Source organism: Anser cygnoides, chromosome 8 (genome assembly GCF_040182565.1).
Source record: "Anser cygnoides isolate HZ-2024a breed goose chromosome 8, Taihu_goose_T2T_genome, whole genome shotgun sequence".
NCBI classification, from domain to species: Eukaryota; Metazoa; Chordata; class Aves; order Anseriformes; family Anatidae; genus Anser; species Anser cygnoides.
Window position 1 is genome coordinate 15,561,290 of NC_089880.1, and position 72,089 is coordinate 15,633,378.

Here is a 72,089-nt window from a genome sequence, read left to right on the forward strand (position 1 = left end):
GAAAAAAAAAAAAAAAGGCAACATTTGAATACAAAAACAGATTGGTATTTTGTGCTGTTTCTGCACTAATAATTTTTTGAATCTTAAGACAGAAAGTGTTTTTGGTGGTGGTGGTGGTGGTGTTTTTTCACTTAAACTGTTTACTCGAGGATTTCAAAGAAAAGGAAGTGCCAGATATAACTGGAGTTGGAAGTGCTTAGTCTCTCAACAGAGAACTTCATCACATTCAGGGTAGAATCTTAAGTCCAATCCAAAGGCCACTAAAGTTAATTGAATGATGTGATCCCTACTGTTTTCAGTGGGAATTGGATTAGGTGTGAGGACATCTAAAATGGTGTGATGGCATTTAGCCATGCCACTCTCATTAATTATAATAGGAACTGAACTGTTATAACCTTGTCTAACACAGAGCACTTGCCCTTTTTCATATTACGACTGATTTTGCAATGAAGGGATTTACATACTTTTTCATTGCATAAACCTCAATTCTGATTGGCATCCCAATATTGAAAAAGAAGTGATAGAGCATTTGCAAACATCCCCTTTGGTTTAATGAAATATTTAAGGAAAAATTCCCAGACTGAATATGCTCATCATACTGTCTTGATTGTTTGTTTGCTTGCTTATTCTGATTGAATAAAAAGGTTTTCTTGGAGACATCTCCTTTTTTTTTACCACTGGGGTGTAGGATTGTGTTATCATAAGGTTTTTGGTTTGGCATGTTTAATATAGGCTTCTGTTGTAGGACTGTGGACACTTTCGGAGCAGTACTAATGGTACATATGTGCTTGTGCTGATTGTGTTCGTGATTAGAATCTAAATTAGAGAGCAGTATGCATCTCTGTCTTTTTCATTCCTGAACATGCACGCATTTGTGCCCAAACATATATATGTAAAACTAGCCTGATTAAAAAAAACAACCAACACTCCCCCCCCCCCCAAAAAAAAAAAGTTTTTACATAGAGATAGATTTTGTCATACTTTTTTTTTTTTTCTTTTCCCCCACCATAAAAGTATCGATATAATAATTTCTGGTTAAATCGCTTCTTGCTTTCACCCAGAATAATTCTAAAGCAAGTGAATATTTTTTTTTTTTCTTCTCAAGTCTGGGCGATGAAGATGATGAAGGGCCTAGAGGGGAAGACGTATGAGGAGTGGCTGAGGTCACTTGGCCTGTTCAGCCTGGAGAAGAGGAGACTGAGGGGAGACCTCATCGCAGTCTACAACTTCCTCGCGAGGGGGAGATGAGAGGCAGGCGCCGACCTATTCTCCTTAATCACCAGTGATAGGACCTGCGGGAATGGTGTCAAGCTGAGGCAGGGGAAGTTTAGGCTGGACATCGGGAAGAGGTCCTTCACCGAGAGGGTGGTTGCACACTCGAACAGGCTCCTCAGGGAAGTAGTCACTGCACCAAGCCTGTCTGAATTTAAGAAGCGTTTGGACTGTGCACTTAGTCACATGGTCTAAACTTTTGGGCAGACCTGTGTGGTGCCAGGAGTTGGACGTGATGATCCTTATGGGTCCCTTCCAACTCAGGATATTCTATGATTCTATGAAAATTAGACACCTGCTATAACAAGCTTAATTTCCAAAGAAGCTTTACAGAAGTTATCATCTACCTAAGTATTAGCACCATTGGAAATACCAATATAATTTACATGTATTAGATTTCTGTGCACCTTACAGTGTTATCAACATGAAAAACAATTGCAGTTCTTTTTGGAATTGCTTCCCAGGTGGTCAAACAGACACAAAAATAAGAAAACAAGAACAGTTCTATAAAACTTACATACTGTGATAAAATCCAGTCTAAACATTTTGAATCTAAAACTACTATATGTGATGGAATAAGTACTAGTTGATCATAATAAAAACAGCATTTTCAAAAATCTGTATAGAACAAGCTGGTGCCTTGAGTCCAACTCAGTAACACTCCTGTAAACTAAAGGTAGAAACACAACATATATGTTCCATGTGTTGTATCAGTACACAGTTTTTACACCATAATATAACCTGAAGCTAAACACTGGTTAATCATGTCATCTGGACATATTTTTGTGTCATTGTAGAAAATACTTCATTTTATAAAAGTTAAAATAAACAAACAAAAACAAAACCCAGAAACTGATGGAAATATTGTTTTGGTGTTTGATTCACAATATTCTTTTTGAGGGTGAAGGTTTCTTCATCAAAAATCTGAACATTTCTGCATAAAGATGACATTTTTGATGTTATATGTCATTGTAAACTTTATTTTCCTGTAGCAGAAGGAACTTCTTTGGTCTTGGTGGTTTCATACTGCTGGCTAGCTAAGCTCCACCACGATGCACTCTCACTCTCCCTCCTCAAAAGGACAGAGAGAGAAAAATATGATGAAAAAGCTCCTGGACACGGAAATAACTAACCAATTATCACAAGCAAACAGTCTCAACGTAAAGGAGATTAATATAATTTATTGCCTAGTAATAACAGACATGAGAAGTGAGTAAAGCAAACCAAAACCAGCTTCCCACCCATCCATCCTCTTCTACCTCCTTCCCCCCAAACAACATGGGAGAACAACTCTGCGGTCAGTCCCTAACGCTTCATCTCCGCCGCTCCCTCACGGTCCCTCCCTGCCCCTGCTCCACGTGGGGTCCCTCCCACGGGATGCCGTCCTTCCCGAACTGATCCTGCAGGGGCTGCCCACAGGCAGCAGCTCTTCAAGAACCGATCCCACACGGCTCCGTACCACGGGGTCCATCCCCCAGGAGCAAACTGCTCCAGCACGGGTCCCCCACGGGCGGCAGCTCCCCCCAGACCCCCTGCTCCTGCGTGGGCTCCTCTCCAAGGGCTGCAGCTCCGGCCCGGGGCCTGCTCCTGTGGGGGCTCTCCATGGGCCGCAGCCTCCTCCAGGCCACATCCACCTGCTCCACCGGGGGCTCCTCCACGGGCTGCAGCATGGAGATCTGCTCCATGTGGGACCCATGGGCTGCAGGGGGACAGCCTGCTCCACCAGGGTCAGGGACAGGCTGCAGGGGAACTGCTGCTGCGTGACTGGAGTACTTCCTGCCCTCTCCTGCACTGACGTTGCGGGCTGCAGGGCTGGTTCTCACACCTTTCCTCACATTTCCTCTCCCAGATGCTGTAACACAGCATTTTTTTAATTCCCTCTTTCTTCAGTCTGCTCTCCCAGAGGCCCAACTACCATCATTTGCTGGCTCAGCTCTGGCCAGCAGCGAGTCCCTTTGGAGCTGGCTCTAATCTGACATAGGGCAGCTACTGGACTCTGCTCACAGAGGACACCCCTGCAGCCCTCTACTCCCAAAACCTTGCCATTTAAGCCTAATGCAGTCACGTTCATTTAAAATGGATGAGTTTAAATGATGTGTAAGGGTTTATAAAAGTTTTAATGTTTTGTCCTTAACAAGGTCTTAATAACTTTTCACCCTTCATCGCCTAGGAAGCTCAGGACTGTGAGAGACCTAGGGCAATTTAACAAAACCTTGTTCTTCCTTCTGGCTTACCTGCTGTACTTATTAAAACATCTCTGTGGGAGCCCATAATCATTCTCTTCTCTGTTAAATGGACATATACTGAAGAAGAGACTGTTTTGAGTGACATAAACTATCCTTTGTATATTTTGATATGCAATTATCAACTGCTAACTTCATAAATTCCAGAAGCATGATCTCTTTGCACCTGAAAGTGCCTTTAATAAACGTTAATTGAAGTTTTTGAGGAATTAAGCAAACTGTACATTAAATTACATCTATATCCATTTTTGTACAACTCAGTCTCATCTAATTGTTTTAATGTTTTCATGACCAAATGACACTCAATGGCAATAGATTATTACAACTCTTTAGAGAGCTATTTACATACACAGAGTCTCCATTCCCATAGTCTGATCTCTTAATTCACCATTCAGTCAGTTATGCTTGACTGTTTCAAAAAGTCTAAGCTTTGTACCAAGTTAAATGTTTATTCTTTTATATATCAGAAATTATATTTCAGTATATATATAGCATTCTCGTTTCCTTTTTAAAAGTACATGAGGATAAATTCTTCACAAAACAAGATGAAATATTTCATCTATTAATAGTTCGTAATTACTTCAAAAACAAAACCATAAAATTAATGAAGACAGTAAGAAGAACATAAACTAGTGCATATGCTAACTGAAATTAGCAGGGCTAAGAGGGAATTTGAAGAGGAAATAGCCAAGGACTTGAAAGCCATCATTGAAATGAAATGAATTGTTTAGCAGGCCTATTAGAGCAAAAGAGCAACATTACAAAAATGAGGTTCATGGGAAAGTAAAGCTACAATTAAGAGACCACTGACAACTATAATAAATCTGCAGAGCCACAGAATGGTCATAATTTGAGGGCTCCTTTCACTTAGGTTTTAATCTGAGCAGCATCTGTATGGATAAGTGAGCACTTATTGAATGCTTGTCACTCAGAAGAGATTGAGGCTGTAACCCATAATATTGGTATAACTGTTGATGAGATCATTTTATTTAATAACTAAATTTTGGCTTAGGGGAGTGATTGTCACCAATAAGATTGTGTCTCAGATTTTACCTTTTTCACTGAAGTTGAGATATTGTTACCCACGCCTATATTTTATTTCTGGTTCTTATAATTCCACCTAACTAATTTGCTTTTCAAACCTGCGTCAGGTATAAAATACGTAGTCCGAACTCATTTTTGAGGGGTTTCCTGATGAAAGGGATGGGGGAAAAATACTTCAGGTAGGTGCTAGTGATAAAGCATTGGTATTGAGCTGTTGGGTTTTACAGATGTAACTCACAAAAGTGACTGAATCCTCTCCATCGTCATGATAATAAAATTCACAAATAACACATCTGTATCAGACTTTGAGAGAGCATTTTTTTTTTTAAGAGGCAGGGAAAAATCAGTTGCAACATAGTTATTCTTTATATTGTTTGACTCTCTTGGACCTAAAAAACAGTGATGAAGATTTCATAAACTTCCATATATGTGTTCCGGTATTTCAGTCTTCACTATTAGAAAGTTTTGCCCAGGATCCAACCTCTGCATCTCTTGCTGCTTTTAAAGAGCCCCTGACCCATAACACTGTGAATTTCTTTTTTCTTTTCTTTTTTTTTTTCTTTTTTTTTCCCAGTTGTCTTTTATCTATTTGAGGACTGGTATCATTTTATTATATATCCCTTCAGTCTTCGGAGTTCCAGACTAGTGAATCTTCTGTCCTTTGGCCCTTCCATCCTTTGGTCCTGACAGATCTTCATATCCATAGCAACAAAAAAGGTATGACTTTCAAACTATCACTTTGGAGCATAAATTTCACTGACTGTCGTAGATTAAAGTTTCTAATTTAGTCAGTGCTTTTGACACCTGACTATAAAAAGGCCTTCTTGGTTCTTAAACTGTCGATTCAACCTGTGACACTTATTGCGTATTGATTCATAGAGTCCATTAAGAGGATTTTACAGAAATGTTTTCATGAGACATGGGAGAGAAATATCCAGTTGATGATTTATAAAGGACCACTGTAAATAAATGGTAATGAAACCTCCAATGTGAGCTTTTAAAAAAAGACCTAATTATGATTTTTACAATTGCTAATAAGTAACAGTATGAGTTAGAACCCTAAATCTTAAACTTCTTGGACAATATCAGTCTTTTCAAATTTATATTTAAGTCCACTGGTTTTCAAACTGTGGTCCAGAGATCCATAGTGATAGGATATACTTATTATTTATACATATTTTGTGTGTATGTATTGTATATTTTAAGGTCTTTGACATAGTCCTACATGACATTTTGATTTCTAAATTGGAGAGTTATGGATTTGAAGTGTGGACTATTTAGTGGATAAAAAATTGTCTGGATGGCCGCAGCCAGAGTTGTGGTCGATGGCTCTATGTCCAGGTGGAGGCCAGTGACGAGTGGTGACCCTCAGGGGTCTGTCCTGGAACCGGTACTATTTAATATCTTTATCAACGAAATACACAAAGGGATTGAGTGCACCCTCAGCAAATTTGTGGGTGACACCAAGCTGAGTGGTGCAGTTAATACAACAGAAGGAAGGGATGCCATCCAAAGGGACCTGGACAAGCTTGAGAAGTGGGCCCACGAGAACCTGATGAGGTTCAACAAGACCAAGTGCAAGGTGCTGCACCTGGGTCTGGGCAGTCCTAGAGATGAGTTCAGAGGGGTGAATAACTCATTGAGAGCAGCCCTGCAGAGAAATACTTGGGAGGTCTGGTAGACAAAAAGCTCAACGTGAGACAGCAGTGTGCACTTGCAACCCAACTGCATCCTGGGCTGCATCAAAAGAGGAGTGGCCAGCAGGGAAGGGAGGTGATCGTCCCCATCTACTCTGCCCTTGTGAGGCTCCACTTGTGGCCCACAGCAGAAGAAACATGTGGATCTGTCAGACTGGTCCAGAGGAGGGCCATAGAGATGATCAAGGGCCTGGAGCACCTCTCCTATGAAGAAAAGCTGAGGGAGTTGGAGTTGTTCAGCTGACAGAAGAGAAGGCTCTGAAGAGACCTCACTGTGGCCTTTCAGTATTTAAAGGTGGCTTATAAATAAGACGGGCAGATAGTTATAGGACAAGGGGGAATGATTTAAAGTAAAAGAGATTTAAACTAAAATGTTTGGATTAGATGTTAGGAAGAAATTCATCACTCAGAGGGTGCTGAGGCACTGGCACAGGTTGCCCAGAGAAGCTGTGGATTCCCCATGAAGTTTTCAAGGTCAGGTTGAATGGGACTCTGAGCAACCTGATCTAATGGGTGGCATTCCCTCCCAGGTCAGGAGGGTTGGAATTAGAAGACTGTTAATGCCCCTTCCAATCCAATATGATTTTATTATTTGTGATATCTAATATATATATATTGCTAAAAGTATTGTTTCTGAACATTTAGTAAAACAGGAAAAGCAATACAGAGATATCATAGTACCTCGTTATCACTAGGAATTCATATTAAGGATTTCAGAAAAGAAGTCTAACCCTCACTGCATCAACCTTCACTGTTGCCTCTGTGCAAATGGATATCATATACCACAGATGGAAATGAATCCACTAATATTGGCCTTATTGATCAGAGACTAGTGAACTGTTTATGTTTGGTGTTGCATCTTAGACTCCAAATGTATTTGTCATTACTACTGCATTATGATCCAAAGACAAACTACCATAAGACATCATTTTTCTTTAAAAATTGTCAGACATTGATCTAGATGTATGATTTGGTTCTCTTCGCTTTCTGTCTTAAATTACTGTATTGTGATACAAGACTTGGTGGTGTGGTTTAATGAACCTAATAATTGCTGTGATCACTGCGTGTACTCTTGAAAATTGTGCAACACATATGTCACAGCCTATTTCCATCAAAGTTAACAAATAGCATTTAGATGTGGATTTAGTGAATCAGCAAAATGGTTTCTTAAAAATTTTCAAATCTACTTGTATTCATAAAAGGACTCAAAAATGAGTTGCTGCCTCTGATGCTGAATGGTATCCAGTAGAGGAGAATTTTACTAGTTCAGTTTCTGATTGTGTTCCATATTTACTAATTGCCCATTCTTACTATGATTTATGGATAATAAATACAGAATTTCCCTTAACACCTAAAGATTACTGTGCAGAAATACACAATATGAACACTATTAGCAGCTAGGCTTCCTTCCTCAGGGACCACTGAGCAGAAAATTGTAAATGAGCTACACCCCTCATTGCTGTCAGCACTTGAAAAGGTTGGGCGAGAATGGGATAAGATCATTTTCACAGCAGAGACACTTCCTAGCACACCGGTAACTAGTTTCACTGTTCTTGTGTCAAATTCATAAATCACCTCTGGCAGAGTGTGTTAGCCCTTTTTGATGATCTTGACCTCACTGCTCAAGTCATGATTAGATTCCTGCAGATATTGTCCCCTAAAATGAGCTCAGAGTATCTGAATTTCAGTTTTCAGACCTGCTCTTTGAAAAAATCTCCATATTTCAATGTATTTTAAACGTTTGGGGACAATTCCTCCTCATTGTGAGAGTAGTATAAGTAGCATTCCTATGTGGTAAGCTCTCCTCGAATCACTAGATGCAGAAGATATGGGGGAGCTTTGCTTTTACACAATAAACTTAAGACCAGTGCTTGCTCTGAGCAGAAACCCTGTGTGAAATCCATCTTAAGTTGTGTGACTTACGGTCCCTTTCACATAACTCAAAGATGAGGTTAGCTCAGCTAGGCAGCACGTGCACAGATGTAGGCTAAAGAACAGGGGAAAACCACAGGCAGAAGTAATTTGTCTGAGTAACAAGGTAGATTTAGGCAAGATATTTGGAAGAAATTATTTACTCAGAGGTTGGTGAAACAGTGGAACAGTTTGCCTAGAGAAGCTGTGGATACCCCATCCCTGGAAGTGTTCAAGGCCAGGTTGGATGGGGCTTTGGGGATATAGGGGAGGTGTCCCTGCCCATGACAAGGGGGTTGGAGGCTGGAATTAGATATCTCTAAGGTCCCTTCCAAACCAAACTAGTCTATGAATCTGTGATTTTATGAACAAGCTCTGACATGTCTGGGGTCATGGGGAAATTCAGGGTGTGCCAGAAGGGTGGGTGACATGGGAACAAGTTGGAATATGCCCAAGCGCCACAGACCCCTCCTCCCACCCAGGAAGCCCTGGTACAAATTCTGTCATTTGGAAAGATGAACTCAATCCTATAAACTGGACTGAGAGTCCCCTGACCTGGGCCCACCCCAACAGGATGACCAAGGGTGATGGAGCTCCAATTCACCATCGCTGTGGGGATCTCACAGCTACCTATAAGGCTACGGAGGGTCTGGCACTAATGCATTTCCTTGTCGTTAGGTTGATGACCATATCAAATGTTTAAAAAAACTGGCTGTTGTGACTTGTCTGTGTTCAAAGCTGACAAAGAAAGGAGAATGGGCATAGAAGTGACAGCAGTATTCAAGGAAAAAAGAAAAAAGGTCCAATAAGTCTAACTGGCAACAAATACTCCTCATACCATGGTAATAGAATTTCTCTGAGTCCTCTTACAGGCCTCCTTTCAGGTCTTGTCTGTCTGTAGTACCTGTATTACCTAACAGTGTTTCAAACCTGTGCCATCTTACTACAGTCAGTCATCATTATTTGACATGTAAGAACAAGCCAAGCTACAGGACACAAAGGGCTCCATAAACAATTACAAAGAAGGTTCTGGTCTTCAGTTCAACTTGAACTGTTTGTGCTCGCTCCTCTGAGCAGATAATTGCTGCTGGAAAAGTAAGTAGCCAGTAATTTGATCAGCCTGGTGGACAGTAACTAGTGGGGTATTGGTGGGCTCCATTTTAGGGCCAATTCTCTTTAATGTTTTCATAAATGACTTGGATGCAGGATTTGAATGCATACTAAGTAAGTTTGCAGATACAAAATTCCAAGGAGTGGTTGACTCTGTTGAGGGTAAGAGGCCTTGTGGAGAGATCTTGACAAATTAGAGGGCTAGATAATCGCCAACCATATAGCATTCAACAAGAGCAAGTTTCAGATTCTGCACCTGGGTTGGAGCAACCCTGGATAGACCAGGGGATGAGAGGATGGAGAGCAGGCCAGGGAAAGGTGCCTGGGGGTTCTGGTCAGTGTCAAGCTGAATATGAGCCAGCAGTGTGCCCTGGCAGCCAGGAGGTCCAGCTGTACCCTGGGGTGCATCAAGCACGACATTGCTAGCTGGTCGAAGGAAGGGATTGTTCTGCTCTACTCTGCTCTGGTGCCGCCTCACCTCAAGTACTGTGTGCAGTTCTGGGTACCACATTATCAGAAAGACATAAAACTATTAGAGAGTGCCCATTAAAGAGGAGGGCTACAAAGATGATGAAGGCTCTAGAGGCCAAGGTGTATGATGAGCAACTGAAGCCCCTTAGTTTGTTCAGCCCAGAGAAGAGGAAGACTGAGGGGAGGCCTCATGGCAGCCTGCAGCTTTCTCATGAGGGGATCTCACCAGACCAGCGATAGGACTGTTTTTTTTTATTGTTTGTTTTGTTTTGTTTTGTTTTTCATTGCACTTGTTTTCTGACAGCCCTTTTTTGTACTCAGTGTGACAAGGAGAAAAGTGAAGGGAAATTGCATGTTGATGGAGTAAGATAGTACTTCTGAGAATCTGGCAGCTGACCCTCTCATATTGGAGATTGCCCCAGAAACACCAAATAAAATCTGGGACCCTGAGCTCAACCAATGTGTTATCTTGTATGAACTGCAGCACTTCAAACACCACACATATGCTCACATGCTCATCTACTGTTAAAAAAAACAACAAACAATCAAACAAACAAAAAACAAAACAAACAAAAAACCACCACTTTTGTTTACAGAGGAGTTGTGGAATCACCTACACACCTCTCACTTTTGATGTAATTTAATTGCTTGCAGCTTACTGAAGGGGAGGCAGCACAGAGTCAGGAAAGTGTAACTACAGACTTTTTTTTCTGAAGGCTGCTATCAGACTACTGCTGATTGCCTTCCATACCTGGTATTGCAGTGATCAAGCTGTACCTGTCACACAGAGTTGTACCTGTAGGAAGCCACATATGCTTTCTAGACATGAACACATACCTTTTGCATAGCAAAAGTATCAGTGGGATGTTCATTCAAGAGGATCAACCTCTACTTATCTTTTTCTACAGAAAAAAAAAAAATATATATATATATATATAGCTAACATTTTAATGGCTCTGAGGCTGAAATTATTTGTCTACAATGAAGTTAGAAAATCATTTATACAGGAGTTATTCTGGGCCAGGTAAACCTAGAAGCATATCTGAACTAGCTCAGTATTTTGGATTTTCATGATGTATTTGGGGAAATTTTTAATTCAGCTGAATATAGTTGTTTTCAAACTCCTGGGCATGAATGAGTCTCTGGAGGCCCAAGCTGCATTTATTACATGCTCTTTAAGGGACTTCTTTGATTCTACACGCTAGCAAAAAAAGAGGAAATTATTCATGGGTAGGCAGTGCCATTCCCTCTCTAGAGTCTTCTGGTCAAATTAATATAATCAATATAACACAAACCATCAAGCACTTCTTCATATTTATGTCACTTGTATAGCATTTACCTATACAGCAAAATACAAGAACTGGAATGTGGCTGCACTGTACTGTGTAGTCACATCTACAAAACTGGAAAAGGATTTTAAAGAAACCCTGCAACTTATTGGCTTCATATTTCCTATTTATGAAGCCTGTATCTGCATACCACATACAGATTAGAAATATAACAGGCATAAGACATACATATGAACAGTAGGAAAGGGTCTGTGGTAATATGGCAAGCAGCTGAGCCCTGCATTTAGACAATGCAGTGAGTTAGGCTAGTTTGCTTTAAACTCCATCTATCAGCTCCAAAATGTCAAAACCCTATGTTGGTATCAGTGTGATAAAGATATTGACCTCCTATTGTCTTTCCTGCCATGCCTCTCTGACAGTATGTAGGAGGAACAGAATAAACTTCTTAGGACTAATGATAGCAAAGCCACTGAATTTAATCCAACATCATAAAAGAGATTTACTATACATGCAGGGACCCAACACACTGAGCTCAGGCAATCATATGCCAGAAACCAATCTGTTGAACAGAAGTAATTAATGCAAAAGTTAGCTTATTGGACAATTAGAAGATGATCATACTGATTTCACACAAGGAAGAGTTACTGTTATGCTAGCATACCTCCTTTGCAAGGCTGAATCAATTCATGTTTTTCAAACTAACGGTTAAATGTTGTAATCTATTTAAACATTGAAATCTTCAAAAACTGTCTAATTAACAACCTTCCTAAAGCATCACCATATTTGATGGAGTTAGTTTCCTGTGATTTAGCCCACAGAAAAAGTGTTTTGACATTAGATTCTTAAAACCTTAAGACTCAGAGTAGAGTTTGACGTGTGAAAAGCAATTACAGTGTGATTCATTAATCTTGTACTGAACAGTGGATGGCTCACAGCTGGGAGGAATTGAAAATAGGGGGAAGAAATTAGCATGCTTTAGGGGTTATCATGGTATGCAATGTCGCTATCGCTATCATGCTTTGCTAATGATTTTAATTTTCATTTTAAACAAGTCTGGAACTTTTCAGAACCAGTAGTAGCATAGGTAACACCTACTTCAGTTGACACAAATTTTCTTATTACAAAATGTTCTTTTTCTTGCTTTTATGGAGTTTAAATTTTTATTTTAAGTTAATTTGCTTATGTATTATCAAGAAAAAATTATACGGAAGAAACAAAGTACCTTGAGAAAATCTGGTCTACTAGAGTACTGATTTACTTTCTCTTTTTGGTTTTAGATGGTATTTGTCAGAAAGAAAAAAAAAAAAGTCATGAAAATTTAACAAGATGAAATAATGTTTCACTAATGATGTCAAAAAAAATGTACTAGGAATGGAAGCATTCTTGTTGTTTGTTTGTTTTGAGTTCTCTAATAATAATTAATTTGTTTTGAAGGCAAATATTACTATGGTGAATTCTACATTTTATCAGATAAACCTAAGTTTCAAATTGATGCTTTGTCATTAGCATCATCAAAATATATAGCCAGTGGGAAAATAAACATGGACTGGTGGCTAACATTCATAAGAAGAATGGTTTAAAATATCGAAGTTCTCTACCAGTGCTTATTTTATGTCTTCTGATAACTTTTTTCACCTGAGAAGCATCCCACCATTTCTCTCTGACTGAGCCCAGCTCAGGGCTTATTCTAAGGTAACTCTCCAGTGCCTCAGCAGTCATTAGCTGAGTCATGCTCATGTGACAACCATCAGATCACATTAGTAGATCGTACTAGTGAACTTTTTTTCAGATTTGCAAGAACATCCTGAAATCAACCTGAATGTAGTTTATTTTGTTATCGTTATACTAAGTGCTTTTCTTGTGCAAGAATTCTTTTCAAGGGTACACTGTATACAAAGTGGGATTGTACAAAACAGTTGAAGTAGGCTCACAATCTGACTAATTAATCTTGTAGAAAATGTCTTAGGCAGAAAAAAAGAATAATCAGTGGTCATTGTGATCAATGTTTTATTGTGTATACTAATGAGATCAAAGTCACAGTGAAACTATCACAGAACTAAACGGAACACTGAAAAGTAAATTAATGGTCTAAAATCCTCATTTATGAAATTGCATGTAGCTAATGTAACTAACTACAATTACTGTTTAGCTGGGGTAAATACAAGTATTAAAGGAAATAAGAGCAGAGAGTAGAATAAAGCACATTCTTTAAGAATGTATTCAGAAAAGCAAGAGTATTTTTGTTCTATATTTGCACACTACTGTCACCCTATGGACAAGGTCATAAGACAGCTCCTAGGAAAAACAGCTCAGAGTAATAACAATAACAGTAGTGGAACCAATAAAGTTCAGTGCATTCATAATATATTAAAAACAAACAAACAGAAGAAAGCAGGATTCCAAAACATGGAAACAGTTTGAGGGTTAATCAGATTACAGACTGGAGTGATAGGATTAGTGACTATGCCTTCTGAACAGTGTCACTCTCTATCAAACACAGTATCAGACAGAGCTCATTCCCAAGCACCAATTCTGAGCCAAATTCAATTGTAATTGCAGTCAGTGGGAATACTCATACAGCAAGAGAGACAATATGAATAAAAGAATGATAATCCAGATGTAAGGTATTGGAAAAAATAGCTGCTTATTAGACACTCAGCTTTTTGGATGAGTCATAGTATTGTTATTGGTAGCAGACAGATAAAAGTTTTTGCTCTTGTTAGGCTTTAACTGGATTTCACTTTCATTTCAGACTACATACAGTGCTTTTGTGGTTAGCAATTGTTGTTCAGAAGTATATACCAGTGGGTTGTACAGTGCCACTACAAGTAATATTGCTTACAAGGAATATGTAAAACAGAAAAGATGTGAAACTACTTCCAAGATTCACACCCGAGCTGGGATAGGTATGTAAATTCTGCAAGGATGTGTTGTGTCAGTAGAAAATACAGATAAAGAAAACAAACAAACAAACAAAAAAACTGCTTTGAGATAGCAGAAATGAGGGGCTCATAGTAGTGCAGAGTGAATAATCATTAAATGTCTTTGGTCTATTCAGTAGCCTGTATCACTTCTGAGGTTACAAAAAACAATATCTAAGTTTAAGACAAGAAAAGTTTAAGGAGATCCCACTTATCAGAAATTTTAATTTACTAAAACCCAAGATTTGCTAAAGACCAAGAAAGCTTAGCTGATGAAGCAAAACACCCCTGGAAAAAAAAAAATATATATATATATATTTATATATTCTTCATTTCTCTGTAGATTTCAGTCTCTTCAGTTTGCTGTCATTGTAGCTCCATGATCTCCTATGTCCTTTTATTGTAGTTAAAAAAAAATATAAACTCTTGCCCCCCCCCCCCAAAAAAAAAGTACTGCTTACAGTGACGTGAGAAAAGATCTCGCAAGACTTTTACATGGTCATTGTATTTACAAATGATATTTGCTCATCTCAGTCAGACATATGGGCCCATTCCTTGATTACTGTGGGAAAAATTGAAGGATTTTGAAGAGTTTCCATGTAATTTATATATCTGTTAGGAAAAAAATGTACTTCTCTGAAGAATCATAGTGTGCTGCCTCTCTTCAACAAGATCCTTAAGCACATTTCCCAGCATTTCAGTGCAGTTCTGAAAGGAAAGGAAGGTGATAGTTTTCTTCTGAAAATAGTTTTGGTTAATCTTTAATATGAAACTCTCAACATTGTAGAAAAAAATCTCTAAATGAAAGGCTTGCTTGACATTTATGGCTATGATCACACAGAAGTGACCTAATTATTTTTTATTTATATTTGTTCATACCTCAGAAATGTCCCCTTCTCATTCAACAAAGATTACATTGATTTTTTGTGGGTTTGAAGAATCCATGCCAAAAAGTGCCCTAGCCTGCTTTTCAACATTTTCTATTCTAGCAGGGCATCACACCATATTAGATAAAGAAATGTGTTTCTTTTCTTTTATCCACAGCATTAGGAGTTAAACCAGAATTTACTAATATGCTAATTGAATATTTCATATCAACAAAACTTAAATTATTCAGTCTGTCAATATTACAGCTTTCTAGACATACTTTCTTTCATGTATCTTCCTGAAACTGGTTGAAAACATGGGAAGTGTAAGAATGTCTTCATTAATAATATGTATGTTGATTTGGTGTGGTCTTACATTATTCATTTCTGGTGGCAACCATTTCTTTTAGCATTCTTGCACTTGTTTTTAATGAGCAAAAATGTTTGTTGAGAAGTCTATGACAAATCTTAAGTGCGCAGGTAATTTATCTGAGCCTGATATTGGTAGAGTATTTCTCTGGACAGTCGAATCAGTCCTAGATCACATAAAAACTGCACATATCTATATCATAGACAAGGAGACACCATGCCTAATGCAGAGAAAGTTTTTTATTTGTTATGTTTGTTTAACATTAAGTAGTAAATATCACATAACACCAGAACATCTCCAGGAAACCATATGTTGCGTTGGCAGGTAGCATGAGAAACTGGCTAGCAATTACCCATCTCTAATTTCGGAAGACTGCATGGCTAGCACAAAAGTTGCTATCCCACCAGCCTAAAACAGATGTGATCTTCCCTGTACCTGGTTTGGACCTGAAGTCTATTGACTACCTTTCCCCTACCATTCTGGGGGACTGACAACTGAACAAGACAGCTAACTTCTGGGAAAAAAATAAATGTACTGTACAGAAATTGCAAGGAATTGTTGATGCATTTGATATTGCATCAACATAGAAAGCTGATTAATTTGATGTTGCTGTTCATTTGATTTGTTCACTTTGTTGTTGTTTGTTAATAAATTTGAGTTACCAATCTGTATTATATGCCTCGGGCTCCTTAGCAGCCTAATTAAGAAACTCAGCGCAATTAAAAACTTAACTGGTTTATCTCTTTTATTTCTAGATGGGTTTCTTTGAACTTGAGGAGTCCTCAGAATAAATAAAAGCAGCTACACAATCATCTATTGCTTTATAGATATACCTTTATAATACCTCTCGTAATCATGACCTGCATTGGAATACAGCTGCTTCTCTATGTTATTTCTCTTCTCTTCCTTTTTTTTTTTTTAAAAAAAAAAAAAGAGGTATCAGAATTTTGGTGTTCTACACAATTGATTGGCCAGATTAAAAGCTGATCATCTCCTCAGGGTGGAAAAAAAAAATCTTTCCTAATCAGAAATATGAAAGTTTTTTTTTCAAGTATTTAGGAATTTTAAGTCATTTAGAAACCAAAAATCCAATTGAATCTAATCCAATTGAAATCAAGAGGAAATAGATTTCCTAGAAAGTTTTAAATCTGTCTCTGCAAGGATAATCTTCATCCTGTAGGATTTATTCAAACAAAACTTTGCTTCCCTTGTTTCCCTGATTTTCTTCCCTTTTGCTTTCCAAGTTGTCTTTAGACACTGTGGACCAGGATGGTGAAACAGTGCTGTGTTTGCCCCTCAAAAGGCGTTTTATCCTTTCTCTTCATTTTCTGCATGTCTGGACCTTGCAGTGAGTTTCCAACAGCAGTTTCCTGCAGGTCCCAAAGGCTTCATGCTTTCTTTAAATATAATGCCTGCTGGAAGCTTGGCATGACTTTGTGACCTAAGCTGCTTTAACAAAGGTCATCATACCACAGAATATGGAGAATTACATCTTCCTCTAAGTTAAAAACACCTGAAATTTGTAGATCACCTAAGAAATGTTTTCCAACAACCTGAAAGATGGTGAAGTGAGCAATTCGTACTTCATCTTCAGGCCTTCCATGCTGTCTCATACCCAGAATGAAGCCAAGAACAAAATAATTAGCTTCATGAAATATGAAATGTCTTCTTTTTTTCTGAGCAGTTCAAGAATTGCTGAGTGTTAATTATTTTTTAAGATGCCTTTCCAAAATCATTTAATGAAGGAAAGATGAAAGCTAATGGAGTAGTATTTGAATTTTGCCTTTTTTTTTTTTTTTTCTGATTTAAAATTTTCATTCATTTTCTCTTTACCTCTAGCTTATGTCCATATATCATTTTGCCTTACTGCTCTAAAATGGGAATAGTGGCATGCAGGTCTGAAAAGTGGTCTCATTATTTTTACCTTACTATCACACAATTCAAGGTACATTGCATCAAATACTCTATATAAAAAAAGCAAATTAAAATTGTATTGCAGTAAAGCTACTAAAAGAATTCATTGCACTTCACAGAGCTTACAGCTAAATATGTGATGGGAATGGACAATTAAATACAAAGTATTCATGTGCTGGTTGTAAATAACTGTTGAATGTGTAGCTATGTATACTTCATTTGGTAAGCTTAATTACAAATAATATCAGTGATTCATATATGTTCAAGGCTGCCTCAGTGTGTGTAAAATGATTTAACTGGGAGAATGTTACGCTTTTCTGTGTGATGGAATGGAATAATACTTTCTTTTAGGCACATTCTTCAGAAAAAGAGGTTGGCTATGCAATAACTTCCTACACAGCCATTGTTTTTTGACACTATCTTTATGTTTTCATATCTCTTATAAAAGAACTCAATAACTGAAGTGGGAGTAAGGCTCACATTGTGAACTTTTCTGGGAGGTAATTCTGCTGTAGTGTGCCATCTAAAATGACTTACACGAATCACTTGGTACATTTAGAGAATTCAAAAGATTTTAGATATAATACTCTATTGATTCTGTTGCTGGGAAAACTGAAATTTTACAGTGCTATTGATATGTCCAAAAAAAAAAAAAATCATTCTTCTAAAGTCAAACTCACTTTTGCATTGAAAAGCATAATTTTCTATTTTAATACTACTGTGCTTTATGCTATAATTTTTAGAAAATATCTAATGACCTGATACTGTGAAATGCTAATCAACCTCAGCTTCTGCTGAATGCTATTCTCTGAGGTAGCCTTTCCAAAAGAGGTGAAAAATGCATTTTTTTCCCCCACAACATAACACTAAACCCTGCAGTATTTCCAGTTCTCCTGCAGCTGAAGTGGGTGTAATTTGAACCTTTGGGAGTTGCAAAGGAGAGACAAATAAAATATCCAATAGGTCTGATCCATAAGGAAATCCAATTCTGTCTTCACAGTATCTGTGCTTCTCCCCAGAGCTGCTTTCCCACACCCAAGAGCTCTGAGCCTTCCTATTTCATGACTAAAAAGTACTGTCCCTGATTAAAAATAATAGTGTAATATCTCTGGGAAAAATAAAAAATAAAAAATTGACCTTCAGTGTGTTCATTTTCAACTCTTCTTGCACTCCTGGAATTCAAGAGAATGGTAGTAGACTACTGATGTTTATTTTGATATATGTGTAGTCTTTTTCTCTCAATCTTGGGGAGCTTCTACTATCTTTAAACATTTTTTTTTTTTTTAGAGAGTGTAATCCTCTAAAGCATTCCTAGACACACTATCTCAGATTTCTCAGACTTTCATTATTGTTTCTTCTTGCATTTCAGCATGGATTTGAAATTTCATAACCAAGATTTCAACTGCTGTTTAATCATGGGATGAATCAGTCTGGAAAAACTAATTAATCTTCTAGCTGTGCCATCGTTGTTTGGTACTACATCTTTTTCAGCTTTGAATATAGTCAACTGAGTTCCTGAAAACTTGTGAGTTTTTCAGCATATCTGCACATAATATCTGGTGAAGCACATTCAAGCCATATCCTAAGGTAAATAAGATGAATTCAGAGACATACATTGATTTGCTGCATTAATTTATAACATAACCTGGCCATCTGTATTTATAACTTCAATATAGGCTTTTTTTTTTTTTAAAAAAAAAAAAAGAACATTTTTATGTAATAAATGATCTCTACTTTTGTTTCAACTTTGTGTTTTAAGCTTCTCAGGAAAGAAAACTTTTTATTTATTTCTTTTCTTTACAAGAAATAATTTTGAAGCAAACAACCTTCCACTGATGCTACCAATGGAACATTTATTATCTTCCTAAGAAGTTTTTCAGTAAGACATCACAGTGGTCTCAAAGAGGAATATGCTTAGAGTGAAACAACTATGGGTTTTATTACTGAAATGAATATTCAAGTGTGATAATATTAGGGAATTTACTGGTTACAGTGTATTTGTCGTTGTTGTTTTGTTAAATATTTGATCTACTCAAAATAATTGAATACAGCAAAACAAAAACATTCCCTTCACCACAGAATTCAAATATCCATTGTAAATAAATGTTTCTGCAGGTTTAAAAACTACTTCTTTGAGTGTTACACTAAGTTCTTACAGTATCCTACTGACATCATTTTCATCTCTTTTTTTTTTTTTCTGTGCCAAAAGGGTGATAAGAAGTCAATAAGATTTTTCGGGGGGCAGGAGGGGCAGAAGGAGGAGAAGGGGACAGAAGGGGCTTAATGTCCTGTAATTAAAGCATTGTTTTTTGATTTTTAGAAGACATATGTTGCAGCCATTGCTGATTTGGTATTTAATGTCCCTGTGAATATCAAGAATGTTTCTTAAAGATCTACTTATGCATATTAACACTTTATGCATTTTTTATGCAAAAAATCAACCCACAGAAAATACCTTCTCCATTCCAAGTTTGCTTGGAGTACTTTAAAATTATTTTTAAATTAAATTTTCCAAAAAGGCCTACTATACTACTGAATAGTAACTGGAAGGATAAAAAATGAATATCTGTTTCTGCCTGAAGGGGCAGAGCAAGGGTGTTGTTTTTTGTTTGGTAGGTTGGTTCATCGGCTGGTTGGTTGGTTGGCTTTTTTTTTTCATATTTTGACAATATCTTCATATGCTTTCATATGGTTTCATATATGGTTTTCATCTGAAATTCATCCTGGTTCTGGAGGATTCTTTTTTTTTTTTTTTGCCAACTACAATAACTTGTATGACTTTTTACTCCAGTGTTATTCTCAAAGCGTTCTGTAAGGAAGTATTTAGGCAAGAAAGTGCTTAGGCATTTATCAGCATAATATATTATCTTTACAATTATTAATAATAATACTGATATTTTAAATAACTAGATATTCTCATTTCAGTCATTTTAATATAATCTTTTTTCTGAGTAGGATAAATTAACAAACTTGGACTTTAACTAAGAATAAAAAAATAAAATAAATGCCACTTCCTGAGATTCATAACAAATGGGATGAAAAACGGTATAAATTTTATTATAATAATGTTATAAAAATATGTCTGCAATAGGATGGCTATGTTCAGTACAAGCCTCTCTATCTCAGAACTACCCAAGAGATGTAAGAGATACTTAGAGATATGAATCAGAGCTCTGCTTGGCACACAGAGATGAAATAATATAGGTTGACTGACAAAGTTATCATCTCTATCTGTCTGTAGTACTAGCCGTGCATGGACAGCTATGATGCTCATGAATCAGCTGCTGAACTTTGATGTTTTATGACACAGCAGCAATTTAAAGTAAACCATTAGTTTTGCCAACCTATACCTTTCTGCTTGTCAGTCAGATTTCTCAAACTGATTAGGAGCATAGGAAATTCCTGTGTGAAGCAAGAGTGAAAAGACTGAGACTCCTTGTTTGATAAGGAGTAGCATCAGTGACAAATGAAAGAGGGTAAGTCACAAATATACACAGTAGTGAAGACTTAAGCACAAATGTTACTCCTTCTGACAATAGAAAAAACAAGTATGGTATGATGACATGGAAGGGTGGCTATCCCAGGGAGAGGGAAGGAAACACCCTGCCTTGCAAAAGAATACACAGAAGAGGACACAGGAAGCAGTAGAATTCTGCTCAACACTTTGGGGGCCCAGAGAGATTCAGAAAAAAAAGATTGGAAATGTAGAATAAGAAAATAATAAGAATAACATGATTCCATTTTGCACAGCTTCAAAGATGTCTCCATAGAAGCTCAGGAAGGCTCACGCTTAATACTAGACTTTAAATCATCTTATTACTGACTCACATAGGGGCAAAGGTGACCTCAATTCCGTTGAAGATGTTACTTGCATCAGGAGTTCTCTCTGGATGGGTAGTAAATTCACCATCCTGTTGTACTTTCTGTATGAATAGTTTTACCATTGAGGGGACAGCAGGAAATGAAAAATATCTGCATAAGTAAGAGAACTGGTAGACAGTTTCTGTCCTGCCTGAAGTACAGGAGGAACCAGAATTTAACTCTTTGTAACTACTTCAGTGGAGCCCCAGCAAAGATTGTGATTTGTTTCCTGGAAGTTTGTAAATTATGGCTGCTACCAATTTGTTGCATTAAATTTTAATGAATCCATGTTAATGGTTCATTCTCCACCAATCTGTTACCAGCTCATGGCATCCAATTTACAGACTATGTTACTTAAATTCTCCATCAGTGTTGCATTACTGCCTGTGCAGTTTACGTGGCCCAAAGGAATACACCTTATATGCAAAACCAAGAATGTATTGTTAGCTTAATTAAAGTTGTAACAGTCTAATAAAATATTTTTAGTTCAGTTACAATGAAGCTAACACTGAAAGTTCACATTATATATAGTTAAATCTGATGCATACATTTTTCTTCTACCTCTTTCTCTGATGCTACGCTCTTTGTTGTGCCCCTTTGTCTCCTGAGATGGATGATTTCAGCCAGGGAAAAGAGAGTTCAAGTGAGTTGTCAGCATCTGATATGCTTTGCCAAGAGGTGTATTTTGCTGATGGTATGCATTTCTTCCTTTGCATTTTTGGGTGCACTTGAGCTAATTTTTATGCCTTTGCTAATGCAGACTCATTGCTTGCTTTTGGTTTGCAGTACCATGTTACGTGTAAGTTTACTACACAGTGTTTATTACTGATTTGGGAGATTTGTTCTTTGGTCTCTCTGTTACTCCTGAGGTGGTTTTACCTACCTCCTTAGTTTGTATTTCTCTGGTGATCAATGCCTGACTGCTGATAAGTCTTTATACTCCTGGGGACTCCAGCATCATCTTTTGTCTGTACTTTGTCTGTATTTTCTGGTATCTCCTATCATCCCAGGCTTGTATTCCTGTGTGATGCATTTTATTATCTTTGTTATTACTCTCTATTTGTTACAGAAATATGTATGTAAAAATAGATGTTAACCACACAACTGTACAAAGCTAAGCAAAAGCAAAACCAAATAATAGCTAGTAATTAGACAGTTGTTTCTACACACACAGACCAGCAATGCTATATTAACTGAGCTACAAAGTTGCAGGGCATCATCAACTGAATGACTGCTGACTTCCCACACATTTCTTCTCACTGTTGCTTGGTGATGTTTCATGAAAAGATGAAAGTGGGAGAGCAACAGGTCACCACGGGGCACTGTTTCCTCTGTATTTAGAGCCTCTTCTGCTCATAGTAAGATCCAGGATTTGGCATTTGGCTAATTGTCATCTGGAAGGAGACGAGTGAACTGATATAGTTGAAAGCCATCCTTAGTATGGTACAACTTTGTACCACCCTCCAACACACACTTCTAAAAAACATAAAAGCCATATATTAAACCACAAGTTGAAATAATGCCAACTTACTGGTTTTCAGAAGGTGCTGAGAAAACTGACTTTTAACTCTACTTCAGCTTTCAAGCCTTATATACTTTAAGGTTTTCATCTAAATATTTTTCATTTGCTGTGAGGTACATGGTCACCATGGGAAAGTGAATTGAAATGCTAATTTGTGAATGATGAATAATTGTTACAAAAACATTTATCTTGGATATCTGCAAAAACAGGGAAGAAGGAAATAGGGATAATGGAAAGAAAAATAACCATATATATGTAGTCTTTTGAATTTTTCACCCTTTCTTTGTCTTCAAGTATAAACTATTAGCTTTACTTTTGGGTTTAGAGCTTGTGCCTTGCCATTAAGTGCCAAGGAAACTTTTTCTTTTGTCCTTCTTGGCCTGCTTAAACACTTTCATGATGTGAAAAGATTTCTTTATTACAATACTTTGCTTTATGGCAATAAGATAATTACATTTTGATGTAACTGCAGTAAAATTAAAGGATATGATGAAGGGTTGAAAATACTACCAAAGTGGCATAAAATGATCATAAAAGCCTGTCTTGATAGACAATTTACTGGAAAATTAGGGGTGAGAAAATCAATGGAAAATATGCTTCCCTTTTTGCTTATATGATTTAATTTCTCAAAACTTGATTGTATTTGTAAAACCATGAAACCTTATGTCTTTTACTCTATTGCTTTTTTGCAGTCTCTCACAAAGAAAATACAAATCTGGAAAATTCTGGAGTTCACTTCATTCTAGATGAACTATGAAAATCTGAGGTTTTATCTTACAGGTGATATTTTTGAGTTTTCATTACATGGATCTCATTATTTGAGAATGACATATTCACAAATTTCACCTATCCTTCCTAAATTCTGTCTAAGTTAAAAAAAAAAATAAAAAAAAATCAAAATAAGCTGTACAGAAATATTTTTTTTTTTCATTTAATTTTATTCTTACTTATCTTACTTATCTTACTTATCTTTATATCTTACTTATCTGAAGATTACCCACCCAAATATCTGCAGTTTAGGTAATGAGATCTGACCTTGCTGCTGGTGATGGCAGTTGTGAGATCTATTGAATCCTTTGGAATTTTGTCCTTTTCACAGTCATATTCATAAGGATAAACTCTTGCATGACTTCGTATCTTTGCATCTACTCCACGTAAAGAACAAGAAATACAGAGAGGAGAATAAAAATGCTGAGCAGAGAAAACAAGAAGAAAGGAAGAATAGTATATCTCCCTGCTTGACCTTTTTTGTATTCAGTTTGGAAGCTGTAGCATCATGTTGTTCTAAATGGTTCTTTCTTTCTGAGAACCCCAAAAAGCTTAATAATATAGATCACAGAATCACAGAACTGTAGGGGTTGGATGGGACCTCGAGAGATCATTGAGTCCAACAACCCTGCCAAAGCAGGTTCCTTAGAGCAGGCTGCCCAGGTAGGCGTCCAGATGGGCCTTGAATATCTCCAGAGGATACTCCACAACCTCCCTGGGCAGCCTGTTCCAGTGCTCCATCACCCTCACTGTGAAGAAGTTCTTTCGCATGTTGGTGCGGAACTTCCTGTGCTCTATCTTGTGGCCATTACCTCTTGTCCTGTTCCCACAAACCACTGAAAAGAGGTTGGCCAAATCCCTCTGTCTCCCACACTTCAGGTATTTATAAACATTGATAAGATCCCCAAATCACAGACAGATGATAGGAGGAGGTATTACTTATCCCTAACAATATAAGATGCTTTCTAACCAGAAAAGCATAAAAATGAACGTTAAAAAGTTTCACTTCAAAAAAATGTCAGATAAAAAAAAACAATAAAAACAACCTTAGAACAACATTTAGTTTGTAAAATTCACCAGTTCCATGGACACTGTGTATGTGTATAATTAAATGATGTCAGATAAAATTCAAGTCTACACTGTTGACAGCAAAGTTAATTGTGAGTATTATGATTTCTTGTTTGTATCTGGGGAAACTAAAAAGCAAAGATTCACAACACAAGAAATTCAGAATAGCTACAATATCCTTCAGGTACGGATGTACTGGTTCCTCCCTCATTTGTTTTTTATTTCTTGGTTAATGTCATTATGCCATTATAATTCCTTGGAGATTTAACTTGTTTCATAGCATTTTTTATTTTATTTTTTATTTTTTTTTTTAGAACATAATATGGCCAGAAGAAAGAAGGGAATAATATTAATTAAATATGCTAAGAACTGGAGTCAGTCTCACTTTATTCCTTTGTCTGACATTTAGAGAACACTTTCCTGAAAGACTTGAATCAGATTTTGATTTAAAAGGAATAAAGATATATATATATATTTCTATCCACAGTATCATAAAATAGAACAAGAAGCAAAACCTATTGAGTTTCTAGTAGAGATCTGGGATTCTGCCACCATGTTTATTGATTCCCCTATATTTCTTCCTCATTTGCTCTTGTCTCATGTAATTTCTTGAGATAATTCTGGGAACACTTCTCTTCTGTGTCACACGGAGTAAGCACTGTATGGTGTGCTCAACTGACATTTCTATCTAAATAATTTAAGTGATTGTCCATTAAAGATTTGCAGCCTCATGACACATTTCCCAATCATGACAGTCAATCATTTAGGTCAGCTCAACCTTTCCTGCATTTACTTTTCAGTAAATTAACATTTCACCATAAAAAAATAAAAATTATTATTATTATTAATATTATTATTATTATTAATAATAATAATAATAAAAGTACTGCTGTCAGAACTAAGCTAAGTTACTTTAATATGTTGGCGATGATTGAAACTACTGCATACCAATATAAAACTAAATTCCTAGGAAAATATATTTTCACATCCCTTTACCCCAAATCAGTATTGTTTTATTTTCATTGGCACCACTTTTGTAGTAATGAAAAGGTAGGACACTGTGATTTGACTATTTGAAGTGGTCGTGAGCTTTCTTCCAATTGCAACAATAGAAATGAGTATTTTGAGGTTTGAAAAATGAAATCTATTTCTACTATTTCAAAAATTAAGCTTAATTTAATTTGATCTCCATAGTCTTCCTTTCTGTATAGATGGACTGAAATCCAAGGAGTCCCATGTTTCAGCATTTCTTATTCCATAGTGCTCATGGCACTCTGATATGAGTCAGCTGGAGGAAGAGCTCCATATATGGATATATATATATATATATATATATATATATATATATATAACTCTGAGCTCCATATATGAAGATGTTCTGGGAGTACGTAGTTAAAAAACTTCTTACGAACACTTTTTTGGGTGTTAGTATACATTTCACGGGATTTTGGTCAGATTGGAAATTAAGAATACTCCCTCTAAGAAAAAATGAGAAATACTCAACTTCTATAATCTCTGGAGTGAGATTCTTCAACTTTTCTAAAATGTCATAGTTGCTATAATTTTATTGTTTGGAAATGACTTGCATTTAAGTGGTCTAATTAATTCCTGCTCTTTCCCTATCTTTGTCTCACTCTCATCAAACTTCGGAAGAGTCCCCTGTAAGTCAGGGGATCCTCTATGTATATATACATATACATGTATATATATGTATATACATGTATATGTATATATATACACATAGAGGATCCCCTGACTTTTACATATATATATGGGAAAAGGGACACCACCATACTCTTTTAATAGTTGTAATAGGTTAAGGGCTGGAACCAGACTTGGATGTCTTTCCAAGCCAGGCTTTGTTGTATTGTACATCTTCCACTTCCCAGTGACAGCTCTGCTGAACATAAAATAGTAGCAATCTCCAACAGATGTTCCACTAATAGATATTTAAAGAAGAAGTATGATGAAAGCAAATTTGTACTGCTGTCACCCAGTTGTTCTTAGAAGAGAACAAATGAAATGAGGCTACAGGATAGTTCTTGCTGAGGTGTTCTAGCTGTGTTACTGAAACAGTGAATGAGTGTAAAAAGGGATTTCAGATGATATTGCAAGCAAAATGAACCCTAACATACCAAAGAGCTTTTGTGTGAGTGGGTGGGACGCGTGGCATCATTTTATAACCCCCAAATCTTTAAAGAGTTCTTTAAAGGTCTTTCTGAAATACTTTTAGCTTCATCTAGTAATAAAGATTCTTACCTTGTAGTTGATTCTTCCTTCAAACTCTCCCAGTGAGCGAGCTTCTTTCAAATGAACAGGGAGAGTGCAGTTAAGTACTTAGATAAAATCCCTTTGCATAACCTACTATATCCTCCAGAATTCCTTCCAACTACAGCCTTCAAATTCACTTTACAGCATAACCTGTTTTTGTTCATGCCTTTACTAAAAATTGTCCCTCAGAAGGTCCAGCAGTACATAACGAATCAATCACTGCTGCCCTTTTGACTCATTAGACTCAATTTCCTTCATTACAACTATAAAGCTTGTAGGAGTTAATTGAAAAGCAAAACAGCAAGGAGCTAATGGAGCAAAAGGAACATTCTGCATGGGCAGTATTAGTTGTACCTGAACTATTTTGGAGAGTTTATTTAACATTGTAACAAATAGTTCCATTAGACCATATATATCAGTTTCATTAACTGTCTCTTTTTCTGGATATGTCTTAGACATGACAGAGGGAAAATAAGAGTGAATATGAGTGAAAAATGTCAAATATGTAACTGTGTGTAGATGATTCCATTGTCAGAACGGGAAAGGATTTCAGTGAGCAGGTTCAGAAGAAGACAGCTTGGTTTAAATGCCTTTTCTGCTGGTTACATGTATTTCCTTTTGCTTCTAAAATAGAATATAGCTAATGCGGTATGAATAAGGCAGTTATATTATTTATTTTCTTTTGTTTCTGCATCTCCATTGAAAAAAATAGAGATACTGACCATTATGCTTTGCAAAATCTTTCGCAATCAAGGATTTGTACTTTGTGGGTCCCTTTCAACTTGGGATATTCCATGACTCTATGAACTATTACTAATATATATATATATGCATATGTACATATATATATGATGGTATGCACTTGTATTACAATTATAAATGAGCATATGTCTGTAGATTGACGTTCTACACATAATATGTTTTCAATTTATTTTCTTACATTATTTAATTATGATAGTGATATGATATGACAGTCTACTGAATTCACAAGGTCCAGTGTGAGTTCATACTTATCTAAAGTAATTACTAATAAATTCTGTGAAGTTGTTAGCTTAGTAACTCCAAACTTATGCAACATTTTATTAATACTGCAATTTCAATTCAGCAATTTCTACTGGAGAAATGTCTTTAAAATCAGTCAGTGTATGTAGTATTTTTGAATTTATTTCCATGGTGAAATAAATCTTTTTTTTTCTTCTTTCTTTCTTTTTTTTTTTTAAAATAGCATTATCCCTGTACTTTGAGATGATGGTTGTTATTCAGGGTATTAATTTAAGAGAATTTTAAAAAGCTTTCTTCTCAGCATGTTTTTTTAAAAATCTGCTTTGAATTGGAAGTTTTCTTATTTCAGTCCGTGACAAACTATTAAAGCAGCTGCAAGTTGTAATGCTTTGTCTTGTATCGTTCACATCTTTTTGAACAGATTTCAACACTTTCCCAATGTGCAGGAAACTAGACTGATGTGTTACGTGCTAGTACTTACAGTGAAAAGTTCTCTGATAAGACAGTTTCTACTGTATTCCAGTATCACTGGATGGTATTTCAAATGCATGTGTGTTGTAAATCCTGACATTATAAGAAACAACTGTAGCACACGAATTCCATTCCAATTTTCCAGTTTGGAGGAAAACAAACAAACAAACAAACAAACAAACAAAAACAACAAAAAGAACACTTCTCTACTTCCTATGCTGTTTATCTAAAAGTTTGATCCAAATGTTCCAAACATATGGATTTCTTTTTACTCCCATTTATTTGCCTTCAAGGCTACTGAAAAAGTTCAATCTTAATTTGATCTAACATTCATACACATTATGGCTCATTATTCAATATTCCTCTCAAATTTTGTTGTGCTCTCTGCCATGCTGAATTGCAATTGGGCTGGCTAGTTCTGCTTCCTTGTAAGTCCTGTTTGTGTTGTCTGTTCTAGATGAGATAAATTTCTTACAAACCTTTAGAAAAGCAATGTATCAGCACTTCAGGATCTTCTAAGCTCTTTAGAGATTTCCTCTAGATGGACAAAAATCTCCCATGCTGCATAGAAAGAACAACAGAAACAAGTTCATTATCCTTAATATTTCATTGAATCCACTGTGAGGTTAATATTTCTTTGGACAGGTATTGCAAGATCTTTCAAACCAAAGGTTTTTTATATCTTTTAAGCAGCATCAGGTTGAAAGAGCAATTTGAGGGTAGAAACAGTAAACCAAAATAAATTACAACAGTAACATCACCACGACTATCTATCTAATTTTTCTTATTTAGCCCAGATAGGAACATAGACCTACATCAACTTTACTGCCTTAATTGAAGGAAAGTTGATTTATCCCTTGGAACACAGGCAAAATAATTGCATTGGCACTGGCTTTTAAATGCACCTGGTGATTTTCACCACAGAAGGAACCAACATTTTTCTGTTATAATCCTCGTTATGATGATACACAGCTCCTTTATTAGTATCTCATTTCATTGCTTCATCTATCAGGGACTGTTACATAGCCTAAGATTTGTCTCTCTGAGTATTGCTTGATGGAAGGGTGCTTACTTTTTCATGACCCCAGACTGGGTTAAAATCCAACTTGTTCTTTCCACAGATGCATTTCAAACAGAAGTGTTTTGGAGAAGCTTTACTTCTCCCTGATAGAAAGAGAATGTCACTGTTTTAAAATAGTTAATTGCATCTTCCTTGGCACATGGAGTATAATTGCTCTGGATGTTATTTCTGGCTCCTTTCTTAGAGGGTCTTATAAATATACTGAAAGTCTCAACACCAGAACACGTGCATCTCAGCATATCCAGCATTACTTTACCTCAGTAACTGCCTTTTACAAGTATCTCTGATAAGTGAGTTTACTACATGTAATTGTAATTGCTGCATTTCTTTCTCAGTCAATAGTTGTAGTCACTGATAACAAATTACATAATACTTCCCTATTCTTAGTTCATTTCCTTTAATGGTCTTAAGATCAATTTTCTATGTAACTTACATCGAAATCATCTTGCAAGTTAAATGGAGGATCTGTTTTCATTCCTATGTCAAATGCTTTTAAAACAAAAACAAAACAAAACAAAACAAAACCAAACCAAAACAAAAACCACTCTGATCTTGTTCCCAGGCTTTTGATGTTTTTATGGCTAAAATACCTGGATATCCACTATAATCTTCTACATAGTGTTGCTAGATCATTTCATGATTGGTGTGCAGAACTTTGTTTTGTTTGTTTATTTGTTTTTGTCCTATACATGATCCTTTATATACTGACTGAGAAGGGAAAAATCAAGCAAGAAATGTGAAAGTTGATAGCTGACGAACTGTGAGATGAAATACAAATAAGGTTTATTTGTCTTTGGAACAGCTCTCTTAAAAAATAAAAATGGTCATGAGAGTCAGATGTTAGTTGAAGTGCAGGCAGGTAGACTCCCATTTTTTATATTTAAATACTTTTTCAAAGATGACCACTATGGCACATTACTTGGGCATATACTTCCCTTTAAGGCTTAACTATTTGAGTGGGATGCGACACAGAAAGCCATAGGATACTTAAGGACACACTCATCTCATAAAAGACTACTCTCCAATTATTTTTTAAAAAAAGGTAAAATTCAGTTGAAGCTCGTTAGTGGTCACTGAGCAAACTGAAGAATGTGTGACACTAGCATATTTCCTAAAATAAGTTTTTAATATTTTCATATTTATTTGTAGATGTTTTTGACACAGATATGCAACCCTTTTACAAGTGATCTGTTACTATATTTCACAAATAGGAAAACGGAAGGTTTGAGACAGCAACTGGATGGTTGAAGGTGCTTCATCACATTCAGACCAGTCAGTGGATGGAAAATATGATCAAAATAATTTGTGCAACAAAACCATTTATTTTCTTCTTGCATAGCTTCCACATCAAGAAAATCCAGCAACCTGCTAAAAAGAGTAGAGTTCCAACAACATTCTTCTTTAACCCACAGTGGTACTCAGATTCATGCTAGATAGGACCAGCTGTACTATACTGTTTAGCTCTGCATTATAATATGTCAGTTTTGGAGCAACAAGATATGCAACAAGCACACGAACAGTACTTGCATTAAAGTATGTAATGTATGTATTTGGAAAAAATACTGACTGTTAGGTGTTATTACCATATGTATATTTATTATCCATTTGAATTAATTAATATTCAACTTAAGTATTAGTATTGTCTTTTTAATTTGTTTTTATGAACATTTATGAGAAATGATCAAAAGCAGAATGACAGACAATGCCACCGTGTCCTGCATTTTCTCAATAACAAGAGCGCAGCCACTGAAATGTCCAGACTGAATGACGTTGGGTGTTGGACAAAATACAGAGATGTGTGTGTTTGTGTGCATGGGCATCCAAATAAAACCATCCCCTGGCTGCTAAGATTTCCTCTGATTAATGTCCAGTCACATCTATGCCAATTCATTTCTGATTTACAGGGCTTAATGTTGTGCTTATATCACTGCTTGAAAACATCCAGAATTGATACTGTCAAGGAGCTCTGGCTGAGGAGAATAATGTATTATACAAAGTGAGCAACAGTGGAAAGCACCAGGAGCAGCAAAGGCTGCAAGTGGAGAATACACCTCTCTCTCTGAAAAGGCCATCAGATAAGTAACTGCTCCGAGAACAATGAGCTGTCAGAAAGGCGTTGTGGTCTTGCAATAATTACCAATCTTTGTCCATACAGACAACTGAGAGTTGTGACAAGTAATCCTCTCAGTTGTCAGATATACAGCTGTGTACTCTAACCTCCTGCCTAAGGCTCTCTATGTGTGAGAGATTCTCCATGACCCTCTGTGGGACTTTCTCTTTCTCTCTCCATTAATTGCATGACCAACAGTTTGTGGCCATGAGGTACAGATGTGGAAATAGTAACAGATGTGATGGAGGATTTGGTCTGCCATGTGACAAGAGGACTACTTTCATGAAGGTTTAGGATCTGCTTTCAAGCAAACACATCTACAAAGTAAAAAATCATTATTTTTAATTGCAGTTATCCCAGTAACACATCTATGAAACCCAAAGTCTATGTAAGATTTTGTGTGTAAAATTTCTGGTGCAAGGGAAATAGATTCTGTTTCTAGGGATATTTTTGTTTAATTTTGTAAAGAAGGTTTGTTCTTCTAGAACACACACAAAGAAAAATAGAATAAGTTATGTAGTTTGTGGGAGTTTGGTCTGAGTAATGAATTCAGGATTTTGGAATAAAAGTGATAAGGCTGAACATCTCATAAAATGGTCTCTTTTTTACACCCCACTCCATTCCCCACCACCACCCCTTAAGCATTATAGTGCTCCGATCCATTTGGTAATGGGGGAATAAATATTATTTAATCTTTATCACTTCATTGTTGATGAAGTACCTTAGAATACTGTTTATTACAGAGATCATAGTTTAGACAAATATTAAATGATGAATAAATAATTCTGAGGCCATCCCCTAAATAAGCTTTAATTTCCTGAGAATGACAGACACCAGCTCTCTTCATAACCCTGGAAGCCCAGGGAGGAATAAATGGTGGTACGTTCCCTTTGTGAGCCTTTGACTTTCGACCCTTAATGATAAAGACATTTATGACATCACAACAAAATTCTCAGAGGCAAACATAAAGCACTGGCAATTCTCTCTCCTTTGACAAGACCATTTGCTGTGGGCCCGGTCTGAGCCAAAGTTGACTTCAGGAGATGAAAACTGCCAATAATAAAGAAGTTTCCCCTGAAAGCTGATAGACAGCAGCCTTCTCCTTAATTCACTACAGACAGTCGGCAGCAAATCTCTCTTGAGTGCTCTTTGTTTGCCTTGCCTTAACCCTACCTGCCAAGCCACGAAGAGGCATAAAACTGGGGCATTCCTCACCCCCAGCAGAAGACTGAGGCAATTTTATGCCCAGGTGATATCTTAAACCTACTCTCGAGCCCTGGAAATGTGAAGAGATGCTAAGTTGGAGCAACCTTCTTTCCACAAAGAATGAGTCAACTTCTGTCTAAAGTGACACCTTCCAAGCTCTTATCTCATAATCACAGCATAGCACTCCTGTAAAGCTGTTTCTGCATATTCAACTGCAATTCCAAACCTAAACTTAACTTATGCTTGACCCAGAAACGAGCTTACCTGCTGTTGTTTTAGTCTTTGTTAGCACCAGCTGACTTTTCTTTATTTGTCCTTCCTGTAGAACCTGAACAAACATATTTGATTTGTGATGATTCTTTTGTTTCATTGTATCCATAATTTTAAGTGTAGCTGTGAACATCACAGCTGTGAACTGGTGATGAATCCCCTTTACACATCCCATCTCCATAAGCAAAGTGCTCTTCTTTGGATAAACTGCATTCTGACTTTTTAACTGACCCTTCAAATGCAACAATATGCATCAGGGAATAAAGATAATTTGAGTTTCCTTAAGTAAATCTGATTCAGGGCTATCATCCTTCAGTGTAAAATTTTATTCATCCTCAGAGTCAGATGACACTGACCCAAAAGCTGTAGCCCTTTGAACATACTACTGAAGTTTTACCTCTTAAACGTTTTGTTATATTACCTGACATAACTAACCTCAAACCCAACCCTAATCTGATGTCTACCCAGAACACAGATATGGGAGAGACATTTCCTTCTCTTAAATTATCTATTCAGTTTCAGGTCCACATAATAGCCAATCTCTTCCACAGCCTTCAAATTATCAACATACTGAAGTAAACTTGGTCCTTGATCCTTTACTTTTCTTGACCCTGACTCATATCTTTGCAGTAACTCAAAATAGATTTGAGCCAGAGAAAACACTTTTTTTCAACTATTATCTTAATTGATCCCAGGTATTGGCATCACCAGTCCCCTTCCTGTAAACAACCCCAAGAACAGATAGCAAGAAATTCTCCACTTGCATCTTAATTTTTTCTAATCTTGATCTGAATCCAAACCCTTATCTAAACCTGCCACAGTAAAATTACTGATTTCAAAGCTCGCATTGCTAAAAGAAAATACTTTTAAATAGCTTCAGGTTTTAATTCTCTATCAAAGTAATTTTCTGTGGCTCTCCATTGTGTACTAATGAGCAGCAGAAAGACAGCTGTGTTTTAGCTTTGATAGCTGCAAGCACTCATCTATTTTTGGGGAAGGTAGATTTTGTAATAACCTAATTAAGCAGAAAGATTATTGGCTATGTGTAATGGTATAGTTCTCCTTTTCTCTTGCTACTTCTTTTTTCTTTTTGGAAAGTATCAGTTTATACTCCAGAACATCATAAATTTCAGATAAACACAGTGTAAAACATTTCTGAATTGCCATAAACAACCCTTAAGGATGTTAAAGCCATATTCTATTTCCTGTACTGAATCTGTTTTGTCTCCAGTGCCATAATAATCTGTCTCACTCATATGCACAGTGGCACTGCTAATTGTTCTTAATTGAGACTAGTAGTATCTAATATGCTACAGTGGCTTTCTGCTGAATTTGGATCGTGTGCTTACTGATAAGGGAATCTAGACTCAGCCATTAGACCTGCTTATTGCTATTTGGACAGTCACAAACATTGCAACATGAGAGACCTCCTCCCTTTATAGGCAATATTTCCAGACTCACATAATTGTCAACAGTTATCTAAAGATTTTAATATTCCCTTCCTTCTCTCTGACTGCTGAAATGCAATCCCTGTGAATATAACGATGAAGAGGCAAATTAGTTTCTTTATGTGGAACCTAGTTTTCCTCAACATTTGTGCTGGGTATTAAGAAATAGAGGGATAATAAAAATATTTCTTCCAAGGAAAGTTATCTTAACAGAGTTTTACATCCTCCATATTTCCCAGGTGGGCATATAAAGGAAGGAAAAGACGGCATCGGAGATTTGATAGTTTCCACTAGCACACATTAAAGCATGATACAAACACCAGTAATTTCAGCCAAGTATGATTTATATTGATGTACCCAGCCTATGATGGGGGCAAACACCTATTGCCTTCAGTAGTCTTCAGATGAGATTTAAATATTAACATCATTTCCTTTGATGTTGACTCATCTTCTCCCCTTTCTTCTTCTACGTGCTGGCTACCCAATATGCATTTTATTCATGATAGCTCTACAGCAACTATCACATTTCTCTTTTTTTCTGAGCCTGCATCTCAGAAACCTGAGCTTTCTGCAGCTACAAGGCAGAATTTCTTTGGCATGGGTTCAACTGGTCAGAGGTGCGAAGAACTGTGACTCCCTGACACTGCTGGGTTGGTAGATGGCTCCAGTACAAATTCAGTTACACCAGCATCAGACAGCATATTTCACTTTTAAAGTATTGATATTCTGTATGAGTACTAATGAAGTTTTATTATTAGTGCTGAGTACACACAGGAGCACTTTTCAGGTGTGAAATACTGTCTGATGTTTCCAATCAGGTATTGCTTGTGTAACACAGCCTTGTTTTCAAATGTAATCTTATTTTTTAACTTTACACCATGCTTTGCACTGTACATGAGCATGCCTAACAGTGAGAATTAGGGTGAAAATTTTGCAGTATTAGCTTCTGATCATCTTGACAGTGATAGGATTGCTGCAGGCATATGAGATTGTGTTGTGCGATGGCTGCAAGGAGACGCATCAAGATTTATTCTTTGTAGCGTCTATGATAACTCAGGAAGCACCAAAAAGCCAAAATACATTAAAATGTGCTTTTATATGGTATATCAGAAAAACAAAAATTAAACCCAACAGTTTATCCAACTTTTCTCTTCCTATGCAACCTCTTAACTGAGAGTGTTTGCTGGTTCCCAGCTGCAAAAAGTAATTGGTGAAATTTTCCAACTTTAAAGATGATTTATAAATTAATTCATGGCGTAGATTATGTCACCAGTGGGATGAGCTTTCGGCCTGGCGTAAGTACAGTATCAATTCCTCTGGCATTAAATAACCTTTCTTTTTCTGACTGACATTAATGGCCTTTCAGGTAGTGGCATGTAGTTCTTTCTGTCATTTACTTTCTGAGAAAGATCTCATATTGTTCCCAGTTGTTACAACTCAGTTTAAAATTCTGCTCCATACAGGGTAAAGGCATATATATCATCAAGTCAAAGCCCCATTAGAAAATCAGATGGTAGAACACCAATGCTAAAAGTATATGGCTTTGCCTAATTGTTCATTTGTATTCCACCTTAGTGATGGAGGTTATATTTTCTGTAGGAGGGTGAGTAGAAAACCAGAGGCTGGGGGAGAGGAGTCTTTTAGAATCTGTAAAGGGCAGGCAAATAATTTATCTTACAGGCATGGCTCTGGGTGCAATGTGAAATCAAACAGCTGGAGGCATTTTGGCAGATGGAAATGGCACATGATAATTAGAATATAGTACAAGACAAAAGAGGAATAACCTTCATTTAAAAAAAAAAAAAAAAGCTAGTAAGGAAGCTTTCACATACAGACCTCAGCAAGTTGCTTTGTTCAGGTTGCCTATAAGTTTTGGTGCCTACACTGGCCATCAGAGATCAGCTGCTTTGTAAGTATTAGCTGTGAAGCTGAGTTTACTCTCTCTCCCCCTGTCTCTCCCCCTGCCTCCCCCTCCCCCCCCCCAAGATTTCATTATCAAACCTTAATTTTAGAAGTAATAAAGGACTAAAAAAATAAGATTTGACAAAGTTGAATGGTGCCTCATATGACTTGTGTTTGTTATTATTTTTCCTGTGAAAGCTATTTTGGCTTTGAAACTCTTTGCTATCGTTAGCATTTATATCATTAGCATTTAAAATCAGACTTTTAACTTTGTCTAAGTGAAAAGGCTTGATCATTTTGTTTTTTCCCTGTGGAGAAATGTATTCTTTTCATGCTTAGATCAAATGTGAAGAAAAGAACATTACAAAACTCACAATACTTTGTGAGGCCATTTATAAAATAGGATTTTCTCCACTGTATAATCCTTACAAGAATTTATCACTTCATATTTCTGAATTCAGGAATAAATACTAAAAACAGTGAAGGAAAAGATGTTATAAAAGATACATGCAAGCATCTTTTCCAAAGCGCATAAAGCAGATACACGTATAAAATGTGTAACAGCTTTCAGTGCTCTAAAACTTATTCTTTTTCTTATTTGAATTTCCTCTGTTTTTGTAAGATTACACTAATTATGATGATATTCTTGCCTTCTATTGCAAAGAAACATTAAAATCTGTGCGGTAATTAATATTGCTATTTCAAATAAGAATTTCATCTGTATAAGTCAAGAAAAATATATAGGACACTGAATTATAAAACAGAGATAACAGGTAAAGCATTACTCTGCTTTTCTACCCAGTGGTGTACAGGGTTTACATGTCAAAGCTTGACGTGAGCCAGCAGCACGCGCTTGCAGCCCAGAAGGGCAACTGCATCCTGGGCTGCACCAACAGAGGTGTGACCAGCAGGTCGAGGGAGGTGACTGTCCCCCTCTGCTCTGCCCTTGTGAGGCCCCACCTGGAGTCCTGCATCCAGGTCTGGGGCCCCCAGCACAAGAAGGATGTGGGGCAGTTAGAGTGGATCCAAAGGAGGTCATGTGGATGCTCAGAGGCTGGAGCTCCTCTCTTAGGAAGAAAGGCTGAGAGAGCTGGGGCTGTTCAGCGTGGAGAAGACTCTGGAGAGACCTCATTGCATCGTTTCAATACTTAAAGGAGACATAAAAAAGATGGAGATCGACTTTTTGCTTGGGCAGATGACAATAGGACAAGGGGTAATGGCTTTAAACTAAAAGAGGGCAGATTTAGATTAGAGGTTAGGAAGAAATTCTTCACTCAGTGGGTGGTGAGGCACTGGCACAGGCTGCCCATAGTCGTGGATGCTCCATCCCTGGAGGTGTTCAAGACCAGGTTAGATGAGGCCCTAAGCAATCTGATCTATTGGGTGGTGTCCCTGCCTATGGCAGGGGGGTTGGAACTATATTATCTTTGAGATCCCTTCCAACCCAAGCCATTCTATGATTCTATGTCACTCTGAAGAGCACAAAATGAAAATGTCTGTTGAGATAGTGTGACAAAAGACCATCTTTTTTTTCCTTTTGTATTTTTTTTTAATATACTATATAAGCTAACATATTTATACCCTTTATTTAGATCTCTGTGAGGATAAGAGAAAACACCAAATGCCAGATCTTCTGATCAGGAAAACATGTCTTATGGTCATTGTGGCTGCCATCCCACACCATTTCCCATGAGCACACAGACTGGAGGAGTGATGTTTTACATGCCATGGCCATTCATCAGTGTTTCCCTGCACCTCCTGCACCTTCAGACACCTCTGTGTTCACAGAGCTGTGACACCCCACAATTCCACCGTTCAGCTTGGTCTTTAAATGGCTGCTGGCTTTCTTGCAAAATGCCCTTTACTCCGAGCTTTGCCTGTTGTCCTGGTTTTGGCTAGGGCAGAGTTAATTTTCCTCCTAGTAGCTTGTAGGGTGCTATGATTTGGATTAGGATGAAAAGAGTGTTGATAACACACTGATGTTTTAATTGTTGCAGAGCAGCACTTACACTAAGCCAAGGACTTTTTGGCTTCTCGCTCTGTCCTGCCAGCGGGAGGCTGGGGTTGCAGCGGGAGCTGGGAGGGGACAGACCTAGGACAGCTGACCCAAACTGTCCAAAGGGATATTCCATACCATCTGATGTCATGCTGAACGATTAATATGGGGGGGCCAGCTGGGTGGGGGGACTGGCTGCTCGGGGATAGACTGGGCATCGGTCAGCGGGTGGTGAGCAATTGCACTGTGCATCACTTGTGCACACATTAGTAGTAGTAGTAGTACTGTTATCGTTATTATTATTATTATTATTATTATTATTATTATTATTATTATTATCCTTTCTTTTCTATCCTAATAAACTGTCTCTATCTCAACCCACAGGCTTTCATTTTATTTATTTATTCTTTTCAATTCTCTCCCCCATCCCAGAGAGGAGGTGGGGGAAGAGGGTGAGCGAACGGCTGTGTGGTGCTGAGCTGCCAGCCGGGTTAAACCACTATACCTGACTATTCATTGTGTTCAATTGTCTGGATACAAATATATATGGTCACTTTGATACATCACTTCAAATAACATTTGAAGTAAAAATCTCCAGGGTTTCCTGACAGAAGAAAAAGGACAAAAGTAATAAAAACACAAAGCCAAAACTGTTTTAATAACAATTTTACTTCTATTCAGCTAGTGTGGTTAAATAGTATAATAATATAGTAAATCTTGTAACAAAAATATAGCCTTATTTTTAAACCTAAGATTACCCTCTGTCTCAAACCTCTTGAAGAGAAAAAATGTTATTCTATTAGCTTGATGCTAGCAGAGGATGATTTGTCACAAAGCCAGAGCCATACTGAATCCTGTTTTACCTTCTTTGGATGCAATAACACATATTTTAAAGTAACTGTGAAGAAGAATATTTCTTGAGATATGGTGGCATGACCACATAAATCCTACAGTACTTAGAGATCCTGGCACTGCAATAATTAGAGATACCAAATCTATAGCAAGTACAGATCCCCAGACTGCACTAATTAGAAATCCCATCCAGCCCTAAGAACAGACACTATTTTTAAGAACAACAGGTCTGGAAAGCAGCAAACCATGACAGGGTTTGAACTGCACTGCCCTCCCACACAAATCACAGAATCGTAGAATAGTTTGGTTTGGTAGGAAACTTAAGGATGATCTAGTTTCAACTTCCCTGCCATGGGCAGGGATACCTCCCACATCAGGTTGCCCAAAGCCCCATCCAGCCTGGCCTTGTACGCTTCCAGGGATGGGGCATCCACAACTTCCATTGCCTCAGCACCCTCTGACTAAAGAATTGCTTCCTTACATCTAATCTAAATCTATCCTCTTTTAGTTTAAAGCTGTTACTCCTTGTCTTATCACTATGTTCCCTGATAATAAGTCCTTCTCAAATTTTCTTGTAGGCCCCCTTTAGGTACTGGAAGGATGCAGTAAGGTCTCCATGGAGCCTTCCCTTCTCCAGGCTGAACAACCTCAACTCCCTCAGTCTGTCTTTGTAGGAGAGGTGCTGCAGCCCCTGGATCATCTCCATGGCCCTCCTCTGGAGTCGTTCTAATACTTCCACGTCCTTCTTCTGCTGAGGGCCCCAGGGATGAACACTGCTCCAGGTGGGGTCTGACAAGAGCAGAGCAGAGGGGGACAATCCCTGCCCACGCCCTGCAGGCCACACTGCTTTTGAGGTAGACCAGCATACAGTTGGCTTTCGAGGGCTGAAAAGCACATTGCCAGCTCATGTCATGCTTCTTGTCCCCCAGCACCCCCAGGTCCTTCTCCTCAGGGCTGCTCTCAATCCTTTCTCCGCACAGCATGTATTTATGCTTGGGATTGCTCTGGCCCAGATGCAGGACCTTGCACTTGGCCTTGTTGAACTAGATGAGGTTCGCACAGGCCCATCTCTCAAGACTGTACAGGTTCCTCTGGATGGCATTCCTTCCCTCCAGCATGTCGACTGCATCACTCAGCTTGGTCACCAACACTCACCATACAGTTTGGTTGAGTCACCATCCTTGGAAATCTTCAAGAACCGTGTAGATTTAGGACTTAGTAGCATGGTTTAGTGATGGACTTATCAGTAGTAGGTTAAAGGTTGGACTAGATGATCTCAAGGTCTTTTCCAACATGAATCTTTCTATGATTCTATGATCTTTCCAGGCACAGAGATGAGGCTGACTGGCTTGTAGTTCCCCAGGTCTTCATTTTTCCCTTTATAAAAATGGGGGTTATGTTTCCCCTCTTCCAGTCAGTGGAATCTTCATCGAACTGCCACAACTTCTCAAATGTGATGAACAGTGGTTTAGCAACTACACCCACCAGTTCTGTCAGGACCTCTGGATCTCATCAGGTCCAATGGACTTGTGGACCTTTAAGTTTCTATATAAAAAATCAGGTGACAACAAATGAAGTTCACCTCCAAGAATAATTGCACGGCATACCTTGAATTGTTTCCACTAGCAGGTTAGTTCCATCCTCATTCATGGTGGTGGTACTAAGACCAGACACACCAGAGTCATCAGCAGCACTGTTAAAATGCACATTCCTTTACCTGTATTTAATCTCTTTTTCATTTTGAGTAGGGTAGATTTCCCTTTTCCTCCAGCCAAGAGGATTATGTGTTTAGAACTGTTTAATTATGAATGAGGTATAAAAAAAGGTTTTGGTTAAAGCTTGAAAGTAATCGAGTAACTACTGTACTCATTTAAAAACTGATACAGGAACTCAAATACTACTAAAATTCACTGTAGGCATTTCTGGAAGAACTACCCTTTCAGAAGTTAATATTGTCAAAATTTACATGCCCAAACGTATTTCCAAAAGTGATTTTATCTCCAAGAAAATTACTTATAATCCTAGCCAATACTGTTACTGTGTCCATAATTTGGAGAGGAAAAATAAGTGACATTTACTGCAGACACCCCAAAAGCATTTTGTGGATCTTCTTGAAAGCAAATGTTCACCTGGACAAAAAGAGTTCAAGACAAAGTTGGTCAGTCCCTTAAAGCCCTAAATGGCTAATTCTCCATTATTTCAGGGAGTTTGGTAGAGTTTTGACAATATTCAATGACTAGTCTTTCTCTCCCCCCCCCCCCCCCCCCCCCCGCCCCTCTTAATTGCATCATATTAATTTCCTATTATTTTTGTTAAGGAAATAATTCTTAAAAGATCATCCTAGTTTGAAAAGTTTGTGGAAGACAGTATATAACAGGATAAAGAAATAAAAACCAGAGCTAGTGGTACGTAAGCAGCCTTTGGTGTTGTCATCACCAAACAAGCTTCAGAAGAGAGGGAATAGTCTGACCCCCAGCCTCTGTCAGACTGGTGTGCTGGGATTTTTTTTTTATTATTATATATTTATTTTTAATTTGCTTGCATTACACAGTGCATGCATGGCAGGCTTTTCAGGTCTTTTTTTGTAGGTCATTCAGGAATTTTGTCCAACAAATGCCTTCTGCTTTGATCTTTCCTACTCTCATATGGCTAATTGCTATCCTAGATATGGTCTCCTGATCCTGTGGGTATCTTTCTACTCATCCTCACCTTGAGTGCCTAGAACATATTTGGTAAAGGTAAGTGTACTTAGAAAAGAAGTGTGATTAGACACCTCTGCAGAAACTTTGTTGTGCCACAGTGGCAGGAGCCCCTCTGGGGCAGGATCTCCATTCCATTACTGATTTTAAAGTTCCCTCAGGAGATCCCCCAGAACTGTGGCCACTTATTTGTTACGTTACACTCATGTAGATGACAGCATTTAAAGTGTAATTTCTATGAATGATTCTCTGCATGTGCCTAGACATGTTTCATTTCAAAAATTATGTCATGCTTCACCAGCATTGCATTTACATTACTTATTGCTGAGGCCCTGTTTGATCTTGACTGTTTAGCTTTGTGGGAACTCCTACAGAGAAAAAAAAAAAAAAAGTAGCTTAACATTATTCTTCATTTGGTGCCTATAAATCTACCCTTGAGCCAGTAGAAAAAACTATTTAACCCAGGGAGGTGTCCTGGTAAGCTTGAAGGGAAGACCTTCTGCCTCATCATAAACAGCTGTCAACTTATATCCTTAAAAGAAGCGCTTATTTCTATGCATGCCAAAGGCTAGGAAAATCATCCCCATACTCAAATCATTTGGGATTCAGGATGTACAATGGTCACACTGATCTTATTTTTTCTCAAAGAACTCTTTTTTGTTGAGTTCATCTCATGTGTTCACCTCATTTCATACTTTGAAATAAAACATCCGGCTAAATATCTAAAGTCTTACTCCAAAAGATCTATCTTGTGGCAGAACTTCTAATATGCCTAATGTTATTTTCAGTCTCTAACTGTTGTTTTCTTTTCCCCTTTTATCATATTGGAGGGAGAACAAAATAAGAAAATAAAGCTTTCACAGTATTTACTGTTTTCCTGTAGTGTCTCTGACACATCAACGTGACTTAAATTGTCACAGAATCACAGAATCACAGAATCATCTAGGTTGGAAGAGACCTCCAAGATCACCTAGTCCAACCTCTGACCTAACACTAACAAGTCCTCCACTAAACCACATCACTAAGCTCTACATCTAAACGTCTTTTAAAGACCTCCAGGGATGGTGACTCAACCACTTCCCTGGGCAGCCCATTCCAATGCCTAACAACCCTTTCGGTAAAGAAGTTCTTCCTAATATCCAACCTAAACTTCCCCTGGTGCAACTTTAGCCCATTCCCCCTCGTCCTGTCACTGGGCACGTGGGAGAATAGACCAATCCCCACCTCTCTACAGCCTTCTTTAAGGTACCTATAGAGAGCGATAAGGCCGCCCCTGAGCCTCCTCTTCTCCAGGCTAAACAACCCCAGCTCCCTCAGCCGCTCCTCAAAAGTTGTCACCAGATCAGATTTTGATTGTGCTCCCATTTCTAATTCTTCTAACTTCTGATGTGCCTAACGTTATTTTCAGTCTCTAACCGTTGTTTACTTCTCCCCTTTTATCATATTGGAGGGAGAACAAAATAAGAAAACAAAGCTTTCTGTAGTATCTCTGACACATCAACGTGACCAAAACTTCAGAGTTTCATAATGACTTTTTTTCAGCATTTTGTAACCTGTTTGACTTCCTCACCCTTTCACACAAATTGCAAAAGTAACACTGCACGCCTACGAAAAAAATGGGCAAGGGGTGACAGAGGCTTTGAGATGTCTCTGCTCTCCCCTGATCCTCCCTAACTGCATGCAGCAACTATCCCTAGGCACAGGCTGACACAGGATAAAAACTGCTCAGAGGGCTCAATGACACCTGAAAGGATGCTGACATGTGAGCAGCGTACCAGGATGTCTGGTAGCAGCCCCTTCTTGCAGCTGCATACTCTGCTTTGGGAAGTAGTGCTCGTCTAATTACCACCAAGCAAGCATCTTATGTTTGATCATACTCATAAAAGCAGCAGAGCTGTGACTTGGATAAACTGTGCATATCTGAATTGTTCACCCTGTGCATCCTTCTCATGATAATGAGTAAGAACAACTTATCTGTTCTTCTGAGGTAACAATTTCCCTCCACAGGTAGAGCCTCTGAGCAGCTGATGGTCTACTAAGAGAATTTATTATGAGTTTGCACTTCTGTTTTGAGAAGCAGTAATTAAATATTTGCTTTTATTTTTTTATTTAGATTGATCCTGCTTTATTCATTCACTTATGTAAAACAAACACAAATAGCAACCTTGTTAATTTTCTTATGTGTCATACCACATGCCTTTCATAAATATTATTATCACAGAGAGAAATGGTAGGGTATTTCAGCCATTGTCTCACTGGGGGCAGGTTAGGAGACTGAGAAACAACAGGTGCTTTCAGCTATTGTGCTAGCTGGGGCTATGATGCAAATAATTGTTACTGCCATTATTAGAATATCCCGAGTTGGAAGGGACCCATAAGGATCATCAAGTCCAACTCTTGGCACCGCACATGTCTGACCAATCTTTGAAGCCAGATGCTTGGTGTTCCTGTGAGAGAAAATAGACTACCACTGTATCTAAAAATACTTTTTTTCTACGTTGTTGCTGAGCTATAACTAAGCAAAAACTGATATAACTAAAGACAGACTTGAAATATGAAGCTTAAAAAAAAAAAAGTTTCTATAAATAGCAGAAAGGACTAATTATATAATTAATCTTCTGTTTACTCGTGGTTTTCTATTGTCAGGACAGGCTAAAAAGAATATAATGGAAAAAAATTGCAAATTATTTCAGCAATGTTCTGTCAGATGAAACTGATAGGAAAAATCTTAAATAAATCGCCTGGCATGTTTTTAAAAAAGAAAAAATATCCCTGTGGAGGCAGCTTGCAGCTGTTTTATTACACTGATAAATATGAGACAAGGCTCAGAAAAAGAAATGTGCTTTCAGAAGGCATGTCTTCAAAAGCTGAATTTCTTTTGAACATCATATCAGAAATGAGAAAAAAGGACAGTGTATTCATCACAGCAATAAGGATAGAAGCGGACATGTTCATCTAAATTGATGAAAACAGAAAAGGAAACAAACAAACAAAGAAACAAACCACCCTATCTCCACCATGTCCACAAACTTTAATTTTGACTTTTGGAAATGTTATTCTCAGTAGCTTGTCCGTACTCATCAGGGTAGACCCTGTGGGAACAGCGGCCACTGCTGGGCCACTGCTGTTGTCACTTTTAAAACACTAAAAGGTGTCAACTATTTGTTTTTTCAATGTGCAGTCTATTCCATCTTACTTTCAGGTATTCTTTGAAATTCATATGCTAATACAATTAAATGTGTAGTGAATGAATGGGAAAGAGAGAATAATGAGAATTTATTTTCATATCCAAAAAGAGAAACCAGGGAAAGGCCCCTCTTTTCATTATTCTCTACTATATGCCTTTTCATGATCAGTTTTACTAAACTTCTTATCAACATACAGCAAAAATCTGGTGTGTGAGCACTCTAGCACTCTCCCTTTGATTTATTAACGATGGCACCAAAAAATGACTGCTCCATCTGCTGCTGCATTCTAAAATTTAGTGTCTCAAATATATGTTTGCATTTTAGAAATGTTTTCCAAAGAGGGAAATGGCTAATTTAAGACTGTAGTCTACCGTGAACCTTGACTGTATACCTAACTAAAGAATATGCATGATGCCACCAGTAGTGTTAGCTGTCATCTAGCTTTGTAGAATTTCCTTGTATACTGCTCTGTCATAAAAAAGTGAGTGTTTGCCAAGTTTCATTCTTTTCCCAGTGACTAACTGGCCTTTCACACAAAATCATTGGACATTATTTTAAAGACTCAATAGAAACAATCACCTGCTTGATATCTGTATCTGTGGAAAACTCAAATTGCAAAGTACTCTAAAAAGGCAAATGTAGTTTGACAAAATACACTTACAAAATCATATCCAATGTACTTTTAACAAATATAGATTTAATCTGCATGGAGAGTGAGTTCTCAGGACATTCAACTGAAAGCAGTACAAAATTTTCACCTGAGAAATTTAAACAGTACTGCTCTTCATGGCATAAGAGATTCTAATAGTTTAGAACCATCTAACCACTAACCAGCTGGATTTAGAAAGAATTAATGGTTGTTAATGTACTTGTCTGTCTTCTGGTTCATGTGAGAGTCCTTGAAAGCTTGGCAATGTAACATGGGCTTCAAACACAACCTACAGTAAATAGGACTGTTCTTGGCTTCTAAAAAGTTAGCCATTTAGCCATAATTTCACTTCATGACCTGTTTTGGAAAGAAGTTTAAGTGGAGTCATCTAGGTGCACTTGAAATATGCACCATCGCAGAACTAGCACATTTCCTAGGGAATACTTTGAATGTATCCCTGGTAATTCAACAAACCCTCTGGTGGTCAAATTGCTTCTGATGTGCATTGTTAAATAGCTTAGATAAGGTTAAATATTTCACTATGGAAGGACAACCAACCTTAAAAAGAAGAGCAGATGGCTAACTTAACAGAGCAGAACATATTGCTATACTAAGCAGTAATTAATTCAATTGGAAACTATTGCTTAGGCAACGGCAGATCTCCAAAAGAGAAACTGGTAGACCTGAGAGCGTGCACTGATGTATTGTCAACTGACAATGTGAACTGCTTATCTACTGCCATTCATAAACTCTTGTTATTTAAGATAATTCACAAAGAAATAATCCAGACTGTGCAGAAGGAGTATGCATACATAACAACCTCTAAACTCCATGGGAGGTGAGGGAGTTGTGCTTTTTGAAAGAAGTGGTAGGTAGACTGGCATGAACCTTCCCTAAGGGAAGACCTCGTATTCTTATTGCCATTCTCTTGAAATTGTAAGTAGAGCAAAACAACTATACGTTACATGCACATACTAGCTCAAAGGGGAATTAAAAAAAATGCTGGCATAAAACTTACTCATCCTTTGGGAAGTATACAGGCAAAATGAGAGTATGTCTGCCTAATGGACTATAAAGGGCCAATGAAGCAACCTGTATAGATACGTATAGTGTATCTATCCCGGTATTTCTTTTCTTATGTGATTTCTTTTGGCAACATTTTTTTTTAGATTTTATTTCCACTCCAGCAGTTGTTTGTTTGTTTTTCCTGATTATATTGCTTTTAAATTGTGATTGTTGGTTTTAACTGCTTCTGGTAGCTTCCAGGGGCATTGCTACTAACTGAAGTCTCCAAGAAGAGGGACTCCACAACCTCTTTGGGTAACCTGTGCCACTGCTCACCACCCTCACAGTAAATAAGTGCTTCCTGATGCTCAGACAGAACCTTGTGTTCCAGTTTGTGCCCATTGCCTCTTGTCCTGGCATTGGAGACCCCTGAGAAGAGGTTGGCTCCATCCTCTTTACACCCTCCCTTTAGATATTTTGATGTACATCCCGCTGAGCCGTCTCTTCTCCAGGTTGAACAGTCCCAGCTCTCACAGTCTTTCCTCATAAGAGAAATGCTCCAGCCCCCTAAACATCTTACTGGCCCTTTTCTGGACTCTCCTCATATGTCTCATGTATTGTGAAACACAGAATTGAACAAAATACTCCAGATGTGGCCTCACCACTGCCGCAGAGAAGTGCCTAAAGATCATGGAGCCAGGCTCTTAACTTTGTTGTACATTGGGAGAGCAACAGACATTTGTTATAAACAGAAACAGGATGGTTTCCACCTGGATATATGGAAAAAAATATTTTATTTTGCGGGTAATCAAAAGATAGAACAGACTACCCAGAAAGGTTATGCTGTCATTACCATGAGACGTTTTTCAAGGCCTGATGGGATCAAGGCTCAGGCAACCTTTTCTGACCCCAGAGCTGACCTGATATGAGCAGTAGGTTGGACAAGGATCTCCTGTGAAATGCATAAACCTTTCTCAAAATAGCGTTGAATACAACATAGCTTTTCTCTACACGGGAACTATGCATGTGGGCATCAAAATGCCTGGAAAGAAAAAAAAATATGTTTACATATTGTTTACTAATTTTTACATTTTAAAAATTATTTTTAAATACAAGGTAAAGTATTCCAATGGACACAAAACCTAAGAAATAAATTAAATAAATTTGGAAAAATATATAGGATAGGATTATATGAGCTTAAATTCTTAGGCAGTAAAGAGAGGTCAATAAACTGCATCACTCTCTCTTCCCACATCAAATCTTATATTTGAGGAACCTTTCTTTCCAGTTTTGATAAAGAAAACCCTGCTAAAGGAATATGTTTGAACTTGGAATTTAACTCAGCTGTATTATTTTTGTTATGTTACTGATAGTTATTTTAATTAATCTAGTGACGATGACTATTATAACCTGCAATGCAAACCAACACGGTACACAGAAGACAGAAAGTCCATTAGATTCCAGAGGATATAGAAGACTATCTACTGTCCCTAGTGAGTACAAGGCCAATCATACAATAGTTTTTTTTTTTTTTCCTGACACTCAGGGAATCATAAATCTAATTCCCTTTATTTCAGTGGCAACCAAGCACTCAAAATGCAACCCCTGAATTTGAAAAAGTCTTAAGTATAACAGAGAATAAAACAAATATCAGAACTAATGAAGAAAAACTTACAATGACATCAGTGACTTCATCAGTTTTAAAATAATGACCAAGAAGGCAGAAAATATATCAGAAGATTTATATCTTCATATTTAACACAGTTGCTTATATAGCAGCAATGAACAAGCTTTTGAGCTTGACACAACAAATATATTTTTAAAGGAACCACATGGAAGCTTAAAAACACTGAAAATGGGACATTTTCTTCAGCTCTAAGCACACAATATGCCTAAAGTTTTATGGGGGTATGTTTTCGGAAATGTGTTACAGGGAAAGAGACAGTTCAGACAGTTCAGTACAGGCAAGGGAAGTTAGGAATATATATTTTTTTCTTTTAAGGCTAAAAACTGTGCATTACAGTGTTGGAGCTGAATGGTGAGCACAGTCAGATTGGACTATGTCTTTTAAATATAATTGGAAGCCTGAACTTTTTTTTTTTTTTAATTCCAACATAAGAGTTCTACTTAGCTTTTTGGATGGTTTCCCAGACATAGTAGTTCCCTGTGTAGGGTATGTTCTGCTATTTCAGATAAATATTTTGCTGTAAGCACAAAAACAAGGTTTGAGTTTAAAAGGGGTAAAAAAATGCAACTCTGTATAGTCCAACAGCCCTTCTGACAGTGGCTTCCTTCCACAAATCACTGCTGCTGACAAAATCTGCAGCCCTAGAAGACAAACTTTTCAATACAGAGATCGCTGTGGTCATAGGAGACCAAGCAAGTCTTCCTCACTCCATTCGCTACATGCCAAAAAGGAGAAGGTGGGTGAGTAGGAATCATGGTAGAAAATCATTAAATCATAAGAACTCAGGAAGTTACAAAGAAAGGATATTAGTGTGAAGACAGGGGAGAGACCTATGTCTAATTTAGCATGAATACAGCATTTATCACCGTGGACATATCACATGGACATGTCATAGAGTCATAGAATATCCTGAGTTGGAAGGGACCCATAAGGATCATAAAGTCCAACTCCTGGCACCGGACAGGTCTGCCCAAACATTTAGACCGTGTGACTAAGTGCACAGTCCAATCTCTTCTTAAATTCAGGCAGGCTTGGTGTAGTGACTACTTCACTGGGGAGCCTGTTCCAATGTGCAACCACCCTTTCGTCTTGATGTCTAGCCTAAACTTGCCCTGCCTCAGCTTAACACCGTTCCCATGGGTCCTATCACTGGTGATTAAGGAGAATAGGTCGGCACCTGCCTCTCCTCTCCCCCTCGCAAGGAAGTTGTAGACTGCGATGAGGTCTCCCCTCAGCCTTCTCTTCTCCAGGCTGAACAGGCCAAGTGACCTCAGCCGCTCCTCATATGTCTTCCCCTCTAGGCCCTTCACCATCTTCGTCGCCCTCCTCTGGACACTCTCCAACAGTTTAATGTCCTTTTTGCACTGTGGTGCCCAGAACTGCACACAGTACTCGAGGTGAGGCTGCACCAGCATAGAGTAGAGCGGGACAATCACTTCCCTTGACTGACTAGCAATGCTGTGCTTGATGCATCCCAGGATACGGTTGGTCCTCCTGGCTGCCAGGGCACACTGATGGCTCATTTTCAACTTACTGTGAACCACAACCCCTAGATCCCTCTCTGTGGGGCTGCTCTCCAGCATCTCGTCGCCCAGTCTGTATGTATAGCCAGGGTTGCCCTTTCCCAGGTGCAGGACCCGGCACTTGCTCTTGTTAAACTTCTTTGGATGAATTACTCTTTCTTGAGTAATTGCTAGTCAAGTGAAATACAGGAAAGAGCATTGTAATCCACTTTACAAATGATATTTGAATGGATAACAGTGCAGACACTGCATTAATGTCTTTGATAGCATATTTATCACAGGTGGTATTTCGTAAGAGCAGTTATATTGTAGGCTGGTACATTTGGGAACTATTAAGGGTCAGTGGGTCAAATATTAGACACCCATGATTTTAAAATCTCCTGATAAATAAAACAAATATTGTACACCTTCTTCACCATACAATATACATTCAGTAATGACTTTCCTGTAAAAGACAGGTTTGGATGAAGCAGGATAATATCAGTTTTAGTGCTCATACGCAAATTTAAGTTGCATTCAGCTCTTTGGTAGTCTAATGTGGATGTATATGTAATATGTATACATATGTATATATATGTATAGATGCTATTACCCATGTTTGGGAAATACCTTCTGCAGAAAAGAGGGTAAAAACCTATCCTTTATGTCCACTTTGGATAGGTAGAAAAAAATGGACTTCCAAATAGTACCAAAAGGTACAAGGCTAAACACTGGGAAAACCTTTCACAGGAAGATATTCAACCTTTCTGGAGACATTCAGAACCCGCCTGGACGCATTCCTGTGTGCCTTGATCTAGGTGCTCCTGCTCCAGCAGGGGGATTAGACTAGATGATCTTTCAAGGTCCTTTCCAATCCCTAACTTTCTGTGATTCTGTGAAAGGTAGTTAAGCACTGGACCATGTTATCTAGGCAGGTTATAGTATGTCACCCAAGGTCTTTCAGAACATTCTTAATCAGCTTCTCTGAGAAGCTTTAGAAAGAGTTGATCCTGGTGTAGGAAAGATGAATAAATAAGATGACCTCTTGAAATCCCTCAAGTGGCCTGTCCAACCTCACATATGCAGACTTCTTTTTCTCTTTAAGGCATTACAGAACTGTGGTGCACATGCTAATCTATGTGAGATGGCCATCCGTTTTAATCACTAATTTTTAGGTGCCTGATCCAGGATAAAAATATCCCTTCCTCCAATACTCTTTTACAGTAATAGAGAGGTGTGACTATATGGGATAGAAGAAAATGTGGGAAAAAAAAAGGAAAAAAAGGAAAAAAAGGAAAAAAAGGAAAAAAAGGAAAAAAGGAAGGAAAAAAGGAAAAAAAGGAAAAAAAAAGAAAAAAAAAGAAAAAAAAGAAAGAAAAAAAAAGAAAGAAAGAAAGAAGGAAGGAAAAAAAGAAAGGAAGGAAGGAAGGAAGGAAGGAAGGAAGGAAGAAAGGAAGGAAGGAAGGAAGGAAGGAAAAAGGAAGGAAGGAAGAAGGAAGGAAGGAAGGAAGGAAGGAAGGAAGGAAGGAAGGAAGGAAGGAAGGAAGGAGGGGAAAGCATAGTGTTTTCCTTTTCATCAGCCAGTGAGATACCTGTGAGACAATTTGGCCTGGAGCTGTAGTTGCCCCAGTGGAAAATGAAAGATGGATCAGAACCTCAGCTGAATTAAAATAAATACTGTAAAAGTCACTTTATACATGTCATGACGTTTCGCATCAGCTAACATAAAGAGGTTAACATCTTGCGCAGATGCCTCAGGTCATTTGATAAAGGAAAAAATTAGACACAAGACCCAGCCTGCCTATACTGCAATCCTGATCCACTTTTCTAACAAAAATACATGCAACATCACTCAGACAAGAGCTGAGGCTGAGGGCCTGAGCTTAAACACAGCACCCAAGTAGCATGTGAAGATTCCAGTTTCCTTTGGGAAAGAAGCTGTGGGTCTTGGTGCACTCAGAGCTTTGCTGTGTTACCCAGATGACTAGGGGTCAGGTGAGGAGAGGTTGTGTCATGGTTTAGCCCTGTCAGGCAGCTCAGCACCACACAACTGCTAGCTCACTCTCCCCAGGTGAGACGGGGGAGAGAATAGGAAAGGTAAAAGCACAAAAATTTATGGGCTGAGACAAAGACAGTTTACTAGGTTAAGCAAAAGCCACACAAACAAACAAAGCAAAACCAGGAAATCATTTGCTACTTCCTGTTGGCAGGTAGGTGTGTGGCCACTTCCAGGAATGCAGGCCTCGTCAAGCCTAAATGTTTCTTGACAAGAAAAATGCCATCACTCCAAATATTACTCGCCTTCCTTCTTCTTTACCCCAGCTTTCATTGCTGAGTGTGACCTCCTACGGCATGTCCTGTCCCCTTGCTCCCTCGGAGTCCGCTGTTGCAGCTGTGTCCCCTCCCAGCTTCTCATGTACCCCCAGGCTCCTCGCTGGCAGGGCAGCCTCAGGAGCAAAAATGTCCTTGGCTCTGTGCAAGCTCTGCTCTGCAACAGCTAAAACCATTGGTGTGTTATCATGACTATTTTCATCCAAAATCCAAAATGAAGCATTGAATCATTGAAGCATGAAATTAACTCTGTCCCAGACAATACCATAGCAGGTTGAGAAAACAAGTTCAGACTTGAGAGAAGAGGGCTTCAGCAGGAGATCTTGGAGCTGGTTTCTACTACCTAATGGAAAGATGCAGAGAAGGCAGAGCCTCACTCACTACAAGAAGGATATTGAGTGGCTTGAGCGTGTGTAGAGAAGAACAATGAAGGTGCTGAAGGAACTAGAAAACAAGGCTTATGAGGAGAGATTTAGGGAACTGGGGCTGTTAGTCTGGAGAAGAGGGGGCAGAGGTGAGACCTCATTACTCTCTACACCTACCTGAAAGGAGGTTGCAGCAAGGAGGCTTTTTTTTTTTTTTTCTCAAGTGACAAGTGACAGGACATGAAGAAAGGGTCTCAAGTTGTGCCATGGGAGGCTTGAGTTAGATTAGGAAGAATTTCTTCACAGCAGGGTTGGTCAAGCATAGTCACATCTTGCCAAGGGAAGCGGTGGATTCCCCATCCACAGAGATATCTAAAAGACATGTGGACATGGTACTGAGGGACATGGTTTAGTGATGGGACTCTATAGGTCAGGTTGATGGTTGGATTTGATGACCTTGGAGGTCTTTCCCAGTGTCTATGATTCTATGACTCTCCTCAAATGACCACAGTGCTAGGACAAGAGGCAGCACAGACAAGTTGCAACACAAAATTCTTACTGTAAAAAAGGATATTTTTCCCCCACCTATTGGGTGGTCAGACAATGCCATGGGTTGTCCTGAGAGCCTATGAAATCTTCTTCCTTGCAGATATCCATAACTTGACCAGATAAGGCCTCAAACAACCTGCTGTAACTGGACCTGCTTTGAATGGAGGAAGTGGTCTAGATGATGTTCAACAATCCCACCCAATGTGCATGATTCTGTAACTCACAAGCTACGGAAACCCTGGCCACATGGAAAAGATGGAGTACAAAGGGCAGTAGAATGAGGCCTGTAGTACTGGACAGTGGTGAAGTTTATTTTGCCTTTTTATATATATACATATACACACACACATTCTCTTCTGTAGAGTTGCTGTTTCATGTACTCAAGCCATATCTAACACTTAGGTGTTTCTTTTCTTACTTTTAGATGGTGATCTCAGAAACAGGTTTCAGTCTTGTTTCACAATGTTTATGAAGAACTTTGATCTATAGTATATTGATGGTATACAAGATCATATTATCTATCAATTCACGTGACTCTACAGAACTCACAGAAAATCAAACTACATTTTGGTAGTGCTATTGAACACCCTTTTTGTGATTTTTTATTTAAACTCCTATGAACTTAAATGTACATGCTAATGTTCCATCACATATTTAGTCGTGATTAAAAAACAAACAAAAAAACTGATTTCCATAGAGTTCATGTTGTCCCCCCCCCCCCCCCCCCCCGAAATTTCACCCAGGAGTCAGCCTCACTGACTAATTATTAACAAAGAATTTCTCAAGTTAATCATCCTCTTAAAAGACTTTTGGGACTTTAACTGGTGTTTACTGCAGGGCCTTTTGAAATGCAAATCACTTATGCAAACTTCAGAAAGCCCCAAACTCTATTTGGATTCATTTGTAAGTATTTAAAGATCAAAGTCACTCCATCCCAGAAAGAAGATGCAAAGCAAAGTCTTTTTTCAATATGTTGGTTTACTTTCCCCACAAACTTTCATGGAAATGTTTTGTCTCATAGTTTTTGGTACCCACAAACAGCAGTCAAAAATCCTTCTGATGGCTTGTCTAAAGATTAATAAGTTGTAAGATATGTTTCTTTATTTCAAAACCTTTACTATCTCAGGAGGTCACTCAATCTATGAAGGTGACAGCTTTGGATATAGCATTGCAGCATTCAAAGTGGGTGACCCACAGTAAATTATACAGCTTGCTCTTTTTTGTGCATTGGCTGTCAGTGTTTTTCGTCTGTGGATTTTCTGCAATCTAGCCGAGGTCTCACAGCCCTATTCATCATATAAAAAAGACACTGTGGTGGAGCCCATTAAAAAATTCTCATGGACCACATTTTCAGAAGTGAAGTGCCTGAACTTATCTATTACACAGAATCAGAAGGAACTGTAGTAGCTTAAAAATAAATAATAATAATAATTAAAAAAAAGAACAAACAAAAACATTTGTATCTAGGCCCCTATTTGAAACTATTGCGTTAGTTCTAAACACCTAGTAAATAGACTATTCCAGGCTGTGAGCTCTGATGCCAACTGGATGAATTAATTATAACATAGGTGGCATGTTGAAATCTCAAATACAGTGATTCAGTTATTTAGGCATTGATTTTTCCAAGTTCTTTTCAATTTCAAACAGCTATGAAGATTAATATGTATAGTATAGATTTATTGAAATACTGTAAACATATGCAATTTTCACTTGTAACAGTTGTAACACAGAAACGTATTTGCTGTTGGACCTATAAGTCATCTCCACAAGAAGATTTGCTCTGCTGTCCGAGTAACACTGTTGAACATCCAAGCCAAAGGAGATTCAGTGATCCAAGTATGATCTAAATGCATTCAAACATCTGTCCCAGTTGGAAGAGACCTTACAATAGGTATTAATGTCAATACTTGATCTAGGATGTAGTGTGTTTTTAAAGTACACACAAGTTCATGGAAAAAAATATGCATAGTACTATCAAATAATACTGTTAATATTGTCAAATACTATCAAATATACTGTTTCTAGCTCCAGAAGTCCTTGGTTTTGAAGGTACTGAAAACTGTGAAAAAAAGTGTAGTGTTCTTGTTATGCAATGACCTGGACGTTTACTGATAGAGTACAAGTTGACTATTACCTAACATTACCTATGTGTTAATACACATTGTAATGTCATGCACGATGCATCATACACATTAAATAGGTGACAACATGTATCAGGTTCTGACACTACTAGCACAATACCAGTAGCATGTCAGGAGTACATCCTCTCTGCAAGTCAAAACAGCATATTGGTGCCAAAAAGTTTTTTATCGGACTTCAGCATGTGAAATGTTTTTTTGTTTGTTTGTTTTCTGTTTTTAATAGCTTAACTGAATAGTTAAATAGTAAATGCAAGTAATTTTATTTTTAAAAAGGTACAAAACATTTTTTTAAAGCACTGTTTACCATAACTAGAACTGAATTATAAAAATAATGAATGAGCAGAGGTCTTTTCTAGTTATGTCCATGCCACATATGCCCAATGCACTGCCTATAACCAGCAAGTATTTCAGGAGACATCACAAAAGTCGGATCGGAGACCAGACAAGCAAGGAAGAGAATATGAAACATGGGTTGTTCCTGCACGTGGACAGCCATAATTAAATAGTACTAGAAACCACTGCTAACATTTCTGCTGAAATAATAAATAGTCACAGATTTACCAAACTCAGCACACCCATGACACATACACTGGCAGAATATTTGACCTATATACCCATGGGTTTTTACAAATTCATTTTGACCTGCTAACTATGCAATTTTCCTCCATTCTCCTGTCAGCCAAGCCGACTCCTTACTATTCTCCTCCCTTCCTACTTTCTTCATATTAACCCCATTTAAAGTATATATTTACCTTCTTTACTGGGGGATGGAGCTGGTAGATTAGCATGATTCCAACCAGATGACTTCTGGGATACATTTCTTTCAAAGAGAATATTAAAAAGGATGAAGTAGAGCTGGTAAGATATTTTTAAAAGGCAAGAAAAGACTGTCACTGCTCAGCACGGGGGTAGGGAGGGTAAAAAGGTTAATACACTCCATGGAAGTGTTGCTAGGACAAGCTTAAATTAAACATGTCCTTTGAATGCTATCTAGCACTAAGATGCACTGGATACTATCTTAAACTGCCTCAGTCTTGCTTTTTTCCTTCACTCCCCTTTTATCTTTTCAGCAAGTCCTGACTCTTGTCAAAGGCACCTGACAAAAGCCTTAACTCCAAAGCTTTCTCAGGAAATAGCTTATTTTGCTTTCTCTCTTTCCCCTCCACACACACACTTTTTTTTCCTCTGGTCAGACTTTGACTACAAACTGCCAATTTCCCTGTGGAAACATTTAGCCAGAGTTCTTCATAGAAGAGGGAAACACTGAAAGGTGGCTGGGGCATTGAGAAGCAAAGCAGCTTGAGCGGGTAAGTGAGCAAAGCCCTCATGCTCTGATTAAAAATAATACATGCTCAGCTAACCATTTATATTGAGCCACATGGAAAACCTAATAACTGTAAAGTGTTTTCCTTAATGGGGAAACATTGCACAGTGTTTATATAGTTACGCTGTGCTACTGTAGGACAGGAAATTGTCCAATCCTCTGATTGCTTGCCAGACAAGGAGAACTGCACGAGGGCAGTGGTAAATTCTCAGAGTAGGTCTCGCCTCTCCCTTCCCCATCTTCTCTCCTCCCCTTCTTCCATTATCACATAGAGTGAAATATGTAAAAAAATGACCAGTACTTGCCATCCAAGTAGGATCCGATATTCCTAGCCACTCATTACAAACAAACCGAACAGTACTATTATTTATTCCTATCTGGTGACAAACCAGAGAAACTCATTACATACTTTATTGCTTCAAAGTTAGCAGTTTCTATCAGTTCAGGCTCAGGTTTCAGTAGGCAATTTACTATGGTCACAGTTAAAGACGTATTTCAAAGTGGATCCACAAATACCAATATCACCTATGAATTTGACCTTAGTACAGGTGTTAAACTGTTCAAGAGTGCTATGAAACTGCTAGCATCTGGAAGGTGTTGGAATGCTTATGAATACATATAGGCAATTGCCATCTGTATTTCCTTGCATACTAAAATAAAAGGAGATAAGGTGATATGCTCAGATGAAAGTCTACTGTCTGTAGTCCTTATTTGCCTTGAGCCTATTGCATTTAAACATTTGTAATTTTATTAAATATGAACTCATAGAAAGAATGCTTCAGAATCATAGCCCACAAGCTGAAGTAGTCAGGAGCTTGGAAGAGGTTAGTAAAGATCTCGCAACCTCAGACTTCAACCAGGCATCCTGGAGTAGCACTTCTATGCCACAAGAGACTCCTAAACTTTTAGGATTTACAACTATTTCAAAATATTCTAATAGCCACACCATAGCTAACAATTCAATCATAAACTGGCAAACATCATAAAGTGTAATTTCTGGATTCTGAATGGAATAATCCATCTCTAATTCAAGAAAATTGCCATATTTACTTAATACAATTAAATACTATGTGCATGGATATTTAATAGATGTCTAATCCATCCAGAACAACAAATTTATCTTCATTTAAATGCAAAAGCAGAGGACATTTATATAGAAATTGATCAATGCAGTCATGATTTATTTTAAGGATTATTAAATCCTTGATAGTTATTGGTTATAAGCTGTTTCCATTGAAGTCAACAGTAAAAACCCCAATGGGACTTAACTTCGAGAATGGTTGCTGACAGTTCATACCAAGTGCCTTGAAAATTCCATTCTTATGTTTCTTCCAAGATATTTACAAACTTCCACAGTGATAAATTTCATATACATTAGCTTAGCTATATCATATTCTATATGCAAACTATCTATGGTATTAGAACAGATACACGTATCCTACATATATTCATAAGAAATACACCGTAGTAGGGTTACAGTTCAAATGAATGCAGTAGGCAGGCTCTCTTCAATTCAGACTGATTACATTTTAAATGGGGCTTCAGTGCATAATGATTAATATTTCACTATAATTACTTGTTCCAATTAAATGTACCATGATTAAGTGGCATTTTCCCCTGTGCAGCTAAACTGCCTTAAAATAAATAAATAAATAAAATAAAATAAAATTTATTAAGGGAGTTTTGGCTTGCTTATTTTGCAATTTTAACTACTTTTTTCAATTGTTAAATGAGAAATTTAATTTCTCCAGTATAATTCTGCTGTAAACAAAAGTGTCCACAATCTGATAATTAAAAAGAAAAAGAATGATGCTTTCCACAAACATAAAAAAAGAGAAAGGAGATTTTATTATTAAGATTTATAATAGCTCTTGTTGACTTGGTCACCAAATTTACATTTGATGACAATTTCTTAATATGTTTGGTTTACAAAATACATTGGATACAGTGGCAGAAAGAAAAAAACTGCATTTCCAGTATTTGATACCTCCATGAAATAAAAATACAGTAAAATGGAAGGAAAACGCCCAGACCTGTGTATTGCCGGACTCACTCTGAGATTACAAGGGCTGGTCTAAAATGTTTGGTTCTTCCCATGTCATCTGGATGCTGCAACAACATTATAGACTTGTGATATCTCTCATTGACACTAGCATAATATTCTAATACGACAGCAGTGCAAACTGTATGCCAGCACTCCCTGTAGAGCATAGCTATCTGACCTTGAGATGCAACAAGCTGCTACAATTTAGTGCTGAGCAGTCCAAATTAAGCTTATATTGTTTTCTTTCTAAAGACAACACAAGTTGCTGACTGACTTCTGAAGAACTGTCATTCTTGGCTTTTCTGAGAGATCATCACTTGTGACCCCTGACAAAGCAAAGCAACAAAATGGCACTTTAACAGAAGAACTTTTACAGATGAGAAGTTCTGACTTGCTCTGGAATTTCTTTCCCTTGGATATTCATTATCTTCTGGCTGATATTTTTAAACCTGCCTATGGGAGTTGGATGCCCAATTCCCATTAAAATTAATGTAAATTAATGGGAAATGAGTAACCAAATTAATTAATTGAATTAAAATTAATGAGAGCTGGGCATCCATATCCTTAAGGTAAGTTTTAAAGTTTCAGACAGTGAATTTTAGGACAATGCAAGCTTGGATAGACATAAATACACACTTCGGATATGCATTGACCTGTAGGAAATATGGGACAGTTTCTGCGAGATCTTCAAAGGCAGTTAAAAGTTCAGCCCTCTCAATGTATGACTGAAGTTTTTCCAAAGTCTGACCCATGTTTAATATATGATAATATTTAAAAAATCTTATAGATCTATACCTACATCCTAGACAATGGCTGCTCATAATTCAGCTTAATTCCAGATAAGATCTATCAGAATAATATTTAGAGATGTAGTTTGATTTTTGAAGAGGGATTGTCATAATGTATTGAAGTGTTAGAATATACTATTATTCAGAACTTCCCACAAATTTCAGTAGCTGTCACTTACTTTGAGCATTATTATTTTATATTTCCAGAACATATTGATCATTTCCATTTAATATAATGAAAGCCCTTGAATCTCTCCACCACCACCATAGTTCTCCTACTCTTAGAAAATAAATAAATAAATAAATAAATTGTAGGCCAGCAAGAAGCTGGCTAATTACATAAATCATGGATTTCCATGGATTTTCCAGTCAGCATTGGAAGCAGAATTTGGGTCTCCCTGAAATATTTATACTTTGTGCTGACAACTAAAATCACACAGCAATAGAAACTGCAATGTATCTGTGGAAATCTAGTTGATTTATCTTTGTTTTCAAATTTTCAGAGTGGCCTTCCATTTACCAATAGACTTTCAACTGAGTTTTTAACTACATATATTTCCTTTTTTCCATAGTGCAGAATTTGTTCTGTATGTTCAGGGACCTCACTACCACAGTCACCCAAGTATTACTAAAAATAATTTCACTTCTTGTAAAAGCAAAGTTGTCAAATTTCAAGGAATTTTAGCTACTCTGTCACTGACATAAACATAATTCTCTTGCAGGATGAAGGCATAGCAAACATGAAAGCTGCATGCATCATTTTACTAAAGAACAGAGCTTTCTATAAAATAAAGTAATTTCATAGTACTTAAGTAAATATTATAGATTGACTAGCACATAGTTAATGTCTTGGAATTGGAAAGTTCTCAATATACATATTTTTTCATTTACATAGATTGTCAGAGAATAGTTTTTCATGTAGTTTAGAAATGGGAAAACAAACAAGTAAACAAAAACCACCTTATATATTAAAAAAAAAAAAAAAAGAGACTACAGTCCTGCACATCGGATGTAATTTTATTCTATCATTTTAGAAGAGTAACTTTAAATGGTCTGTTTGGAGCACACTTCTGTTCTTCATACTGCAGTCTTCTATGAAATTTTAGGCTAACAGAGTGGAAGAAAGGCAGTATTAGTTATAAGTGCCTGCAAACTAATATGTAGCTTTGTTAAAAAAAAAAAAAAAAAGAATGGTTTCAGCCAAAACAAGAATTCCTACTGTATCATAACTCTGATGATATCCTCACATTAAACTACTGTAAACTCCTCTTTAAACCATTCTCTCCTAGAAGGTGACTAACTGCTACAGTCATTTAAGCACAGCAGAAAAATTTGTCTATGTGGAACTTCAGGATTTCCTACACACCTTTTAAAGAGTCTGCAATTCTTATACGACTAAAAAGTACACATGGGTCAAGCAGTTCCAGCCAATACATTGTGTTTCCCAAAATCTTGGATGTGCCCTCGACATGACGAGTTCTGATTCCCCATAACAGAAAGCACAGAAAGCACTTTCTTGAGGGACTCACTGCACATGTTTTATAAAGTCAGATCCTCAAAGCATTATTTAACCTTGTATGCACAGCAGGACCAGGAGAAAGAAAAGTTAAAAAAAAAAAAGAGAGAGAGAGAAAGAGAGGAAAAAAAAAAAAGTATAATAGGCCCATCACTCCTGGAAGGTCTGGATTTCCTGACACTTGGTGAATGTTACAAACTCCTGTCCCCCAGGTAGCATATGATACTGCTGCATATACCACTAAGTCATTGCTACACAGTATTGATTCTGCCCAGAATGTACCCTGCTAAGACTCAGAACTGTAAAAGGGACTTGATTTTTTTTTTTAATTATTTCATATAAGAATTTCAGTCAAGTAGTGTAAAAATAGGCCACCTTATTATCCCACCAGATAAAGCCGGTTGAAATACCAATTGCAAATTCATTGCACAGAACATTTGCCTATTTCTGTGTTTGACTTTCACCCCACAAAAAGGCATCTTTTATTGCAATTGCAATAAGTGATAATAGGATTTATTTTTTTTAAATGACATTGCGTCAGTGGCCCAGTGCAAATCAGCTTATAGGTACTTCCTGCTGCATTCACACACAAACCCAATAACTGCTGGTCAAAAAATAAAATAAGGCTTAACAAAATTATGAGGGTTTAGGAAAAAGACAGCAAAGTCAGAAAGACTGTTCATTGTCCCATGCCCTGTAATACACACCAATATTGGTCAAGGCTGTGCGTCTACTACCTTGAGAGTTTCAAATTTATCTTTTTCCTTCTGCTGCATGTTTCATTATTTTCTCCTAATTTATCACCACACACATCTAAACAAGAAGCTGTGATATATTAAAGGACTTTAAAGGATTTACATTATATGCTTATTACTGAAAATATTAAGTGTAATTGAATAAAGATGCTGCTAATTTTAAATAAACTCCAGAGTTTCACATAGTAACATGCACAGATGTAAAAGTTAAAAGAAAATCAGATTTATAATGTCATAAAGGATAATTACTGAGAACATTTTCAAGGCAAGATTTCTACTGTACTCTCTGTAATTAGTGTCTAAGGATCTATTTAAAACTTCTGCTTCCTCTAGGTAACATAATAGCAATTCAGAAGAAATACAGCACAAGTCATCTACTTATAACTAGTTTATTCTTAGGTTCAGTCTGTTTTTGATGATGGCAAAATATATGCATTCTTTTCTGGCCTTTTCTAGCATTGTAATTACTATGCAACTATGTTTTATGGTAATTCTTAAATGACAACTTTTAAAATACCTATGTACTCTTGAACAAATTTTCCAAGAGAATACAGACCACGTACAGAAACAGATGCAGAAGACAGATTTCTTAGTGGTGGAGTGCTAGAAAATAAAAATGTCCCAAATAGGTTCCAGTGTACCCCTCAGTTTTAGTAAAAAAAGTCAAGAAACCTTTCTTTTTTTTTTTTTTTAAGTCTAGCTGAGTTGAAAGTGTATACATCCACAGACTACAAACTCTGAACAAACCCTGACAAATAAAAGATAAGTTTATTTATTTCAGAAGAAAGCTGAAAGCACTAATAAAAAAAAAAAAAACACCTTAACTTTTGAAAAGTTTCAATGAACAAGTTTGTGTCAAGGATTTATCAGCCAGCAGAGAAATCTGGAGACATTTTGTTTCACTGCAGATTTTACTTGGATTTTGATTCGTATGTAATGACTTTTAATTCCCCTGTGAGTCCTTTACTGCACACAGTTCAACACATCTTGCACCTGCAGGTGGCTGCCATTTTCGCAGTGCCACAGCCCCCATAGCACACGTCAGCCTGCCTGTCCATAGGTGCTGGGGCCAGTTTCTTCCATACCTCTTTATAGGATTTTTGTAGGCAGAAACGTGCAAGTCCCAGCCCTTTACTGGTTTCCAGTTGTCAGCTGCCAGTATGCAGCAGTTTTCTGCACAAAGGAAACTTTGCTTAGTCGCAGAAACACCGTACAGGGGGACAATTGTGACTGGTACTGAAGCTTTGGCTGTCTTTGAATCTCAGCACCTGTTTTCAGGGGTGGCTTTAAGCTACTGCAGATAATGTTTCTAATGCATATATTGGTACTGCACGCTACCTGGCTAAGTAGTGACATAATATTTAATGTGTGATGTTAAGAAACAGGGAAAACTACTTCCCAACCAATTTACATCAGCACTATGGTAAGCACCTGGGAGACACTGGCATGGCTAGAATATACAGCAGCACCTCCTAGGAAAGCTGAAGTTCTATTTCTATAGGTGTTAAAATGTTCCAGTTTAGCTACATCTTCACAGATGACACTGGCATTCACAAAGCCACTACAAGCCTTCAACAAACCTCTGGAGACCTTTATTTACTACAATGCTATTCTTCCTGGAGCCAAGATAATTGGAACAATCCAATTTATAGTCTCTCTGACAACAGTAAGACATGTTGAGGTGTTATATTGGACCTTTGACATGACATATCTGTAAACTGTATCTATAATTGTTGAAAGGTTAAAACAAAGTCCAATCTACATTTTCCCTGGAGAATTTTATACTACTCTCCAAACCACTGACCTGTCCTCTATCTCACCCTCGTTGCAAACACCAAGTGATTTATTAACTGCATATGTTCTTTAAATATTTCTTTCCAACTGTTTCAGGCATACATGTTGTTTTTCCATTAGCAAAAAGTTAGGAAACCACTGAAAATTTGTTTCATTTACTATGTTAGAAAGCCTTTTCTTATTGCTTGCATACTGAATGTCTAGTCCTGTGCTTTGAGGCCAGCTTCAGTTTAATTTTGTCAAGGATCTGTGTTCATGTTTTTCAGTGTTTATTAGTTTTTGCAGTTCTCCCTTGAACAAGCTGGATTTCATAGGGTTTGGAAAAATAGCTGTGTTATATGCAGTCTTATCTGTATTCATGCAAACCCTCCCCACCCTCAGGCCATCATATTACCTTTTCCTCTTGAAAGAAAACAAAGAGGGGAAAAAAAAGAAAGTCCTCATTTTATGTGAGGAGTAATAATTGCTGCAATGGGCCAGAGGAATAGTGGCATTTAATTAATGACCTTCACAGTATCAACCACAGTTGGAAGAAGTATTCCAAATGATACAAAATGAGGCCAAGAGCATGATCTTCTCTTCATAGAAAATTCAGTAGGTCAAGAAAAAATATTCTTAATATATTTTGGAATTCTTGTTCTTAATATATCTGGAAATTTCAGATCCACTTGCCTGTGAACTCTAAGTTCACCTTAAGTTCACCTTAAGTTAAATATGCCTGTTGTTCATGACTGAAAAAGTCAAGTAATATTGGCATTACATCTTTCTAATACAGAAAGAAAACTTATTTGTCTTTCTCAATTTTGTGTGTGCATTTTTAAAATGTATCAATCATTTTAAACTACAAAATCCAGTACTGAAAATATTTTCAATCATAGATGCATTTGATAGAAAAGTGCTTAATATTTAAAAATTTTAAGCAAACTATTCGATAAATGGAAGCATTTGGTCAGATTTTTGCTTTCATAGTAGATTTTTTCCAACTCTGTAAATACACCAAGATCAATAAAATATCCTCACTTTGACTAATGTTTATGACACTTAAGTCTTCAGATGAAGCTTCGGTTTCACAGGAGATCAACAGTTGCCCTACAGGTTGCATCACATGGAATGCTTTTTGTGCAATGCCATGCCCCAGAAACCTCCCCTGAAAGACAGTCCTTGCCATACTCTCATTCTGCTCTGAGGAGGTACTTACAAGTGACTAGATATGCATATGATATAAGACCCCCTCTATTAGGTCCAATGTGTTGGTCAGCATACCCAGTCAAAGCACTGCAGAACTTTTCATCAAGCTCTGTGCTAGCAAATGATCTATGTTTGTCCAATCAAAACAAAAACAAAACCCACCAAAACTACACAACATAGATCACAGAGAGGAAACTCGTGAACTGATAAGGACTACATACATTCATGATTATAAAACATGCAGTGTTTTGAAAGTTCAAGTATGTAAATCACAGTGCCTGGAACCAGTTAAAAGGCTAGAAAACAGATGTCTGAAAGAGCTTCTCTTTGTCTCAATCAGGAAATCTAATCAGTAATAGTTTTCCCAGCAGGAAGCATGCTAAAAAAGTATAACATATTCTTCTGTCAATTATATGTTCCTCAGTTTTCTTTCCTTACTTCTCACATAATATTCACACAAAAAGGAGTAGTAAAAACAGTGAGCATAAAATCAAAGAATATCCCGAGCTGGAGGGGACCCACAAGGATCAAGTCCAACTCCTGGCTCCACGCAGGACCACCCCAAAATCAGACCCTGTGTCTGAGAGTGTTGTCCAAATGCTCCTTGAACTCTGGCAGGATCAGGTCTGTGACCACTGCTCTGGGGAGCCTGTCCCAGTGCCCGACCACCTCTCGGTGCTGAACCTTTCCCTAACACCCAGCCTGACCCTCCCCTGTCACAGCTCCGTGCTGTTTCCTCGGGTCCTAAACATGCCTGAACAGATATTCATACACACCTTTCTTTCTATGAAGAACATACCGTGAGCCTGCATTTGAAGAACACATCTTCCAACAGATATTCAACTGAGTTGAGCTGACACAAAGTTCAGATCATTCTGACTGCACCTAGAGAGAGAATCACACAGCTCTTCCCACATTTCTGTGTCTTGGTCTGTGACTTAACACACAATTATTTAAGTAAAATTAGTGGAAAACAAAAATATATTTCAATATATCTAGTTCAGCAAGTGCCTTGTCTCTTATTATAGATGTGCGTTTTTCACTAGCACTCTCCAGCTACTGTTGTTCAGTGGCACTACTGACCCTTAAAATAATGACGTTCCTATTATAGAGAAGATTCACTTAGCAAAAGACACTTCGATAGATTTCTCCAACCTAAAGGACACCCATGTATGCTTGATACAAATTACAACCAAGTTTCTTTGCTTAACCTTATGCAGTGGTTTGACAATGGACTAAATCTGACTAGACTTCCTGCAAGAATCAAAAATGCTATAGGCACATGATAAAGATTGCTTATTCACTAGCACTATTTCTTGATCAGTGTGAACTAGTAAAGGAAATTTTATGCCAGATAAATTTTCACCTGACATTAAATTTTATACTGGATCACTCCCTCTCTCTCTACAGCATAAAAACTTTCCAATCATTTGGGAAAAGCAGGCATGCCAATGTCTGATACAGTTCACATTTTTACTCCTGGAAGGCTCAGTCACACATGGATCGCACATTAAGGACTGTGGCTTTAAAGACTATTTTACCACCATTCCCACTCCCAAGCTGTGTTTGAAAAAGGACTTATTCAGAACTAGATATTCAGTGCGGATGGCAGTGTAATAGGGAATCTCCATTTTACTTCATCATCTTCCTTTTACTTCATTTTGTTTATTCTTCGGCATGATCCTTAAAGTGAGATGGTTATTCTTGCATTTACCTATTTAAATGAAAATATATACGGCTGGCACTTAAATGGAATTTGCCATGTGAAACCCTTGCCCTGGATATATCCTGAATCTTTGCAGATGGATGTAGCAGCTGCACTAAATCTGTTGCTGTGGAGGGAATGATATTCAGGGAGCCACAATCTTCATTCAGTGCAACTGGGCACCTTTGAAGTTCAGGGCGTGTATTTCTCAGTCCTGTTGTTCCTGCCTCGGTCACAATAAGCTACTGAGTTTTTTGATGTCCTATTTGACTTACTTTGAGACTGTAGAAGTAATACTTTTTCATTTCAGCATTTTTACTTCTCTGTTTACAAGCTTATCTGACAGACAGTTGTTTCCTTTTCACCTAAGATGCAAGTACAGTGTAGGCATGAGAAAAAAATTACTTCAGAAATTTATTTTTATTATGCAAATACCTTGAAGGCCCAGAAAATATATAATTTGTTGTGTAAATGCTGTAGATATCCATACATGACAGTCACAAATTAAAAACTTACAAAACGCAACTAGCATAAATGTATAGCAGAATAAAATAAAGTATTTTTATATAGATGCATCTAATTGAAACTGACTTTTTTTTTTTAAATAGCACTTAAATTCAGGACGCAGTAAAATTTGAAGTTGAACCTAATTAGATTATATGAGTCAAGTTGCTCATTCTAGAAAGCATGAAGAATCAAAAGATTGTTATTATATTCCGCTTTTTATACAAGTCAAATATTTGTTTTCAGAAATCTCCCAGATGTAATAAAAAGGGATAAAGTCAGAAAAGAACTTCAGAGATAAAATTCAATTGTTGCAATGAACCTATTTCTTCTCTAGGTTATTGTGTTTTGTTGTTGTTGTTGTTTCGCCATTGTTTTGTTTTTGGTCAAACCTCATGTTACTATTGCATGATTTTTCATTTTAGCCAATGAACCAAAACAATCAATCAGCTTTGCTGTCCTTCTGAAGTCCTAGGACTCTCAGAAAATGCCAGCCAGAGGAATTAAACAGCTTGTCCAAGGTCACAGAAGAAACTAGGAAATTATCTGAGTCACAGTCCAATAGCTTAGACATCCTCCCTCAATAGACCTCATTAATAAAAACTGGATGAATTTTATTAACAGAAATTAATTTTGTCCAGACTAGAGCTGAGCATGAGAGGCATATAATACAACAGTTACAGAGTGTTCTTTATGGCATTTCTAATCCTTAAATATAATATATAGTCCTAAGTCTGTGACGCTATGATAAGTGAAAGATCTCACACAAGCACCATTACAAAAGAAAAATGAAAAATTTAGGTTAATAGGCATTCAAAATCAAATCAGATTTCATGTCTATTTGGACCATGCAATAGAAGTTCCAGTGTTGGTTTTGTTTTACCGTGGCAGCCTGTATGAATGTCCCTACCTGTTGTGCCTAATATCTAGGGGGTTTATGTTGTCATAATCCATGGTATTATACATGGAAAGCACTTAACATTATTTTACATAGTTTGAAAGTCATATTTCAAAGCATCAGGATGTATGGCTATGAACCTAACAGGATACTAAGTATACATGTTTATTTTAGTCTGGATTCTGTATAGCTATGCTTTTTGCAGAGTTTTAATGTATAAGAGACAAGAAAAAAATAAGATATAGGTGGTGAGAATGCAGATTTTTGTCAAAAAAAAAAAAAAAAGACCTTTTTTAATGGTTGCTGTTTGAGAAATATTAAAGCACTAAGTTTCAGTGTTTCCAGATAACATTGGAGAGCTATAATCAACATATTCCTTCTCAGATCACTGGTCTCTGTCTTTTTTTTTTTTTTTTTTTGGGTTCTTCCACATGAAGACTGTTTTAATAATCAATTCACATTGGTTTTAGGACCTTCCTTGACAAGATTTTCTCATAGTAATTTTCTTTTACTAACAGTCTATAAACTGTACCTTTTCAAACCATCAACTACAGTGGAGTATTGTCTCTTTATGGAGAGATGCTTCAGAGCATCTCTCTCTATGCTTCTTATTCTGTCATCCAATGACTTTCCAACTCAACAAATAACCATTCTGTTGCAATTAATATACAAATACAGCAGTAAAGGTTGGTCTGCTTTAGTTCATAGCTTCTTGATTTCCCTTATGAATTTCCTTTACCTTGCTGCATTAGCTGATGACAACCCTTATAAGATTTATTACTTTTGTCAATCACTATATGATGAGTATTCATCTGAGACAGCTAGATACTAAAACAAACATAAGCTTCCTAATAAACAGCTTGCTTAATTTCTACCAATAGAGACTGGCTGGAATAATGACTTGTGAAAGCTGAGATTCCAGATTATTTTTTTATTATTTTATTTTTTGAAATGGAAATGCATTACTTTGGTTCAGTGTGACATAATTCTACACAATTCCCTTCCTTCTTCCTCCCATTAAAGCAAAATCCCGGAATGGCTTGTAACCTGCTGGTCATGGATTTTGCTTGAGGTGTGCCTATAACTGGCACAATGCATCAATAAATACTAAAAAATGAGTTTTTTTCTAAAGTTAAGTTTTATTTTGTTAAAAGGAAAATTACTTAAGAATAAATAAATAATAATAATAATAATCAGCATAGAACACCCAAAAGCCAAATCAAGCAAGACCAAAGGATCGACTACAGTAGGCAACTGCATGTGATTAAGGTAACAGAGCTACTAAAAATTTCCAAAATTAAGATTGCGACTCTACAGCCATTAATTGGAAGCTTGTGTTTCTAAGGAGTTTATTACTGCGAGGATGTAAACTGATTTCAATCACAACCATGCCTTGTAAACATAGCCTACAGTAAACCACTACTAGTCATTATTAATCAGTAGGGTAATTATCCAAAAATTTCCAAAGTGACAGAAGGCAGAGAAAAAAAGGTTGCTGAAAATAAGTTAGTCTTTTTGTAGTTCCCCAGACCCCATAATTCAGTTTCTTCAGTAGTATCCACAAACTGTAAAACTATAGCCATTGACACCTTTAATAGCTTGAATAATTCTACATTAAGGATCTCACACAGATGAAAATATGAAGGAATACACAGCATATAACTTTTCTAGCTTATTTAACACCACAATACAAGATTTATTCCAAAACTTCTCGAAACCTTGAGAAAATTCTTATTTATTAATACCCATTTCAAATAATTGTAATTTCAAATCTCTCTGCCTTTCCACATTCATAATCATGGTAGTTTGGCTATATAATTTGTGACTGATTTCTGTAGGCTGAGTTCATGACACAGATAAATAGTATCAGAATAGTATCAGAAACAGAAAATCTGTTTGAGTTTTCTTTAAAAGTATTACAATACAAATTTTAAGCACTTGTTCAGTAGCATGAACTAGAAAGTAATTATTCAAAGTTTATGCATTTCATAGCACTGATTGTGTCCCCAAAACATGGTTCTCACATATTTCAGTCCTGAAGTAATTAATTCATGTTTTAAAATGATACAACAATTTTTCATTTCTACCTCTGTACACAGTTTTCCTCCGTAGGACTAGTGAGGATGTAAAGCAGGCTTGCTTCTACTAATTAAATAAGTTCCAATCTGTGTTATGTGTCAGGCATGAATTATTCTTATTTCTTCTTCTAAGACTTTAGCACGTTATGGCAGTACGTTGTAACCCACAGCTGAACTATAGAAACAAATGGCAAGTGAGTTGTTTGTGTAGACTCAATGCCTAACCTTGAGCTTACCCTTACCACAAGCTCTGAGTATTGGTGACTCAGTCATGCAAACAGGCACAAAAGTCTGTAATTCAACAGGGCTCTCAAAATGGCTTAAAATAACAACAACAAATATTTCTGCTATGAGTTTTTTCTAAAAAGAGTTTCTTTTAGAAAAGTAATTTCTTCCTTTTGTCACAATTCTAAGTGATCATTTATTTCAAACAAAAATTAAATGTTCCCTTTTCATATAAGTATATACACAAAGTGCAGGTAGCATGGAAATAACTTTCTTAGTAATTGCCATATCAACTGCTTTCTCCCAAAGGAATTCATTATTGAAGTCAATACCTGGAAGAACTTTCTTACCTCACCCTACATCAGAGCATGGCTTTGTTTCCCCTTTCCAAATCAGTGATTTGGTTAAGACTTTTAATCTTAAACTGGTTAAATTGTCATAACAATTAGGTTGATTTCCTTCCCTCTGCAAGTGCTGTACAAAAAAATCATCAATCAAGGTGTATCTAATTACAAAACTAAGTTAAGAGGTGTTTGAACAAGATGGCTAAGATTCTCAAGGGACCAGAGAATTGAATTGGTACTTCAGACATATCAAATTAGTTAATGATTTGGGGACCTTTATTCTGCAAGAGCATGTAAATTAAAAAAAAAAAAAAAAAAAAAAGAAATTCATTAAAGCTTGGTAACACAGAGAAAGGAGGACATTTGGGCGTCGCCACATGTAATTTTTAGAACCTGCTTTATCTTAGTAGAATGACAAGTGGGCAAAACGCTTTCCGCTGTTGCTCAGACTTGCTACAGACCCTTTGTTGGTGGTGTGGATTTAGTTCTTGAATATCCAGCATCTAGGTAGTTTTCAAGACTTCCCATCCAGCAAGAAGACACTTTTCAGAGGAGGCAGAAATGAGAGTGCTGGAAGACTGTCAGGATACATGAGTAGTGTAGATACCTACCTTTATAACAACTGTTAGACACTGCACCTGAGGAGACGTTAATTTAAGCCAGATGGTTAGAAATTGTGCTTATGTTAATCTTGCATTTATTGCTTCTTTGTAAGATTCTTTTATTATTATTATTATTATTATTATTATTTAATAAACTGAGCTTACTTCTAATTCTTATGTGCTCATGTGTTCATTTTCTGGCAATGAGTGCTTAGAGTCTGTAAGGCCCATTCTGAATCACTAGACAGAAAGCAGCTACATTCTTTAAGGTATGAATAGTTTGACTGAAACACTAGGGTTGTGGATATGTCTACAAACATTCAGCTTCAAATGAAAAGTAGTTAGGTAGAATGTTTTACCTCACCCTATCCACTGAATCCTTCTAAAACATCTTGAATTATCTTCCAATTACTAATTAGGCTTCAGTTTGGCAAATGCCATGCTATTGTGGAGTACCTGATTCATGCCTATTTTTGAAATACTCTAGAAGTGCACTATTATAAAGATGGATAAAAAGAAAGAATACTTCAGTGCAACATGAGGCATTTGTCTCCATTTTCAATGGAAAGTAGGAAATACAGCACCTGAATTTTAGTAAGCACCCAGAAGAAGCTTTTAGATGAAAAAAAGCAATTAAATATTCCTTGCAGAGTCATACATGCTGCAGTGTGGTTACTCAGAGACACTGTTTGTATCAGCTGATATAGTTCCTCCAAGAAAAAGGAAAGAGCAATTAAAAAATACAGCAGTTTCAGAACTTGACCTAGAATACATGTGCAAATTTAGTAGGTGCCAGCTCAGAGTATTATTGCACAGTTTTATTCTGACCACTGGCAAATAGCTAGCTTTCAAATGTGTGCTCTGCATAAGATAGCCTCAGACTTTAATAGGTAAGTGTGAGTATATCAGCTGAATCTAGCTGTCAGAAAACACTAGATATATTGATATTGATATATTTTCTGTTTTGGCTTCATTTTCATGAATCTGGACAAAGTAATGGAGGATAAACAGCTAAATACCTGTTCTCAAACTCTTCTCAAAAGATTTGACAGGTGAATGATTGAATCGCTAAATGGAGATGGTAGCAGGTGATTTAGCATGAGAGCTGCTCAGCATGACAGGCGCTGAATGTTGTGGCATGCTTTTTAAGGGTCTGTTTTGACCAAGCAATATGGGCTGAAATTTGTGTTTACTTGTTTTTTTTTAACAGAACTCTGAAGTGTTGAAAACTGGTATGTGCTTCAGAGATGGATTCTTATATGCTTGCAGATG